This window comes from Sorex fumeus, unplaced genomic scaffold (genome assembly GCF_029834395.1).
Source record: "Sorex fumeus unplaced genomic scaffold, SorFum_2.1 ptg000044l, whole genome shotgun sequence".
Classification (NCBI taxonomy): domain Eukaryota; kingdom Metazoa; phylum Chordata; class Mammalia; order Eulipotyphla; family Soricidae; genus Sorex; species Sorex fumeus.
This window is the reverse complement of record NW_026606101.1, coordinates 36,980,684-37,051,849: the sequence shown is the minus strand read 5'-3', so window position 1 is coordinate 37,051,849 and position 71,166 is coordinate 36,980,684. Positions and strand designations below refer to the sequence as shown.

General features: G+C 47.6%; 1 protein-coding gene across 3 annotated transcripts; it reads left to right on the top strand.

Moving 5' to 3' along the window:
* Nucleotides 1-18,279: 18,279 nt before the first annotated feature.
* On the top strand, nucleotides 18,280-58,544 carry OVOL2 (ovo like zinc finger 2). 3 transcript variants are annotated; one of them, XM_056121875.1, is made up of 4 exons: nucleotides 18,280-18,492; nucleotides 20,822-21,042; nucleotides 36,697-36,886; nucleotides 58,213-58,544. In XM_056121875.1, exons 3-4 carry the CDS (start codon nucleotides 36,772-36,774, stop codon nucleotides 58,521-58,523), a joined length of 426 nt encoding a protein of 141 aa, XP_055977850.1. In that variant the 5' UTR covers nucleotides 18,280-18,492; nucleotides 20,822-21,042; nucleotides 36,697-36,771; the 3' UTR covers nucleotides 58,524-58,544. The 3 variants fall into 3 exon arrangements, with proteins under 3 accessions (XP_055977850.1, XP_055977849.1, XP_055977848.1); XM_056121874.1 differs by lacking the exon at nucleotides 18,280-18,492 and adding an exon at nucleotides 19,576-19,659; XM_056121873.1 differs by lacking the exon at nucleotides 18,280-18,492 and adding an exon at nucleotides 19,862-20,087.
* Nucleotides 58,545-71,166: the final 12,622 nt, after the last annotated feature.

Sequence of the window (71,166 nt, the reverse complement as noted above, 5' to 3'; positions counted from 1 at the left end):
GATCCATATGAATCTGGAGCTCGGGGCAGCTGTAGATGGCACCTACAAGTCTGAAGGTCATGAAATTCAGCACTAAGGACTAAGATTGCCTTGGGGGATATTACAGGCAAAGAAGATTAAAAAGAAAAAAAAAACTAGGCTGGAGAGGAAGTACAGAGAATAAGATTTTTGCCTCATCATACATGGCCAATACAGCATAGGTTGGGTTGCATATGGTCCCCCAGCACTGCTGGAAATGAACCCTGAGAACAGAGGCAGGAGTGGGCCCTACGCACCACTGACTATGGACCCCAAACAAACAAAAACAAGCTAAAAAACAAAACCAACCAAAAGCCAGGATCTCGCTTTGAGGACCTGGCTTCAGGGGTTCTATGCAAGAACTAGCAAAGAGTTAGAGGGTAGAGTCATACTGAAGAGTGTATGGTGTGGTTCTCAAATTCAAGTGCTTGTCAGAATCACCTGCAAGGCTCATAAAACCCAGATTTCTGGGCCAAGACTTCTGACTCAGCAGAAGTGCCCGGGGATTTGCATTTCTAAAAAATTCCTAGGTAAGATTGCTGCTGCTGTTGATCGCACTTTAAGGAACTGTCAGAATAAAGGTTCTCACAAGCTTAGTTCTGAATATGAGTCAGAGATGCTGGAGGGCGTACAGTAAAGGAGCATTTCTAAAGATGAATGAGAACAGAATGGTGGCTTGTTGAGGGGAAAGATCCATTATTTCTGGAGATTGGGTTGATGTAGAAGGAAAGGGTTGAGAAATGAACAGATGAAGGCTTTGTTCATTCAAGAGGCTCAGAGTTGGATCCTCATAAGGACCTTCATCTAATGTAGGAGAAAAGACATTTACTCCATGGTAGCAAGTGTGCAGAAGTTTAAAGGATAAAAGGTAAGACACTGAGCCTGCTTGTGTCTTAGAGTTTCTGTATTCTCAACAAAAAATGAAGAATCTAGAGGCGTGGAGTGTGGCTTATCGGCAGAGCCTTGCATGTGAGGCACTGGGTTTGAGTTCTGACACTGCCAAAAATATATAAATAAATAAAACAAGGAGTTTTTCTAGAAGTATTTATATTCTATATTCTCAAAGGAGAATGAAGGAATAGTGGAGATAATGAATAAGTAGGCTTGAGATGAAAAGTGGTGGGGGGGAAGGGGAACATATTAAGTAATTGTTTTGTGGAAGTCAAGTATCCTAGATCAGTCTAAGAAAACTTTATGCAATCAGGAAAATGTTCTATTTGTCTGCAAAGTATCAATCATGTAAGTAATTTTTACTTAAGTTGGTTATAACTAAACAAACATAGAAATTAAATTTCTTAAAATCACTAATCATATGCTTTTGGGGTACCAGGCAGGGGAGAGTTTGAGTTTGTGCTCAGGGGTCACTCCTGGTGGTATTCAGGGGACCATGTGTAGTGGTGCCAGGGATAGAATCAGGGTCAGTCATATGTGGAGCAAGTGCCTTAAACCCTGTGCTATCACTCTGCCCCAGCAGTCACACTTAATGGTCCACTTGAGGATAAAAAGCCTAATTCTAGAGTTGTGTTGATGGCACACTCAAGGGTTGTGAAACCTGTCAACATTGGTTGTAATTTTTCTCCAGCAGCATTCACCAGATCAGTGAAATGTCCAGAGAAAGTGATGATAAAAGTGTTTCAAGGTATGCAGAGAGTAGACTTTAGACCAAACATGATTGCCACTCAATGCCTCTTTTGCAAACCACAGCACCCAAAAGGAGAGAGATAACAAAGGGGAATGCCCTGCCACAGAGGCAGGGTGGGATGGGGGGGTGGGGGGGTGGGAGAGCTACTGGGATCATTGGTGATGGAGAATGGGCACTGGTGGAGGGATGGGTACTCAAACATTGTATAATTGAAACCCAAGCACAAAAATTTGTAAATCCATAACTGTACCTCATAGTGTTTCAATAATAAAAATTTGAAAAAAAAAGTGTGTAACAGATTTTAAAAAATAAAATAATAAAATAAAAATAAAATAAAAAGTGTTTCAAGGTAGAGCTTCTCCAGATAAGTAGGACAAAAGGACAGGACCAAATCTGCAAAGATATTAGGTGTAGGATAACATTGGTTTGTCCTTTCTGCCTTGTCGCAGGGAGCTTAGGTGGACTGGGTTACTCCCATCACAGTGCTCCCATTCCTCTGTGTTCATTTGTAACTTCTTTCTTTGTGCTCTGTTGACTTGTAAATATTGTTTTTCTCTTCGCTCAAATCCTTTGCATAGTTAATTCAGAGCAATGTCCTTTTTGTGTGGGCACAAGAAGACAATTAATGCTATGCTTTTGTAACTTGGGAGTTAATGACTCAGAATGATATTTGCCTCTTGGGCATCTAACCTAAGCCTCAATTGCCCTTACTTCCTAGCACTCCAAAAGCAGAGTCCCGACGAGGGACTGGATGGAACTAGGGCAAGTGATGAGTTATGTGCTACCATGGCATTGAAATGGGCCAAAGTGCCTAATGCTTAATTATAAGTTAAGAGCTTGGTCATGGACAAATGCTGTCATGATCCAAAAAATAATAACTAGATTCTGACCCTGCTAGGGTTAGGAAAGATTAATCTGGCCTGAGCACTGTAGTCTGAGTCTATGGCGAGATATTCCCAGGAGAGCCACCCTACAAGCATCAATGTATCTCTTACTGTGTTCATACAAAATAACTAATATTAAGAAGTAGAACTAAGATGTTTGTTAAGATATTAATTGAGTTATTGGACTGAGGAAAGGAGAAAAACACCTTTAGAGGTATTTTGCCCATGAGCAGAAGAAGGGCTTTCTTATGTTGATTTTGCTACCAGGACTGGGTGTAGCATGGCCCAGAGTGCTGGGAGCAGGGCAGCAAGATGGAGTGCAGAGAGACTAGCAAGGGGAAAAGAGAGAGAAGAATGTAGAATACAGGAGCAGGCACATGGAGAGAGAGAGCCCATGCTGCGAGATGGAACTCGGAGAGATGAGCGGGAGAGACAGGAGGAGATGGGAATGAGGGGTGTGAGACTAGAATGGGGGGCTCAGAGAGACTGGAACAGGCACGTGGGAAGAATGAAATAAATGGCAACTGATCAATCAACCGGCTTGGTCCTTGTTTCCTCCTTCATCTGCCCCATGGCCCAGCCGCCCTGGCTGGGGAAGTGGCCAGAGCCCCAGCTGGGGCCTCTCCCTCACTGCCCTGGGAGATTAAACAATTAGGATGGAGTAATTTAATTTAATTTATTTATGGGGGGGCGGACCGCACATCCAGTAAGGCTCAGGGCTGTGCTTGAGAGACCATGTGGGGTGCCAGGGATAGGACCTGGGTCCGCCATGCACAAGGCAAGTGCCCTATCTGCTCTATTACAGCTCTAGTGGGATGGAGTAACATTAATGCCCTTCGAATGCACAGTGCACGATACCAGACATTGAGAACAATGAAGCCTAGATGACTCAAAATGTGTCCCCAATATAAAATGACCCTTCTGGAATAAATAATAAATAATTTATCTTAACTCTTTTTGTAAGCTGTATCTCAGGGGATATTGTTGATGAGAGGATGTTTCCCTTTAGGTAATACCCCAGCAATATAGAAGGAATGGTATAATTAGAGCATCAGATGCTAAAGAAGAGCACAATAAGCTGAGTGCATGTTTTGCATGCAGGAAGCCCAGGTTTGATCCCCTACCTGAGCACTTCCACTATCAACCCCCCCAACATAGAGAGAGAGAGAGAGAGAGAGAGAGAGAGAGAGAGAGAGAGCGAGCGAGCTACGAGTAATCCCTTTGAGCATTATTTGGTGTGGTGACCTGTATGCCTCTCCCAAAAAATTAGAGCATCAACAATCTATAAGTTCCTAAGGAAATAATTGATAGACAAGGCTCACCAATGAATGAATACTAAAGTCACAAATAAAGGACAAGATATTTTCTACATCTTTTCTAAGGCATTCAATACCAGTTGATACATTCTACAGACAACTCTGAGTATGTTCACACTTGTAGACCCCAGTAGTCAGTTTATAAAACACATTAGCATCTGGGGACAGAATGGAATCAGTTCAATCTAGACTTAGATAATCTTATTAGATAAAAACTTATTTTCTTTGACAAATTAATTGAGAGGGGAGAAAAGAGATGAGAGAAAATTCAAAAGAGATTTATGAAACACTTCATGATAGATAAGGAGGACAGCTGCCATTTGGTCCCCAAACAAACAAAACTTTTCCTACACTAGATATCTTTTCCCTCATGTGAACCTACCTCTTTCCTTTCCTTTCATAGCAAACACACCTATTAGCAGTGTACTCGGTATCTTCACAAACACTTGGTATTGTCAAACTACATTTTTGCCAGTCTTTGGCTGGTGCAGGGTGTGGGGGGGGGTGTTGCTCGAAGGGTTAGAATACATGCTCTGCCCCAGGTCCAGTCCCATTCTATCTGATTCCCTGTTCCCCACTGGGATGACCCACCATGACCAGGGATGATCCAGCTCCACAACCCACCTCCCAAAGATTTGCCAGGCTGGTAAACATAAAATGACCGTTCACTGTAATTTTAATTTGCATTTTCTTGTTCACTAAGAGATTGAAATTTTTTTTAAACAATTTATTTACAGGGCCTGGAGCAATAACACAGCGGGTAGGGCATTTGTCTTGCACGCAGCCAACCTGGGTTCAATTCCCAGCATCCCATATGGTCCTCTGAGCACCACCCAGAGTGATTCCTGAGAGCAAAGCCAGGAGTAACCCCTGCTCACTCACCGAGTGGGACCCAAAAAGCAAAAAAAAATAAATTAAAAAAATAAAAATAACAATTTATTTACAGCATGGTTTACAGAATTGTTCATAAAACAGTTGTTTCAGATATCCAATGTTCCTAAACCAATCCCACCACCAGTGTGACCTTCCCTAGTTTCCCACACACCTACCCCCGTGCATGCCCTCTCAGCAGGCACAGAATAATTAATTTTATATTGCTTGTTACAACATATATCTCACAGTGGTCTTCAATAAAGTTATCGTCTGAGGATTTACTGAGTTTGGGGCTAGTTGTGCCTTCTGAATTATTGTTTTTGCTCATTGAGCTTAGTGGGCTCCAACACAACATTCTCATCTAATTTGCTGTGCTCCAACAGGTTGTCAGTGCTGTGAAATTAGGAGGTGTTGCACGTCCTCATATGCAGCGACACGCTCTTGGAGCCATTGAGCAGGGATGATTCAGCAACTTGGTGTCTTGCAAAATTAGTCATAGAGCTGTGAACCTGGGCTGTTTTTATGTTGGAGGGTCTTAAGTATGGGTGGGGGGGGCTGAACCTCTATGCAGAGGAGGGACTTGGTCCACCCCATCCAGAGAAGGCTCCAGAAATTTCAGCCCAGAGACCATACCACCTGGGATATTTCAGTGGTAACATCTCTTCTAGACTGAGATTAGATGATTTTTATCATTACTATTATTATTAAAGCTTAAGTAATATGGTTACAATAGTGTTAAAGTTTATGAAATTGATGCACAAGGGAGATTGAACATCTTTTTAGTTGTGATGGACCGTTCATGCTCTCTCTTCTAGGACAAGCTTATATGTATCTTGCTGTTTTTCCATTAGCTTTGCCTATTTCTTATTTGTTTATAATGAATTATAATATAATTATATAATATAATAGAAAATATAGTATATAATATAAAATCACTTTATCACTTGACTTCCCATTAATCATCGATTTGCTCGAGCGGGCACCAGTAATGTCTCCATTTGTCCCTGTCTCGTGCTAGTGTAGCCCAATGGCATCTGTTCATTTTAGGAACACAAAGAGCCTCAAACCGATCGTTCAGGATCTTGATGAAGAAGTCTGACCATCTGGTAGGTGGGCGGCTACGCGGTCTTTTGATGTCCCGTGGAATCCAGTCGGTAACGGCTCTAGTCCAGTGGCTGTCTCCAAATCTCATAACGTGTCCAGCCCATCTGATTTTTGATGCCTTGGCAAACGAGACAGCATCCCTGATTCTTGATCGTCAACGGAGGTCGGAACCTCCACTACCTCCACTACCCAGCCACCAGGACGCTTTCTGGATGCTGGGGACAAGACTCACACACGACTGAAGCCCCAAAGAACAAGATAAGTGGAACTCTGAGACCTTGGACTCCAGGCTCAATGGAACCGGGGACAGAGATTCTCTGCTTGCTCCCACCAACCACAGGTGACGAAGGGATTAAAATCAGGAGCCCCACCCTATCCTGCCCTGTCTGCTTCCACCAACCGCCAGAGACCCAGGGATTGGATTGCACATAGAAGACCCACCTACCCCTACCGGTACTAGATAAATACCTCACTGGCAGACCTCCACTACCTCCACTACCTCCACTACCCAGCTGCTGCCACGCTGCAGGACGCTTTCTGGACCGCATGGCAGCTTTGCGTCCGCGCGACACATTATAAGACACTTAATATCCATCTTCCAGAATTGCCATATTTGATAGTGTTCAAATATGGTTTGAACCATGGGAACACCTACAAGAGTGATTAGAGGCCGCCCCAAAAGCCTCTATCCCTCTCAGAGAGCCTGGCAAGCTACTGAGAGTATTCCACCCGCACGGCAGAGCCTCGCAAGCTATCCGTTGTGTATTCGATATGCCAAAACCAGTAATTACAATGGGTCTTATTCCCCTGACCCTGAAGGCGTCACCAATATGGCAGCGTTTAGAAGGTTGAGGAAGGAGAGGCTGATAAAATCTCAAGGCTGAACTAGGCTGCCAAAACAAAGGAAGACAAAAATGATTGTCTGTACTTTCAATGCACATACGCTAGCATAATATAAAATATAATATAATGTAAGATTATTAATATAATCTTAATTCTAATCATTTAGAAGATAAGAGCATTGAAAAAAGTTGTCTGAATGTGTACGTTAAGTTTCTTACTCTCCTTTTTTGTCTCTGATTAAAAAAATCATTGCTCATTCATTGCTCATTTTCCTGCAGTCAGGTTCATTCAATGATTTTTGTGTGTCATAAGAAATTCTGAGGGGCAGGACTGGATGATACAGTGGGTAGGACATTTGCCTTGCAGGTGCCTGACCCTGGCTCTATTCCCAGCATCCCATATGGTTCCCTGAGACTGCCAGGGGTAATCCCTGAGTACAAAGCCAGGAGTAAGCCCTGAGCACATTTAGTTGTGCCTCCCCCCTTAAAAAAGAAAGGAAGGAAGGAAGGAAGGAAGGAAGGAAGGAAGGAAGGAAGAAGCAAGGAAGAAAGAGAGAAAGAAAGAAAGAAATTCTGAGAGTTCAGTAAGTTGAGCACACACTTTGCATAAAGAAATCTTTATTTTGATCATCCTCAGCACCAGCACATGAAAGAAAGAAAGGATAGGAAAGGAAGGAAGGAAGGAAGGAAGGAAGGAAGGAGGAAGGGAGGGAGGGAAGGAAGGAGAGGAAGAGGGAGGAGGAGGGAAGGGAAGGGGAGGGGAGGGAGAGTAAGACAGTAGGAGATAAATTCTGTCCTGGGATGTAACTCAGCAGTAGAACATATGCTTTGCATGTGTGAGGTAAGGTCCTAGCCTAGGTTTGATCCCAGGTACCTAAAAAAAAAAAAAAAAAGTGAATAGCCCAGAGAATCTGCTATGTGGCGGCCAAAGGGATAGCTGAGTGGCTTAGAGTGCCTGTCTTGTAAGAATATGATTTCATATTTTCTCGTTTAAATGCCCAGTGTCCCATGTTCTGAGGATGAACCGACCGCTCTGCTGCATGCCATCCTCATCACTGCAAGCTGTTTCTGACATGCAGCCACACATCTGTATGTCAGCACCACCCAAAGGTCTGTCACCCCGCCCAGTGAACACCACAGTTAAAAGATGTGCAAACAGACCACAACACCCAAACGGAGAGAGAGAACACAGGGGATTGTCCTGCCACAGAGGCAGGGGGGGATGGGGGGATGGGGGTGGGAGGGATATTATCCATGGTGGTGAAAAACGGGCACTGGTGGAGGGATGGGTATCTGAACATTGTATAATTGAAACCCAAGCACAAAAAAAAATTGTAAATCTACAACTGTAAAAAAATAAAAAAATAAATAAATAAATTAAAAAAAAAAAAGATATGCAAACACCATGACCAGGAAGTTCTGCCTCCAGGGAGGGAGCCTGGTCTGAGCGGTGCAGGGATGCCCAGCAGGCACCACAACCACCATTTGTGCCTCCTCTGAATATGTGACATTAAAGGTTAGAACCATAGTACAGCAGGGAAGTGTTTGTCTTTCACGTGCCCAGTCTAACACCTCATAGGGTCCCTGGAGTCTGCCAGAAGTGATCCCTGAATGGAGAGCAGGAGTAAGTCCTAGTACTGCCACATATGGCCCCCAAAACAAAAAGGCAAGATAAATAAATAAAGACTCGGAACCTAGAGAGCAAAGGAGTGCAAAGCACAATGAGTGTTCGGTCAAGCGTTCAAGCACCCAGCCGGCCCTGGAGCTGAAAATGAAATGCGCGGGGACAAAATCAGGCATTGCACAAATATCAGCAACAATGACAAAGGGTTGCGGGAGGAAAATAAATGTAAAATAAATCCGACAATAGCATATGTAAAAGGGGTTAGGGTGTTAGCTGGAAGGGCTGGAATATGAAGGAGCCCTGGGTTTGAGCCTGCCACTGTATGTGCCTCTGGCAACACAAGGAGCAACCCTTGAGCACTGACCTGGGAGTTGGTCCTGATCTAGATTTGGTCTAAACCCTCCCCCAATGTGTGTGTGACTGTGTGTGTGTGTGTGTGTGTGTGTGTGTATAAATTTGAGGACAAGTCAGTCAGATAGCTCATAAAGATTTTGAGTAGATGGGCAGAGAGATAGCATAGCAGGTAAGGCATTTGCCTTGCAAGCGACCAACCCAGGTTCGATCCTTGTACCCCATAGGGTTCCCCAAGCATTGCCAGGAGTGATTCCTGAGTGCAAGCCAGGAGTAACCCCTGACGACTGCCAGGTATGACCCCAAAACAAAAGTAAAAATTCTTTTTTAAAAACTGTTTTTAAGAATTTGGGGGCTGGAGTGATAGCACAGCAGGTAGGGTGTTTGCCTTGCACGTGGCCAACCCGGGTTTGATTCCCAGCACCCCATATGGTCCCCTAAGCACCGCCAGGAGTAATTCCTGAGTGCAAAACGAGGAGTAACCCTGAGCATCGCCGGGTATGACCCAAAAATCCAAAAAAATATTATATTAAATTGGTGGATCATGTTGGACACTTTGGTGTGGTGGTGGGATGCAGTAATTTTGTAGTCAATACCATAAATGTTAACACTATTATAACCATATTACCTAAACCATAATAAAAATAACTTTGGAGAGGTTAGGTAATATCTGGCTGTGCTCAGGGTTTACTTCTGGCTCTGGCTCAGGGCTCAGTCCTGGCAGGGCTCAGAAGACCACTTGTGGTGCTGATTATTAAGCCGGGATCAGTGATGTACAAGCAAGTGCCTTACCCACTGGTCTCTGGTCCCCCATATAAATTCATTTTAAAGGGATTGTATATTGGAGTGAGAGTGATCATACAATGCTCAGGGGACCATGCCATGCCAGGGATAAAATTCAGGTATCCTGCATGCTAAGCTTACACTCAGTTCATTGAGCCAACTCTCTGGGCCAAAATTATTTGTTTTAGCTTTTTATTGAAGTTCATCTGTTAGGGCCAGAGAGATGGTGCAAATGTTTTTCATTTGCTCTGGTTTTTGTGACACTCCTAATGATACTCTGCTGGAGGTGCATGCACTCAACTTGTTGAACTCTCTCTGCCTCCACTTTAAATATATATATATTTATATATGTATATTTACATTTATTTATATGTGTGTGTGTGTATAGCATTGTCCTCCGTTGTTCATCGATTTGCTCGAGCGGGCACCAGTAAAGTCTTCATTGTGAGACTTGTCGTTACTGTTTTTTTGGCATACTGAATACACCACGGGTAGCTTGCCAGGCTCTGCCATGCGGGCGGGATACTCTCCCTAGCTTGCCGGGCTCTCCAAGACGGACGGAGGAATCAAACCTGGGTCAGCCACGTGCAAGGCAAACATCCTAGCTGCTGTGCTATATCACTCCACTATATATACATATATAATGCCAATTCTTTGTGGACAAAGCTAGAAAACTTTGTATTGGAAGACATTAAAGAAGGCATTAGTCAATGGAAGATTTACCATATAAATGAATAAAAAATTAAATATTTTTTAAATTATCTGTAGACTTAATACAATTTTTTAAAAGAACTTTTTTTAAAGAAACAGAAAACTTTACTGAAAAGCAGAAAAGAAAGAAAATCCCTGCCAGGGGAACTTAGAATAGGACCAAGTTCAATATATAATCATTTTTTTGTTTTGTTGTTTGGTTTTTGGGCACATCAGGTAGTGTTCAGGGGTTACGCCTGACTCTACACTCAGGAATTACTCCTGGTGGTGATTGAGGTATTAAACAGATACCAATAATTGAATTCGGGTTGGCCACATGCAAAGCAAGTAAACTATTGATTGTGCTATCTCTCCAGCCTCTTCTATTTTTAATAATTTTTTTTTGGGGGGGAACCACATCCAGCTTTGCTCAGGGCTTACTCCTGGCTCTGTGTTCAGGGATCATTCCTGATGGGCTTGTGGGACCATATGGGGTGTTGGGTTTGATCCTGTATTGGCTGCATGCAAAGTAAGCACCTTGCTGTTGGCCCCTAATGTAACTAATAAAATTGATCTGGTTGGCCCTAATGTAACTAATGAAATTGCCAGAGTCAATTTTCATCAGCAGATGCAGAAGCTGCTCAAAGATGGGCTGATAACCCAGGAGCCTGTAATTGTACCTTCCTGGACTTGATGCTGAGAAAAGTCCTTGGCCTGTCCAAGGAGCCTGCATAAAAGGATGGTAAGGCAATGCCAGTGCTTGAATACCCACGGAAAAGAGAATTCTATGCTGGCTACTCCGAAAATAAGATGAATCTAATAAAAAGGTTGACGGCTACTGGGACATAACGATAAAGTTCAGCTTGTTAAAAAAAAAAAAAAAAGCAGATGACCACGAAACAAGCAAGCCACACAGTGAATGCCGACAAAGTTTGTAAGAAGCTCCTGGCTGACCAGGCTGAACCGCAAGTATGCAAGTACAGAGAAGAGCCCTAGAGGTCAAGGAGGAAATCATCAAGATTCTTTAAAGAGGGACCAGAAGATTGTACAGAGGGCAGGGCACTTGCCTTGCATGCAGCTGTCCAGGAATCGAGCCCCAGCATCCGATAGGGTCCCCAGAGCCTGCCAGGAGAGCCCCTGAGCACAGAGTCAGGAGTAAGTCCTCAACGATGCTGGGTGTGGCCCACACACACACACACACACACATACACAAAAAGAAGAGAGTGAGAGAGGAAATGAGAGAGACCAAGAAATAAAGTTCCCTTCTCTTGCTATACCCATTGGCCTCCATAGTCTCATCAGTCATTCAACAAAATAATCACTTAATCACTTAATCACTTAACTTCCCATTAGTCGTCGATTTGCTCGAGCGGGCACCAGTAACGTCTCCATTTGTCCCTGTCGCGTGCTAGTGTAGCCCAACGGCATCTGTTCACTCCGGGAACATGAAGAGCCTCAAACCGATCTTTCATGATCTTCACGAAGAAGTCTGACCATCTGGTAGGTGGGCGGCCACGCGGTCTTTTGACATCCCATGGAATCCAGTCGATAACAGCTCTAGTCCAGCGGTCGTCTTTAAACCTCATTACGTGACCAGCCCATCTGATTTTCGACAAGTTGGCAAATGAGACAGCGTCCCTGATTCTTGATCGTCGACGGATGTCAGAACTCCGAATTCTTTCTCTTATTTGAGTGAAACGTGATATTCCAAGCATAGCTCTTTCTATTCTTCTTTGGGAGACCTGAATAGCGTTCTCATCTTGTTTGCGTAGGGCCCAGGTCTCTGAGGCATATGTTAATGCAGGAAGAACAGTGGAATCAAAGAGATGTGCCCGGAGTCGGAGGTTCTTCGTCCTCTTAGCTATTTCTTCGACATTCTTGAAGGCGTTCCAAGCCGCTCTCTTCCTCCTGCGCAGCTCGGGTGCCAGGTCATTTGTCATGTTGACTTCTCGACCTAGGTACACATAGCTGTTGCATTCGGAGATGGTCGTTCTGTTGAAGCGAATGGGGCGTCAGGAACGAGGCTGTTTCTCATAAACATTGTCTTCGTAAGATTCAGCTGTAGTCCTACCTTTCCACACTCACGGTCAAAGTCGGCCAGCATTTGTGCCGCTTGGCTGATGTTTGGTGTTATTAAAACAATGTCATCAGCAAAGCGGAGGTGGTGTAGTTGCCGACCATCTATCTTCACTCCCATTCCTTCCCATTCTAGTCATCGCATGATGTTCTCGAGAGTGGCACTGAAGAGTTTCGGTGAAATGGTATCATCTTGCCACACCCCTCTCTTGACATCAATGATCACTTCTTTGTAGAATGATGAGATCCTGATAGTGAATCCGCAATACAGCTCACGGAGGATCCTGATGTATTGGGCTTGAATGCCCTGATTGGCTAGGGCTTCAATGACCACTTCCATCTCAACAGAATCAAAGGCCTTCTTTAAATCAATGAACGTTAAACAGAGCGGCATCTTGAACTCCCGAGAAACCTCAATGAGCTTGGTTATCATGTGGATATGGTCGATGGTGCTGAATCCTTTGCGGAACCTGGCTTGCTCGCATGGTTGTCCTTCATCTAGTGTTCTGCCAATCCTATTTAGGATGACTCAAGTGAACAACTTGTAGATGACAGACAATAGGCAGATGGGGCGATAGTTGCCAATGTCATGGATGTCTCCCTTCTTGAACAGTAGTACGGTCCTGCTGGTTTTCCATTGGGACGGAACCTTGCATTCAGACAGGTAGTGAGTGAAGAGCCGAGCCAGTGTATTGATGAGTACTGACGGCAGGTTCTTTAGGTGTTCAGGTCTGACCTTGTTTGGGCCGGGTGCTGTTTGTTTATTTACTGACGAAATGGCGTGTCAGATTTCAGAAGGGAGAACGTTGGGAACGACATATCCATCCTGTGGAATTTGGTATGTCGGCAAGTGGACATGGCTATCAAAGAGATTTGAGTAGAAGTCATGGATAATCTTCTCCATTGCCGTTCTGGATCCATCAGGACATCGGAGGGCAGTCATCTTGGTCATGTAGTTGGCGAAGGACAGGTGGGCGTAACGAATACTTTTCCCGGCTTCTGCCGCATCTACCAGTACTTCTGTTCTTCTCTCTTTGAAGTCTTCCTTGATCGCATCTCTGCACTGCTTTGCGAGCTCGCACGTTAGCTTGCGGTTGCCTGAGGCATGCGCCAAACCACACTGGCGAATTAGCTCAAGAGTTTTCGAAGACAGGCGTTTTTTTGTGGCTATCTCTCTCTTGGTGTCCCTTGCACATTCATGGAGGTGCTGAACCAGTCAATCGTATTCCTCGTCAATGTTGTCAACAATGGCATCTTCCCATGTTGCCGCAATAGTGCCAAAGAGTTCCCAGTTGGTGGTCATTCTGGGAGTTCTCTTTTTGAACTTTGCAGCCCTTTCTCCGCGCTCTGTGAAGTAGAATTTTGCACGAAGGAGATGGTGATCCGATCCCGTTCGAACTTTTGGGACAACAGCGACATCGGTCAGGCAAAACCTTCGATTGAATATGATGTGGTCTATTTCGTTGTGGAATCGTCCACTGGGAGACTCCCATGTCCAACGTTCAGATTCTGCCTTCTGGAACTGTGAGTTACCATGGATGGTCTTGGTCGACATGATGAACTCAGACAGTCTCTCACCCTGTTCGTTCCATTCTAGGCCATGGGTCCCGATGTGAAGTTCTTCAGCTGATCTTCTCGGTCCTATCTTGGCATTAAAATCACCCACAATGATCTTGTAGAAGGTGTGGTCTTCTTTATAGAACTTCTCCAGTTCCATGTAGAACTCCTTGATTTCTCTTTCATCATAATGAAATGTTGGTGCGTAGACAAAGAAGTTAGAAACTGCAGGCAGTGAGCCACATCTATTCAGATGTAAACGTCCGATTCGGGTTGTTAGGCATTCGAAAGAATCAATGCTCTTGGCCAAGTTTGTGTTGACAAGGACACCGACGCCTCCGACCCCTCTTTTATCGCATGTTCCAATGACACTACCTCCACTACCCAGCCGTCACCACACTCCAGGACGCTTTCCGGACCCGCGCGGCCGCACAAGACACTAAATATCCATCTTCCGGAACTGTCGTACCATATTTGATGAGGTTCAAATATGGTAACACCTACAAGGGTGATTAGAGGTCGCCCCAAAAGCCTCTATCCCTCTTGGAAAGACTGGAAAGCTACCGAGAGTATTCTGCCCGCACGGAAGAGCCTGGCAAGCTATCCGTTGTGTATTCGATATTCGATAAAATAAATCAATTTTTAAAATATGGAAACTGGAGAACCGGCATGATCATACAGCAGGTAGGGCATTTTCTTTGCATGTAGCCAACCCAGGTTTGATTACCAACATCCCATATGGTCCCTGGAGAACTGTCAGGCACAATTTCTAAGTATAGAACCAGGACTAAGACCTGAGCATCTCTGGGCATGGCCCCAAAACAGAAATAAATAAATAAATAAATAATCACTGTATCACTGTTACTGTCATTCTGTTGTTCGAGCAGGCACCAGTAAAGTCTCCATTTGTCCTAGCCCTGAGATTTTAGCAACCTCTATTTACTCGTTCTTCCCAACAGTGCCACACTGGAGGCTGTTTCAGAGTCAAGGGAATGAGACCCATTATTGTTACTGTTTTGGCATATTGAAAATGCCACGGAGAGCTTGCCAGGCTCTGCCGTGTGGGCAGCAAGATACTCTAGGTAGCTTTTTGGGTTCTCTGAGAGGGAGAACTAGACTATAAGAGGTTGCGAGGCCACAAATGTGGACACGCGCTTCCAGGAGCTTTGTTTTATAGTCTCTGAATCTTGGCCATTGATGAGATTACATGGCTCTGGGGGTAGTTTGTGGGTGTGACTGCCAGGCTACTGGAAAATGGGGGATCTGGGTGGAGGAGGCCCAGTCCCAATCCGAGCAGGCTTGGAGATCTCAGCTCTGGGTCCCGCACACCTGGATTCCTCTGCCAGTTCCTTCATGCGTGAGGCTCCTCCAAGCATGTGGAGAGTGGCCTTGTGCATGTCTGTGGCTGGGTTCCATAGGTCTTTGGCTGCCAAGACTCTGCTCAGGGCAGGGAGGGAAACTGAACCCGCCCCCCTCTAAGGGGTCCTGGTGAAAATAGCCAGGGGCGGGAGGTCAGGATAATGGAAATAGGATAGCGAAATAGCAGATTTTAACTATACCATGGTGGAGATTTCTGGCTGCTTGGAAATAAAGACTTCAAGACAATTTATCTATACCTATGGGGAATGCTTTGAAAGAGAAAATACCATGAAAGCAAATAACAAGTCTGATTGCAAATTTTCACTGTAAGTTGAAAAATGTTTTAAAATTTCTCCTGAAAATGTCAGAGAAAATTCTTGGTTAGAAGAAAGAGCAGATCCACAGAAAATTAGAACTTAAAGAAAAAAATTAAGACAAAATTGTTCTTTTTTCAAATATATTAATTCCCCCTCATCTTTTTTTTTGGTGCTAGGAATAAAACCTAGGGCTTCACCCATACAAGATATACAGTCTACCATTGAGTTACGCTTATAGCCTTTTACTTGTAGGTTTTAAGAAAGATGTGTTTTAATACTTGAAAACCTAAAGGAACAGAATTGGGAAATCAGGATGGAAACTGACAGGGAAATTGATCTAGTCCTAGTCATAATCATTTTCTTAAGCAATTACCATATAATATCTTCTCAGAAAGATAGAATAACACATGAATAAAGAAACTTATAATAGTGAGACAAGATAATGGATTAAAAGATAGAGGGTGACTAAGTTGCATTATTTTATTTTATTTATTTGTTTTTTCTTTTTGGGTCACACCGGGCGATGCTCAGGGGTTACTCTTGGCTCATGCACTCAGGAATTTCTCCTGGTGGTGCTCAGGAAACCATATGGGATGCTGGGAATCAAACCCGGGTTGGTTGCCTGCAAAGCGAATGCCCTACCCACTGTGCTATCACTCCAGCCCCAACGTTGCATTATTTTATTTTTTTAATTTAATTTTTTTTTAGATTTTTATTAGTGAAACACCATGAAAGTTGCATTATTTTAATTGGCAACAGTGCATGAGATTTAGATGAAATGATCAAGGAATGACTTATACAAAGGAGGTTGAATTTCTTTTCTTTCTTGCCAATGCTTCAATTTGTTCATATATCACTTCTATTATATTCTTAGTTCACTTTCACTGTTGTGATGAGACTAGACCAGAGAGAGATAAAAAAAAAAATTGGGGCCAGAGAGTTGGTGGGTAAGGCATGGCAGAGCCTGGTTTGATCCTGACAGGCATTGCCTATGGTCACCTGAGCACACTCAATGGTGACTCCTAAGCACAGAGAAAGGAATAAATGAATAAAATGAAAACGTAAGACATCCTAACTCCAACATCCTAACATCCCTCTCTAACTGTACTCTAGGATGGGACTGAGCAGGTTTGGACCTGTTTTCAACTTGACTATAGTTACTGGAGAAGTCTTAAGTGCTACTTTTATGCATTTGAAGATTACCAGAGAGAAGAGGCTGGGCAGCTAACCCTGAGGGTCTAAGCAGCCCCACCACCAAGGGAAGAATGGAGGGGTGGGGGGGCACCTATGGAGGTACAGGAAAACGTTTCCATAAAACAGAAGGAAAGACTTCATTGTTATCTAAGCAAAAAGAGTGGGGTGTGTGGGGGAAGAGAAGGTTGCTCTTTGAAAGATCTAGATGTGTTCAAGGAGCACCTGATACACACTTACTAGAATGCTCTGCAGTGACCTTATCATCTTTATCATGCCTCTGTCTCTTTCCGGTTTCAAAAAATATTTTTAAGTTGAATTCATTTCTATTTTTCAGTTGTTTGCTTGGTGTGGTTTTGGTGGATCACACCTGGCAGCACTCAGGGCATACTCCTGGCTATGCGCTCAGGGGTCAGTCCTGGCAGGGTTCAGAAGATCATACATGGTGGTGCCAGGGATTGAATCTGGGTTGGCCACTTGCATGGCAAGCACCCTGCCCACTATACTATCTCTCTGCGCCATTAATTGTTACATTTGGGCAGGGTGGGGGAGTGAAGAGGTGGAGGGGTGGAGGGGTGAACACTTGGATCTGTGCAGAGGTTACTCCTGCCTCTGCACTAAGGAATCACTCCAGGTGATGCACAGGGGACCATATGGGATGCCGAGGATCGAACTCAGGTGGGTCATATGCAAGGCAAGAACCCTACCTGCTGTATTATTGCTCTGTTTCCAAGAATTCTTTTCTTGTTTTATATTTAGGGGATGAGGAAGACCTTACACAGAGGAAAATTGCAAGACTGATTTCTGGACCATCAAGTGATATTGATAAAATCTTGTGTTTTGATCAAGAAGGAAGATAATACATTAGAATTTCTCTTCTCCCAATAAACAGCCAGCAAATCCAGTGCAGCAAACAATCATCAAAAGTGTAGTTATTATTTTTCATCCCCAATCTCCCAAACACTGTTTTTTTTTTTTTGGAGGATTTTAGCCTTTCATCCCAGTGTTCTATAAACTGGATAAATGGATAAAATAGCTCAGAGAGTCATTGATTTGAAATCTAGTGGAAAGGCAGGGAAGGGGGCTGGAGTGATAGTACAGCCGGTAAGGCATTTGCCTAGTACGTGGCCGAACCCAGTTCGACTCCCAGCATCGCATCCGCCAGGAGTAGTTCTTGAGTACAGAGCCAGGAGTTACCCCTGTGCATCGCCGGGTGTGACCCAAAAAGCAAAAGAAAAGAAAAGAAATGGGAGGAGGGACTATTCACGGCATTGATTGACTTTTTGTTATTGTAGGACTTTGGAACCAAGTGAAGTTTTTTAACTTCCAGGAGAGGGGGGTGATTTACATTTTAAAACAACAGCTCTGTTTTTCACTTTCTCTCAGCCAAGCTCTTTCTAAAAAATCTCCGGTTTGGTGACAGATAAAAATATCTTCGCAGAATCTCCCCAAAGCAGCGCCATCAGCCTTTTCGACTAGCGAGAAGGAGAGTTCCGGTGCCGCCAAGCTAGTCTTCTTCCTGCACCCCCTCGGCTCTCCGGGTGGCTCAGCAGGATCTGAATCTTGCTCCTCTAGTCGGGGTGGGGGTGGCGGGGCGGGGGGGTGGGAGGGACCTTTACTCCCGATCAGGGCGAAGCCTGACCCCTTGAGGAGCGCCGGGGAGGCTAAGCTGATGCGACCCATCCGGAGTCGGGAGAGCTGCGCCCCCTCTCCGCGCGCGGGGAGACCTCTCCAGTGTAGCCGAGAAATCCGTTACCAGGCTGCAGTGTCCCCAAGGGCCATTCCCGGGCGGAAGAGACCGGGAAACCGCTGTGTAGATTATCCAGCGGGCTAGCTGGGCGCGCAGCGGGTCGGGTTACAGACAGGTGAGTCTGGCGGATGGGTGAGCTCCGGCGCCAGGTAAACCCTGGCCAGAGCGCCCCCGCCTGCAGCCCCCTCCCCGCCGCCGTCAGCTGGCACTCGGTTCCCCACCGCTGCAGGGGGGCTCCGGGCTCGCCCGTGACGGCTGCGCTCCGCGTCCAGGGCGCGCGCAAAGCCGGGGCTATGGGAGAGGCAGAACGTTCCCGACTTGGGCACGACCGCTCTGAGAAACTTGGCGTCTTTCTCTTACCGGTTCTCGCTCCTTCTGTCCCTCCCCCATCCCTCCAGGTAGAGAGAGAGAGAGAGTGGGGGGGGGGGCCGAGGGGGGGGGAAGAAGTTCTCCAGTCACCTGCGGCCGTCAGCCCATCTTCATTTTTCTGACTTACTGGAAAGGTATTTCCCAGCCCCAAAATTTCGGGAGCAGGCAGTTTAGGACAGGTAATAGTTGGGAGTGGGTGAGAATTAAGATTTTCCCCCGTCCTTTATCCCCTCTAAGTTGCATTTGCATAACATGCACTTGGCTTTTGTTTCCATTCTGTATTTTACATGGGGGCGCAGGGGTCTTGGGGTGCAAGTTGCTTTGGCAAAACCCCAAAAAACAAACAAAAAACCCAAGTAATTTTGCTTAGCTTGTGGAGCACATCTCAATTTATTTTAAAACAATTGTTCGAAAGCGACTGAACTTAAAATTGCATTGTTCTCGTCTTTATTTGGGGGTTCCATTGTAGGTGATCAGGGGCTCAGGCTCTTAAATTACCACCGCCCCCCTTACCAGATCTGAGTGCGCTGAGCCTTTCACTGTCTATCCCTTCTGCCAGCCAAGATTTTAACCAGCTCCAGGAACGATCCAGAAAGTCCAGAGGAACCGAGCCATTTTCCGGCTTGCTAGTTAGAGACAAATGCATTCGGGGCGGGGGTGTGGGGGGTGCAATTTGCAAGGGAGGCTCCAGCTCTTGCGAGGGATGCCCTGGCAAACGGACCTGGGGTTTACCTCCAAGAGTTGGCCCTGAGGTGCCTGAATTGGGGAATAGGGCGGGGGCTGATTAAAAAACATTCTTCCCTTTTTAAAAAGGGGAGGGGGGAAAGAATCAGACGTTAAATTCTTTTGCAAACATTCATGCCTAAGGAAGGGCTGGAACAGGCAGCCGCGGCCGCCGGAACCGGTCGGACAGGTAGCGAGCTTGTTGACACCGTTATGTTGCAGGGCGCATGCTCACTCCTAAGTTTCCTGGTGCCTTTTCTATTCCACCTTATGAAACTTTTTCCTCGGCGTGGTCTCACCCGCGATTTAAGGCATAGGTGTCGCCCAGCCGGCGAGGCAGGGAGCCGCCGGGCGTGCGGGGGAGAGGCCGGGGCCGCGGCGCGGCAGGGAGCGGGGGAAGGGGGCCGACTCGGCGGGAAGGTGGGTTCTGGCCGCCGGGAGCCGGGGACCGAGCCGCCGCCGCCCCTAGCGGGGACCGCCAAGAGGAAGGGACCGCGGTCCAGGGAGGGGGCCCCAACATGCCCAAAGCGTTCCTGGTGAAGAGGAGGAGCCTGGGGGTCTCGGCTCGCAGCTGGGATGAGCTCCCGGATGAGGAAAGGGCAGACACCTACATCCCAGGTGAGCGCCGCGCGGGGGCCCGGCCTGGGCGCGGGGCTCTGGGTGGGGGCGGGGGCGGCGGGCGCTCGGGGCTGGGCTGCAGGGCTGCCCCCTCCGAGACCCCCGTTCCGGGGGAGGGGGGAGGAGGAGGTCCCCGCGGTGCCGGAGGATCGGGAGTGAGAGGCTGCGAGCCGGGCGACCGGCTCCCCTTCCCCCCTCGAGGTGTCTTTAATTGCCCGGCGGCGGGACCGTTGGCTTCGGCGGCCGGGGTGGCCCAGCCGGGTGAATGGCAGGCCGGCAGAGCCAGCCGGGCCACGTCCTCGTCGGGCTGCACGCGGATCGGGCAAGCCTGGGGGGGCTCCGTGGGTAGAGGTCGCTCTGCGCCCCCCTCCCCCGGCCCGTCCCAGGGAGAGGAAACTTGGGCGCGTGGGGTCCCCGGGGCGCGTGGCCCTCCGTTCCTCGTGGGCGCGGGGACGGAGCGCGAGAAGCGGCCGCAGGACCCTGCGGTCAGCTCGGAAGACCCGAGTGAGGGTTCACACTGCAGTCCCCGCGGCGTTGCCCACTTGGCGGGGTGCCCGGGGCCCGGGCGGGGCGCGGCGGCACAGCCCGCGGGTCAAACTGCTGCTGGCGCGCGGGCCTGACGCCGCGTGCGTGTGTGTGTGCGTGCGTGTGTGTGTGTGCGCGCCTGTGTGTGTGCGTGTGTGTGTGCGCGCGCGTGTGTGTCGGTGTGTGGGGTGCGGCCCCTCCCTCCGCAGTGGTTTTGGGACATCTGCTCCACGACCCCCCCGAAGACTGTCGCAGCGACGGCGGCAGCAGTAGCGGCAGCGGCAGCAGCAGCGCGGGGGAGCCTGGAGGCGCCGAGAGCAGCTCGTCCCCGCGCGCCCCCGAGCTTGGAACCCCCGAGCCCGGCGACGCGGAAGGCACGACCGGACTCCCGGAGACCAGGCAGCGCCCGGTCGCCAGGTCGAAAATCAAGGTACGCTGTCGACTCTGCCCCCGCCGCCACCTGCACCACGCCCTGGCGTCGGGCTCCCGGGTCCGCGCCCCTCCCCGCCGCGCCCGCCCGCGCACCCGCGCCAGCGCCCCGAGCGCGCCCGCCGCCCTGCACCTGCCCCTGGGCCGGGTCCCCCGCGCGTTCCCCGCACCGCTGAGCCCCAGAGACCCGCTCCCCGGATCGGATGGCCCCCGAGGTCAAGCCCCCGCTTGTGAGCGGAGCGGCAGTGGCCTGGCCGTCGGGGTTCCTGGGTGGGAGTGGTGGGACCTGGGCGCCCCGGGAGCCTTTCCTCCCTCCCGGTCGCACGGAAAGTTTCCGGGCCGGCCTGGTCTGCGGTCTGGCGTTCTTGGCCGATGCAAGTCGCACCGGGGGTTTCTCGGGGGTCACATCTAACCGAGACTAATACCGTGTTGTCTCTCCCCGCCCTCCCCCCCCCCCGCCACGAGGTCCGCACTGGGTCCTTTCATTTGTCGGGTCTCTGAAACATTGAGTGGAGGCGCAGAGCCTCAGGTTCCCGCCCGCCGTTGGACGGAGAGTTCGTTCCCCTTTATCTTGGCGCTTCAACCCCCCTCCCCCCCAACTCGGTACTATTCTAGACTCGTCGGCGCATAGGTGCTTTTCTGGCCGGCATCACCCGCTCCGAGGTCTCTCCCGCCCCCTCACCCCCACCCAGAGTAAGGAATCCCACTCAAGTTCCAGCCGCAAGCAGGCTGGATTGGGGGGAGGAGGGTGGGCGGTGCGGGTTAGGTGTCGCGTGACCCCCTCTCGGACCACATTGCGGTGTAGCTATTTACTGGCAATCCAGTAGAGCCCAGCCGAGGGATGGGAGAGCAGGGCTGGGAGAATAGCGGGACCGAGTTCCAGGTCTTCGGAGCCGGGAGGGAAAGCGCAGATGACTTTTCCTGGGCGAGGCCTGCCCCCTCCCCCCCCAGCACATTGCCTCGAGGTAGGCTTGGGCGGTCGGGCTCCAGCCTTGAGCCTGGAGGCTGGGGCTGGTAATCCGCTGGAAAGGGCTCTCGCAGTGCTGCTGTCTTGGTAGGGTTTGCTGTTGAGAGCGTTGGTAAGGTTCAAAGTTGGTTGTCCTGAGCCTCTTTTTGGCCTGATGGGGTTAAGTGGGAGGGGACAGTTTGCCTGAGGCTGATAGTTCTGCCCTCCAGGAAATTCTACAAAGTGGCCCACTTGCATATTTATCACCTTGCTGGTAGGACAATTGCAAGCCTTGTTTTGGGATCTACTGTAGCGGGTTGGCCCCAACCCCCAATGCCCAGATTACCCTGGGGGAAAACTGGTTGAGGAGAAAGTTTTGGTCCCTTGACCAACTTTTTAGAAGATCTGTCGTCCTGCCTCAGGCAAACAGTACCTTTGGAGCCTGGGATTAGGGAATCAGGAAAACCTATCTTATTTCCTGGCCGCCTAGAAACTCTCCCCACCTCCACCCTGGAGTGGGGGTGGAGTCTAGAGTTTGCTCCTGAACCGTTAACAGTTTCCTGAGGAGTTTTTGTTTGTTTACTAAGGACTTCACAGATGCCTTTTCCCTCTCCACTTCCCTCCACAATAGATTTCTTGCTTGGAGCATCCAGAGGTATTGCCTGTGACTCTGGCATATTTTCAGTGGACTGGTCAAGCTGCCAGTTAGATGAGCACATTGTGTAGTTCTAGAGTTCTGTGTAAATAGAACGTGCTGAACTCTTTAAGGATTCGTTTCTTAACCTGAAGGGTAAGGAGACCCACCCAGTGATGTGGCCCTTGCATGATATATTGCTTCACTGTCACTGTCCTCCCATTATTCATCAGTTTGCTCGAGTGGGCCCAGTAACGTCTCCACTGTGACACTAGTTGTTACTGTGTTTGGCATATTGAATACGTCACGGGTAGCTTGCCAGGCTTTGCCGTTTGGGCGAGATACTCTGGTAGCTTGCTGGGCTCTCCGAGAGGGGCAGAGGAATCGAACCCTGCTCGGCCTGGCTGGCTGCGCGCAAGGCAAACGCCCTGCCCGCTGTGCAGGGTGTTTACCTTGCACGTGGCAGACCCTGCTGACCCGAGTTCGATTCCTCCACCCCTCTCGGAGGGCCCGGCAAGCTACTGAAAGCATCTCCCCCACACGGCAAAGCCTGGCAAGCTACCCAAGATGTATCTGATATGTCAGACACAGTAACAAGTGTCACAGTGGAGACGTTACTGGGCCCGCTGGATGTATTGCTTAAACAACTGATTTTCTAGATTGTGACTTTGTTACTTCTTTGTTGCAGGATTTTTGATAAACTACTAACCCCTCAGAACCCCAACTTCTTTGTCTCCACAATGGGGAGAGTAATGATACCTGCCTCATACTACTGAGAGAATGAATACAGATTGGGACATAGGGGCCTAAGAGATTGTGCAGAGATTAAGCCTCTTGCATATGGTTACGCATGTACACTATTTTGAAACTATCTCCACTACCAGGCATGCCCCCCCCCCTCGAAAAAAGATTGGGATGTAGTACTTGATTTGATCCCCGGCACCATACCACATAGTCCCCCCAAGCACTGCTGGAAATGACACCCCAAAGACTGCCAGGTCTGTATCCCCTGCTCCAAGAAAAAGTGAGACGTAGTGGGTGGCACCATAACTCTAGCCTGAATGATTTGAGTTGGTGGGAAGACACAAATAGTAATTAACTGTATTACAGGAAACTTAGTGCCAAGCCAGCAAAGATGTGATAAATTCTAAGTGGGAAAGGTTTTCTTGGTCTGGGATTTGAGAGTTGTGAAGAAGGGAGAGAGGCAGGATTATATTGTTGTTGTTGGGAGGTTTTAGCCATGCCTGGTGGTGGTATTCAGGGCTCACTCCTGCTTCTGATTAAGGATCACTCCTGGTGAGGCTTAGGCGACCATTTGCAGTGCTGGGAATCGAACCTGGGTCAACTACATGCAGGCAAGTGCCTTAACCCTGTGCTATCTTTCTAGTTCCAGGAGTTAGTCTGGGACAGGATGAGCCTAAAGCTTGAATTAAAAGAGAAACTGATTATTATGGTCATACTGGAGTGTTGAAAGTAGATAAAGGGATACACACATAATAAACTTTCAGTATCTGTATTGTGAACCAAATGCCCCAAAGAAAAGTGGGGCAAGGGGAGGGAAACTGGGAAATGTACCCTGGTGAAGAAATGGGTGTTAGAACATTATATGACTGACACCCAATCATGAACACATTTGTAATTGTATCTTATTATGATTCAATTAAAAAATTTTTAATAAAAGGAATTAAAATTGGGGAGGGAGGGAAAGAGAAAAGAAAAACTGTGGTGACTGGAAGACGGTGGCTAGCTGGAACCAGGGAGAGTGGGAGGTGAGGAACCAGAAAGGAAGGGTCAGCTCTAGAAGGGGTGGGTGTTCCTAGGGTCAGCTCTAGAAGGGGTGGGTGTTCCTGGGGACAGAGGACTTGCTCTGGGAAGTTTTTGAGAAAGAAACCTTGAGTTAGGTCCATCTTACCAGTTTGTGAGTTGTTAACCTATTCCAAGCCTTTGTTCCCTGATCTGTAAAATATAGAAATAATAGCGACTTATTACTTATTACTCTGAGAGTGTCATGTAAGGGCTGGAGAGGTACTTGCTTGCCTTCAATCTCTGTCATTCCGTATGGTCCAAGCACCTCCAGGAGTAACTCCTGAGAGCAGAACCAGGAGAAGCCCTGACTATTGCTGTGTGCCACCCTCACCTCCTCACCACCAGAGAGAGAGAGAGAGAGAGAGAGAGAGAGAGAGTATTAAGAAGTATTGTGTAGCCTAACTGAGATCATGGCTGCAAAATGTTCGGTCCCTTTTTGCTTCTGTATGAACGGCCCACTGGGGAGTTGGCGGACAGTGACCCACAGCATCCAGCCCTCAGGGCTGTGTTGCTTTTGGTTGGGACAGAGGCTTTACCAACCGACTTGATCTGGAAAGGACTGTAGACTCTGATTGGGAAATGCGACCTATCCCAGCCTATCTGTCTTTGACTTGTGCGTGGAGCAGGTTATGAAATTGTCTATGAGTGAGGATTCTGTAACTTACAAAACTGATGTGATGGAGAGATGATGTGCCCAGGGAAATCTGTCTGCCAGGTGAGGTCCCTGCCAGGTCCCTTTAAATCCCTTTGTGCTGGACTTAGTGATCTCTAACTGTGTGGGCAGAGACCAGCAGGAATCCTGGCTATGGGTGTCCTTCAAAGACTTGTCAGATATAAGAAGTAACTGAGTTGAATCTGTGAGTGGACTGAAGCTGCCCATTCTTTTTGGGTTTTGTTTGTTTGTTCATTGGTTGGTCATATCTGGTGTGTGGCCCCAGAGTTACTCCTGGCTCTGTGCTCAAAAATCAATCTTGGTGAGGATCCAGGGGACCATCCCAGGCTGGTCACATGCCAGACAAACGCCCTCCCTACTGTACTGTCACTGAGGCCCTGAAATTGCCCATCCTGACCTGATGCTAGGATAGTTTAGCAAATGTATTTCTTGCCTCACCTCATACCAATCTGTTCTCCCTTCCTTTAACCTTCCCCAAAGATTATTCTAAAGGAATTCGTGTACAATTCTTTCAGTCACATTCTTGGTCTTCTCTTTGTTTTGTTTTTTGTTTGGGGGCTGAGGGTTCCTTCATGCTGGCGGGAGGTGGGGGTGAGGGCTTCCCATGGGCACAATACCCTGAACTATCTCTCTGACCATATTTATGGTCTCTCACCTACCTCTATAGTTTGTCTTCTTCTAGTGACAGATGTGGAATGTGGTACGTACTCCTTTTGACTTTTTTTTTAAATGACAGTGATTTTCAAAAATAGAGTATCTCTGCCCAGTGCCAACATCCATTAAGTTCTAGCCAGACCTGCCCGCTATTCCCTGACACATCATGGTTTTAATGCCCATCTCATATCATGCTCTTTGAACCATAAGTGTCTTAGAAAGTGACCATGATAAATACCAAAGTACACAATCACACCCACATTAAAGATGGGATTCTTGTTGCTGTTTGTCTTAGAAATTCCGTGTCTAACTCCCTTAATTTGCTGAATCAGGTGCACATAATGTCCATATATGTCTATACATTGTATTTGAAATTCCAGTTCTTTTATTTTATACATTTTCCTCTCCATCTCTTATGTCCTTCCAAGTTAATTGCAAAGGAGATCTTATTTTATTTTAGAGAATTTCAGTGTGGGTTTTGCAGAATGCATTTGTTTTTAAAGCTCTTCAGGCCCTCTCTTTTTTTCTAAGTGAGTGATTGACTTGTACAGCTATTCTGTCCAATGTGATAGCCAGAGTTACACATAACTATTTGAATTAAGTATAATTAATTATTCAGGGGCTGGAGTGATAGTACAAGGGGCAGGGCATTTGCACAGACTGATCTGAGTTTGATCTCTGGCATCCCATATTATCCTCAGAGCACCTTCAGGTGTGATTACTGTGTACAGAGCCAGAAATAATCTCTGAGCATTGCTGGGTGTGAACCAAAAAGCAATAAAATAACAACAAAAAATGAATTAATTTTTAATTAGAATTAGCACATATCAAGTGATTAATAGCCAGACATGATCAAATAGATAGTGGTTATTGTATTGGACAGTACAGAGCAGAATATTTTTATCATAACAAAGTTTTGTTGGACAACACTGTTCTCCATGTTTAGTTTAGCTGAAACATACTGAAGAGGCATCTATTTCCATCAGGCATAAATGATATTTGGTTCTCTCTCTTCTCTTTCTTCCTCTCTCTCTCTCTCTCTCTCTCTCTCTCTCTCTGTCTCATTGTTGTTGTTCTTTGGGTTATACCTGGCAGTGTTCAGGGGTTACTGCTGGCTTTGTACTCAGGCATCACTCTTGGTGGGTTCAGGGACCATATGGATGCCAGTGCCCAAATCCGGGTTGGCTGTGTGCAATGTAGTCGCCTCCCCGCTGCACTCTCTCTGGCCCCAATATTTGGTTCTCTGTCTGTGATATTAGCAGTTGAGGGTGCTTCGGCTCTAAATTAATTTCAGGTTAGAGTTGCAAAATGTTACCATTCTAATTGGTATTTGTTTATGGTTTGGGGACACACCTGATCACTCCTGTCATTGCTCAGGGGACCATCTGTGGTCCTGGGGATTGAACAGGGTAGGTTGTTGTATTGAAGCAAGTGCCTTAACACTTGCATTCTGACTCCAGCCTTGTGTCATTCACTAACAAGCTGACCTCTATAGAGTAATACTTCCCTTTAATGTACTATTTGATTTCTCTGTAAAATAGTTTATAAGTGTTGTTGTGAGTCACAGATTAACGTTGTTTAAGGGAAAAACTACCAGGGGCCAGAGGGTAACACAGCAGAAAAGGCACTTGCTTAGAGAGAGAGACCCTGCTTGCCTGTTACCTTCTCTCTCCAAGGACAGAATTGGATGCACTCTCTCCCGTCCCGTGGTAACTCATTGACCATGCCCTGGTTATATATTTGGGTGACTCTTCTTGGCTTCATACCTATCAGGGTTGGAAAGGCAGGGAACGAGGGAACATTTCTACTAGACTTGTAGCCTCAGCACCTGGTGCAATAAAGCCTGATTCATGAGAGGACATAAGTTAACAGAGAACAGAAATCCAGGCAGGGACTGGAGAGATAGCACAGTGGGTAGGGCACTTGCCTTGCACACAGTCGACCAGAATTCAATCCCCAGCACCCCATATGGTCCCCCAAGCATTGTTAGGAGTGATCCTGAGTACAGAGTCAGGAGTAAAGGAGTAATTCCTGAGTATCACCAGGTATGGTCTCAAAGCAATGATCCCCGCCCCCCAACCACAGAGAGAGAGAGAGAGAGAGAGAGAGAGAGAGAGAGAGAGAGAGAGAGAGAGAAGAGAAAAGAAATGCATGCAGAGCAGAAGTCAGTATTCCTCAGTGTAAAGGACAGCATTCACAGGAGGAAAACAAGAAGCCAGAAGAAAAGGGAGATCTGGAAAAAATGTTTGGAATGAAAGCCTAGAAAAGGTGAAATTAATTAATTAAAGTTGGAGGGCTGTGAGACAGGAGTGCATCACTTTGATTCTCTTATTGTCTATATGGGTTTATTGCTTACTTGTGGTCCCTGGAATGAAAGCCTAGAAAAGGTGAAATTAATTAATTAAAGTTGGAGGGCTGTGAGACAGGAGTGCATCACTTTGATTCTCTTATTGTCTATATGGGTTTATTGCTTACTTGTGGTCCCTGGACCCAGGGCCTCACTCATTTGAACCTTGTACTTTTGAACCATATCCCCAACTGTGACTGGATTGTGGCAGCTTTTGATATCAGTATAGGTAAAGTGGAGTTTTTTGTTTGTTTGTTTGGGGAATTTTCCTTTGTTTATTTTGGGGATATACCCAAAGATGCTCAGGGCTTACTCATGGCTCTGCACTCAGGAATTACTCCTGGCAGTGCTCAGGGGACCATATGGGATGCTGGGGATCAAACCTGGGTCGACCACATGCAAGGCAAATGCCCTACTCAGTGTGCTATTGCTCCGGCAGCCTTAATTGGGTTTTTGCTGTTGACAGGGACACTGATTTTAGGAACACCAAAACAGAACCCTCTAAAACAGACTTAAGCATAGTGATTAATTCTAGGGTAATGAATTGGCTAAAGAAAACCCAGTTGCCCTTGCAGGAACAACCCCATCTAGGCGCTGCAGAACTTGTTGTCTATGAAGCTGAGTGACTTTCTCCGTGACTGCCTCCTCTGCTTGTGTGGAGGGCTAACAGTTACCACATCCCTGTCTATCCAATTCACTCAGGCCCAAATCCAAGCCTTTGTTTTGTTTTTGGTTTCAGGGCCACACTGGGTGGTGCTCAGGGCTTACTCCTGGCTCTGTCCTCAGGAGTGACCTCTGGTGGGCTCAGGGTCATATGATACCAGAGATTGAACTAGGGTCAGCCACATGCAAGGCAAGTGCCTTAATCCCTATAGTATCTCTGCCACCCTAATTGCAAGTCTTTGATAGTACCTGCAATTGGTGAGACCAAAAATCATAGATGCGGGGTGAGAGAGGAGAGAGGAGAGAGGAGAGAGGAAAGAGAGAGAGAGAGAGAGAGAGAGAGAGAGAGAGAGAGAGTACTGCAGCTGCAGGTGGGGCACTTGCCTTGCATGCAGCCAACTGGGGTTCGTTCCCCAGCACTCCATATGGATCCTGAGCCCACCAGGAATGATTCTTGAGTACAGAGCCAAGAGTAATCCCTGAGCACTGCCGGGTGTGGCTCCCAAACTAAAAACTAATAAAAATAATAAAGCACTATAGCACTGTCCTCCCATTGTTCATTGATTTGCTTGAGCAGGCAATAGTAACGTCTCCATTGTGAGACTTGTTACTGTTTTTGGCATATTGAATACACCACGGGGGGCTTGCCAGGCTCTGCTGTGCGGGTGGGATACTCTCGGTAACTTGCTGGGCTCTCCGAGAGGGACGGAGGAATCAAACTCGGGTGGGCTCCATGCAAGGCAAATGCGCTACCCGCTGTGCTATGGCTCCAACCCGATAGTAATAAAAGTGAATAAAAATCACAGCTGAAAGGGAATCTGGGAAGTGTATTGTCTAGCATGTTGACCTTTCCAGTATAGGGGAAGGAATATACTGAAGCTATCCATCCACCACTGGCATCTTTAAAACTTGGCTGGTTCAGTTCTTCTTTTGATTTTATTATTAATTTATTTATCTATCTATTTTTGGTTGTTGGCTTTTGGGCCACACCCAGCAGTGCTCAGGGCTGACTTCTGGCTCTGCACTCAGGGATTACTTCTGGTGAGACTCAGGAGACCATTATGGCGCGTCATGGATTAAGCCCATGTTGGCTGCATGCAAGCACCCTGTCCACTGTACTCTCTTTCTCTGGCCACCATCTTCCTATCTTTCAAGAAGACAAAAGTAAAGCCCAGAGAAGTTTCACTGAATTTCACAGTTGTTAGTGGCATAACCCAAGCTGATGATCCCTTTTCTTTTAGTGTTCTTGTATTTCATCGTGTCACATTCTTTGACATGTGTATCTTTAGTATTAACACTTAACTATAAAGGAATTTGAGTGTGTGTTGTTCTGTGATATGAGAATATAGCAGTACTTTTTTCCATCCCCTGTACCAGACTCAGATTTCTTTGCCTTCTGGAGAATACAGAGGTACAATTTTTTGGTTTTGTTTTCTGTTCTATTTTGGGGTCGTAGCCAGTGGTGTTCTGCACCCAGCGCATTGCTCGGGAGTCCCGACCTGGTCATGTTTAAAGTGACTGTGCAGTGCTGAGAATCCGACCCGGCTTCCGGCCAGCGAAGCACAGACTCCAGCCCTTGAGTTCTCTCTGCATTCCCTACAGTTTTGTAGATAAGCCACAACAAGAAATCTCTGTGACCACAAGCAAGTTACAATTCTTTGAGCCTTAGTTTCTTTTATATAGAATATATATAGAATTTTCTCCAGTGGGCCCACTAACATCTCCATTGTGAGACTTGTTACTGTTTTTGACATATTGAATATGTCACGGGTAGCTTGCCAGGCTTTGCCGTGCGGGCGAGATACTCTCGGTAGTTTGCCAGGCTCTCCGAGAGGGAGAGAGGAATTGAACCTGGGTCTACCGCATGCAAGGCAAATGCCCTACCCGCTGTGCTATAAAGAATATATTCCCATCATCATTTTTGCACTGAGAAGATTCTTCATTATACCAAATAGCAGCGTTTTAAAGCCTAAGGAAATGAATAGCAATGTGGAACTAGGCGGGGCCCAGGAGGGCAGGATTTGGGTCCACACAGGGCAGTGCTTGGAGCTGTGTGCCCAGGGGTAACTCTAAGCTTTTCTCTGGGAACTAAGTGATGCTGAATTGAACCTAGACCTCCTGCTTACAAAGCATACACTCACCTGCCAACCAATATTTCTGAAGAAAGTGGAGAATTTTTGTTTTTATTTTGTTTTGTTTGGAGGCCACACCTAGCGGTGCTCGGGGCATACTTCTGGCTTAGTGCCAAGGGATCTCACCTGGTGGGGCTCCAGGGACCATTTGTGGTGCTGGTGATGAAACCTGGGTTAGGCGCATGCAAGGCCTTACCCGCTGCACTATCTTTCCAGCCCAAGATGGGGAGATTTTTTTTTTAAATTCCGAGAGAGAATTGGGACAATTTGTATAGAATATCTTGAATATTCCAACAAAGCAAATGTATCTGTGGAAGTGTCACCTATGTGTCCAGAAGTAGCCAGGATTTTCTATAGCTTCTCTTAGGCAATAGGGTCTTTTATTTCATGAACTTGGCTATGAAAACATCAACAGAAAGTAAAGGAGTTTTGTTTTTCTTTTAGAAGTTTGACACATAAGCACTGGGGATATTGCTCAGTGGTAGAGCACTTGTGTTACATATTTGAGTCCCTGGGTTCAAACTCCAGCACCTCACAAGGAAAGTTAGACAGTCAAGTGGCTTTCAGCAATTCTGAAGTTGACCTGAGAGTCAGCCAAAGTCTCTGCCACCCCAGATGCTCCTCAAGTTTTCAGCAGCCCTGACACAATGATTGGTTTGTTTTTTCTATAGAGATTTGCTTTTAGAACTAGAGAACTTTGTGTGTTTTTTTAAATGAAAGCTGAGATCGTGCAGAAAGCGGAACAGCAAGCAAGATAGTGCCAAGGCACAGGGCTGGAGAAGTGTTCCCTCTCTTCATTTTCTTTAGCTGAATTAATCTCCAGACCTTTGTCACCTCCCACCCTTCATGGTAACTTCCCATTTCATTAGTAAGCTTTTTGCAAAGTGTTAATTTTGGATTACGGGTGAGACTTTTCAGAAGACAAGTCTTTCAGGAAGGTAGCCTGGTGTAAATACCTCCCCCACCCCCACAGGTCTGGATTGGTTCCGTGTTAATTATATACATGAATAATTAATTTTGTGTCAAAACACATGGATATTGGCACAAAGCGGTGATGAAATCTGTGCATTGCTTCACATCTGTTTGGGTTGGGTTTTATTGCTAAAGGGAGAGAAGAGAAAATGTTGACTACTGTTCTAGTTATCTGTTTCCTCCTCCCCAGTGATTTTAAATTTAGGAAGCATAAAATAACTTTGTGAACATAATGGAGAATAACAAATGCCCAAAGGCAATGGAAACAAATAACATGAGAACTGGACTTCTTGTAGGAAGCTTGCTCTGGGCTGTGGAGAGAGGCGAACAGGCCTGGGAGGGCATGGAGGGCGAGGTTACTCTGGAAAAAGAGCAGGTACTAGAAGGTGGTGACGTGCTCTGTGTGAAACCATATCAGTTACAGTATTGTAAACCACGGTGTCTAAAAGAAAAAAAGGTGCTTGCCGTAGAGGCAGGCTGGGGGATGGTAGGGTAACTGGATGGTGGTAGAGGAAGTGAACTCTGATGAACAGGTTAGTGCTGGAACATTGTCTGCCTGAAACTTGATCATGAATAACTTTGTAAATTGCAGTGTATCAAAATAATCAAACTTTATGGTTATGTTTTCAGGCTCAGTGAAATGACTGGGCTCAGCTGGGCAGTCCTTTCCTGAAGTTTCTCTTGGAGTTTGGGGTCGATGATAGGTGGGACTAGAGTCTTTGGGACCCTGACTGCGCTGGACATCCGAGGTATAAATACCCACACGGCTGTTTGCAATCAGGTCTTCCTTCCTCAGTCTGTGCCAGAGCAAACCATCACTGTTCAGCAGGTGCCCACCGCGATGAGCGCGCCAGTGGGGAGCACATTGGTCATGTCCAGTCATTTGTCACGACAGACCATGACCTTGCAGGTACGTGACCTGTGAAATACACTCTGTGGGTAAACTTTGTACTTAGGAAGTTATCCTACAAATATTCCTTCCTTTTTTGAGGAATAAAATAGTCTGTTAGAAGCTGGCTTTATCAGGCAGAATGTTTCATCGTTAATATTTTATTATTTTATTCATACTTTACATCTTTGTGTTGTTTTTGAGCCACACCTGGCAGTGCTTACTCCTGGCTCTGTGCTCAGGGGACCAAATGAGGTGCCAGAGGTTGAACCCCGAGTTATCTGTGTGCAAAGCAAATGCCCTGCCTGCTCCCAGTCCCGCCCTTTAAAATATTTTAACAGAAACTCTTGTAAGGGTTCAAATATAAGTTTTTTAATATCTGGTGGCTAGATTGGTTTTAGAACTCTATTTGGCAAGCAGTGCTTTATAAACAGAAGAATATAACATAAAGATTTCCTTTTTCCTTTATTTGCAGCAGTGGGTTTTGGGTATTTTTGTTTGTTTGTTTGTTTGTTTTTTGCTTTTTGGGCCACACTCGTTGATGCACAGGGGTTACTACGGGCTCTCTGCACTCAGGAGTTACTCCTGGCACTGCTCAGGGGACAATATGGGATGCTGGGAATCGAACCTGGGTCGGCCTTGTGCAAGGCAAACAACCTACCTGCTGTGCTATCTCTCCAGCTCCCAGCAGTGGGTTTTAACTCTGTGTCTCACATATGCAAGGCAGGCACTGTCCCACTAAGCCACCTCCCCAGTCCTCTGAGGGGTGATTTACTTCTTTGGGTGGATGGGCAGCTACCCCTGGCTTTGTTCAGGTCTTACTCCTGGCTCTATGCTCAGTGGTCACTACTGGAGAGGTGCTTGGAGGAATTATATGTGAGGTGAAAAATTGAACAGTAGTTGACAATGTACAAGGCAAATATCTTAATCCCTATACTAATCTCTCTGGCTGTAAGGAAATTTCTTAAATAAATCGCTTTGTGGTCACTCCATTTTCCATACTATATATGAAAGTGGAGAAATGCAAAATTTCCTTTGGCTGAGCTTTGCTTAGAGAACTTCTATTTTTGCTGTAAGAAAATGAAAGAATGAGCCGGAAGAGGTAGTGCAGCTGGTAAGGTGCTTGCCCCATACCTGGACAACTCTGGTTCAATCCCTGGCACCGCAGAGTACCATCAGGAGTGATCCCTGAGTACAGAGCCAGAAAGTAAGCTCTGAGCACTACCCAGTATGACCTGAAAACACGAAACAAAACAGAACAAAAAACAGAAGAAAGTTGCCTCCGAAAATGTGTTAGCCTCAGTTCCCAGTTGCTCCCTCCATTCTCATCTTCTTCCCATCCTAAAATGTGTTCTGTGCCTTGGAAGACTCATTAGCTCTCGGTGCCCTTAAGTTATTACTAATCTTTCTGCCTGCTGCCCTTCCAGATTTTATTCTTTTCAAAGAAAATAATGCCAGTGATTTGAGATTTTCATCCTGAACAGTAATAGGGGATATCTATGTTACACAGAGAACATTTGAAAAATAGGAATGTACTGAAAGGATTAGCAGGAACAAGAGTTAGGTTTAGGTTCTAGTTGGCAAGTGTGAAGTTACATTCTGTTGGTCTTTTCAAAGACCATCTGCATGCTACACAGTTTTAATTCAGGGTCTCAGAGTCAGTTGTTTCTGTTCTATTCTGTTGTTTTGTTTTATTTTATTTATTTTTTGTTTGGGGGCTATACCTAGAGATTCTCAGAGGCAACTCCTGAATCTTTGTTAGGGAATTGCTTCTGGTGGTGCTGAGAACACATGTGGCATTGTGGGTGGAACCTAGGCCTCCTACAGGCAAAGCATGTGCTCCAGCCCTCTGATCTGGAGGATGATCCTCGCTCTACCTCTCAACTGACTTTTATCTTCTGTAGAAACAGTGTTGAGAAACTCAGAGGACTTAGTTTGTCAAGACTCGGGCCATATTTAGTTTTATTATATTCCTTCAACAGGAGCGAGGACTAGAATGGGGATTGTCCTTGGTGAGAGGAAAGCCTTGATGGGGTGTTTCCCTGAGATTTGGTTTGGGGACCACACCCAGAGATGCTTGGGGCTTATTCCTGGTTCTGTGTTCGGGGATCACTGTTGGCAGGGCTCAGAGGCCCCTACACAATGCCTGGGCTGGAGCCAGGGTTGACTGTATACATGGCTAGCACCTTCCTATTTCTATGGCAAGATACAAAGAGACTCGAGAGAGGCATAAGACCCTGCAACAGATGCGGGGAGAGAGCTCGAAGGGCTGAGCTTTGTGTCCACTGGACTATCTCTCTGCCCTCTCACAGAGCCTGTTCCATTTTTTCCTCTTCTTCTCCCTGTTTGTTTGGCTGAGGGACTCAGTTCCTTCAGAAGCCCCATTCCCAGCTAGCCATGTTTGAAGTGGGAGCAGTTCTGAGGTAGCCATTGCACTGGAGGCTTCCAAAACTGCAGTGACCAGGGCTGGAAGTATAGTACAGTAGGTAGCACGCTTGTCTTGCAAGCAACCAACTCAGGTTTGATCCCCATATGGTCCTGCAAGCATTTCCAGGAATGACCCCTGAGCCCAGAGTCTTGAGCACTGCTGGGTGTGGCCAAAAAAAAAAAAGTCGGTGACCCTTTGGCAGGTCTGCTCCCGTGACTAGACTGGCAGCTTCTTGAGTAACAGTCTTCTGTTGGCTCTGAGCACAGGATTTGTCAACGATCACGGACTCGATAGTGTCAGATGAGACTGATTAGCTCTGAGCAGATGAGAATTAGCTGGCTGATTGGTTTCTGTTATTTGATTTTGAGGGGGAGGAGACAGCTAGCACTGCTACTGTTTGCCCAGTGCTCAGGAGACCATGAGGGGATGGATCCAGGTCTCCCCACTGCAAAGCATGTGCTCCAACCCTTTGAACTGTTTTCCCAGGCTGGTCTGGGGTCTCAAGCCTCTCTGGACTGCCTTCCTGTCTGTCACATGTGGGCCTTTGCCCATCAGTGCTTTTGCCGAGGCATGGATGTGGGTCTGGGCTTGATGCAGGAAGTCCTCGCTTATCAGCGACTCGAAAGCATTTTGTTAAGGAAACTAGATGAATTTTCTGAAATGAAATGGAATAAAATTTGGAACTGTGTGAGGACCAGTGCTTCAGTCTCAAGTCTTGTGTCGGGTGCAAGGACTCACTGTTGGAAGCTCCCGGAAGCTGGTTAACAATGCAGCAGCTTCTAGAGAGATGGTACCAGGGTTACGGCGCTTGCCTTGCATAGGGCTGACCCTGGTCAGGTTCCCTGGCCATATATGGTCCCCAAGTATGGTCAAGACTAATCCCTGAACACAGAAGCCAGAAGTAAGTCCTGTTCACTGTTGGGTGTGACCCAGACTCCAGTGAGAGAGGGCGGGGAGGTAGAGAGAGAGAGAGAGAGGAGAGAGATGCAATATCTAACCTCTACCAGAGTATAGTTTCTTAATGTATCTGCATTTAATAATGTCTTCAGGGGATTCTTGTGGACTGGGGGTTGGAGTGGCACTGACATAGGGGCACAGAGAACGTTGGGCCGGGACTGTATTAGTTGGAGAAGCTGTTTGGGAAGGGAATCATTGAGTGATTTTCGTCTGGGAGCCAGGCCTGGCAGACCTGAGGGTTACTCCCCGTGCAGTGCTTAGAGGGTAAGCCCGCCACCACCCAAAAAAAAAAAAAAAAGAGGGTAAGCCTGCCACCACCAAAAAAAAAAAAAGAAGAAGAAGAAGAAGAAAAGAAAAAGAAAATGAAATACAAGGTCTGTTGTGTGGAAGAAGGAGGGAGTGAATATTGGGAGGAGCTCTGATGCTTTGCCTTTCCCAAGCCAAAGCCTGCTTGGAGGTTCCAAGGGGCAGAAGCCCCAGGCAGGCCTGACCGCGGGACAGGCAGGTGGCTGGGTAGCGGCCCCGCAGGCCTCACCGCTTCTCTCTCCCCGCAGTTCACCACAGGGACATGCAGCGACCCGGCGGTCCACAGCTGTGACCTGTGCGGCAAGGGCTTCCGCCTTCAGCGCATGCTCAACCGGCACCTCAAGTGCCACAACCAGGTGAAGCGGCACCTGTGCACCTTCTGCGGCAAAGGCTTCAACGACACCTTCGACCTGAAGAGGCACGTGCGCACACACACAGGTGAGAGGGCGGGTGTGGTGCCCGGGGCTGCGCGCGCCCGACTTTTCCGGGTTCCCCTCCTGCAGAGCCCGTTGCCTCCGCTTGGGCATGCCCCACTCAGCCGGACCCTGGGGGAGAAGTGGAGATGACAAGATTCAGGTTCCCAGGAGCTGCGGCCAGAGCGATAGTGCAGCCGGGAGGGCGTTTTTCATGCATGCTGCTCATCCAGGCTCACCCCCGGCATCCCGTACGGGGCGGAGCACCACCAGGATCATTCCTGAGTGCAGAGCCAGGAGGAACCCCTGAGCACTACTGGGTGTGACCCCAAAAGCAAAAACCAAAAGAAGTTCCCATGAGGCTCAGATCTAAACACTGTCTGGAATGAGTAGCGAAGTGGCCTGAGGCAGAGCTGGTCTGGGCTGACTGCTCTCCTGTGGTTCCTGGGGGCCCTGGAGGCAGCATCTCGGGGGCCTTTCTTGAGAAATAAGTGGGTAAAAGTGGCGTCTCCTCCTCCTCCTTGACTCAGAGGGGGGATGTTCGGCTCCCTTAGAGTTGACCCATCTCTTGCTTAAGCCTGGTGGATCCCTCCCCGCTTAGGAAGTGTGGTTCTGGGTCCTCGGTACCTTCATAGAGAAGCCTGGCAGTGCCCAGAGAACCCTCTCCCAGATCTTCCTTTTCGGAGGGTGGTTCGGCAGTGGTCTTTGGGCTGCACAGGACTGTGTTCGGGGTTTACTCCTGGTTCCTTGGTCAGGGATCAGAGTGCTTGAGGTAGTGCTCAGGGTCTGTGTGTGCCACTTGGGGTGCCTTAACCTCCATCCCAGCTTTGTTGGAGGTTTTGTTTCCTCAGTTTCCACTTAGAAATAAATATAAGTTTCTGGGAGCTCTGATGTGGCTCAATGATAGAGCACACACCTTGTGATTTGCATCCCTGAGCTCATTCCCTGGCACTACAAAAAAAGAGGAAAAATAATTTAGACCTCTTGGGGGGGAGGCCACATATCTCAGGAGTCCATGTGGTACCAGGGAGGGGGACCATATGCAAAGAAAGTGCTCAGGCCATGGAGCCATCTCCTGGCCCCTGACTTCTCCTTAGGGACCACCGTCCATTCCTCTGCCTTAGTGATTCCTTGAAAAGTTTTATTTTAGTTTTGGTTTTGGGTCCATACTTAGCTTTGCTCAGGACTTACCTTCTGGTTCTGGGATGCCAGGAATTGAACGTGAGTCAGATGTGTGCAAAGCCAGTGCCCTACCTGCTGTATTAGCTTTCTAGCACCAAGGCTAATATTTAGGAGGCAACAGAGTATAGAGAAAGCCCCCGTTGCTTTGCCTGGTCAGCAGCCACCGGTTGTAAGTAGTAGCTGGGTCCCTGAACTGTGACTGGTGCCACTGAGACATGTTCTAAGAATAAGATACTATTGTGGGAAAACAAACAAACAAACAAAAAAAAGATAAAAGTATTTTTTTCTTTTTGCTATGTTGGGAACGTCATATAAACAGGGTGAGTGCTCTACCTCTGAGCCATAGCACCACCTCAAGATGTAATTTTGAGGCTGGAGCTTGTGGGGGTTGGCCCCCATCCATCTGTACTCAGAGGTCATGCCTGACAGTGCTCAGGGGACCATATGTGGGGCCAGGGAGAGGATCAGGCAAGGCAAGCACCTTAATCCTTGTGCTTTCTCTCTGACCCAAGACTTAATTTTTCAAAAAAGAACTCAGCCTTGAGTCAGATAGAAAGTACAGTGGGTCGGACACTTGCCTTGAATGAAGCTAACCTGAGTTCAATCCCTGGGACCCTATATGTCCCCAGAACCCAGCCAGGATGATTCCTGAGCACAGAACCAGGAAAAGCCTGGGTACCTCCTGGTGTGGTCCCCAAATAAAACAAACAAAATATATTAAGATAAACAAAATAATAATAATAAACAAAATGAATTTAATCCTTTTATTTTTTTCTTATTTCGGCTGGAGCGATAGCACAGCAGGTAGGGCGTTTTCCTTGCACGCAGCTGACCCGGGTTCAATTCCTCCACCCCTCTCGGAGAGCCCAGCAAGCTACTGAGAGTATCCCACCCGCACGGCAGAGCCTCGCAAGCTCCCCATGGCGTATTCAATATGCCAAACACAGTAACAACAAGTCTCACAATGGAGTCGTTACTGGTGCCCGCTCGAGCAAATCGACGAAAAATGGGAGGATAGTGCTACAGTGCTATTTTTTCCTTATTTATTTACTAAGCCCCCCCAGACTTTTTTTTCTTGAGGTGCCACAAGGCCTGTGCTTTGCCGCCGAGTCACCTCTCTGAATGAAGCCATATTTTCATTACAAAGTGGTTTGCTTTTTTAAAATTTTTTGGGGTCTTTTTTTGTTTTGTTTTAGGGCCACACCTTCCAGTGCTCAGGGATAACTCCTGGCTCTGCACTCAGGGATCACTGCAAGTGGGCTGGGGAATCTCTGGGGTGCCAGGGGTTGAAACCGGGTCAGCTGCTTGCAAGGCAAGAATCCTCCCATTCACTATCTCCAACCCAGGCAAGGCCCAGCCTCTGCCAGTCAGGCACGCCCCATACCAGCACAAAGTGCCTTGCATTTTCAATTTTTCTTAATTTTGGGGGTGGGAGTAGGTGGGCCACATCCTGCTGTACTTAGGGCTTATTCCTGGTTCTGTGCTCAGGTATCATTCCTGGAGCCAGTGCCTGGGGTTGGAGGCTGGGAGGCAAGCACCTTCCCCACTGAACTCTTTGGGTCCTGGTTTGCATTTTCATTTCTGTTCAAAAGCACAAAAAGGAAATCTGTAGCTGGCCATTAAAAAAATCAACATTTCCCTCTTCCTCTCTCCCTCCTTCTCCATTCCCCCATCTCTTCCCTCTCCCTTCTCTCTCCCTCCACATATCTTTTGTTCTTTTTTTATTTCCCTCTTTCATCTCCACCCTTCCTTTTCCCCTCTTTCTCTCCCCTTTTTTTATTTCTCACACATATGCATATGTAATGTAAATATGCATACCTACCTGCTTATCTGACCTATGCGCTTATGAAGATACTTACTTTTTCATTGTGAGTTGAAAAAAAATTTTTTTTTCTGTGCCAAGGGATCAAACCCAGGGCCTCAGACATGCAAGGCAGATGTTCTATCACTGAATCCCATCTTTGGTACCACATTTTTTTTTTTTTTTTTTTTTTTTGCTTTTTTGGGTCACACCCAGCAATGCTCAGGAGTTACTCCTGGCTCATGCACTCAGGAATTACTCCTGGCAGTGCTTGGGAGACCATATGGGATGCCAGGGATCGAACCTGGGACGGCAGCGTGCAAGGCAAACGCCCTACCCGCTGTACTATGACTCCAGTTCCTGGAACCACATTTTGACATTAAGTTCAAGTTCACATACTGTAGGTTCCATCCTCTTAAAAGTAAACAGTTCAGGGGCTGAAGCAATAATGCAACGGGTAGAGCGTTTGCCTTGTACGTGGCCGACCCGGGTTAGATTCCCAACATCCCATATGGTCTCCTGAGCACAGCCAGGGGTAATTCCTGAGTGCAGCGTTGGGAGTGACCCCTGTGCATCATCAGGTGTGACCCACAAAAGCAAAAAAATAAATAAATAAATAAACAGTTCAAGGGCCATTGCAAAAGTACAGCAGGTAGGGCACTGATCTTGCATGCAGCCAACACAGATCATTCCCGGGCAACCCATATGGTCCCTGAAACCACACCTGGAGTTATTCCTGAATGCAGAGCCAGGAGTAGCCCCTGAGTATTGGTGGGTGTAGCCCCCAAACAAAAAAGTATAGAGTCTATTTTTGTTTCCTTTCAGTCTAGTCATAAGTTTGTGGGACCATCAACATTGTCAATACCCTAAGTGTCTAAACTTTTCTCCCAATTTCCCCTCAAAACTTTTTTTGATTGTTGACTTTTGGGTCATGCCCACAGGTACTAGGGGGTGTGTATGGAGGAAACCTGTGGTGCTGGGGGTGGAACCAGAGTTGACTAAATACGGAGGAATCTCCCCTTACTGTCTCTCTGATCCCCCAATTTTTAAATCTCTCATATCTTTGATTTTTTTGGAGGGGATCACACCCCATGGTGTTCAGGGCTTGATTCTGTGCTCAGGGATCACACCTGGTGTTGTTCAGGGGACATATGTGAAGGATCGAACCTTCACATGTACCAGGTAAGATGTATAGAAATGCTGTGAGCTGTTTTCTGGCCTCAGTTTATTTTTCTGATGGAGAGGTGCCTCTAGGTAGTAACACGCTAGAAAAAGGAGTCGTACTCTAGTATTTCCCTGTGCCTAGAGCTGGGAAACAGGCTGTGTCCTGGCTCCAGAGGCCTGACTCTCTAAGCTCTGCACAAAAGGGATATTCAGTGAAAATAAGAGCAAAAAATGGGGATTCTCAGGCTCCTTTCCCTCATTAGTGCATGTGAGCAGTCTCATTTCTTTCAAAAAGATCTCAGGAGAATTCTAGAAAACTTGCTTTGCCTTTGAGCAAGATATGAATTTTGGCTCATTGCTACTACCTAGTACAAGTAAATGTTGTATTTCAAGACCAGAAGCAAAGATACAGCACTGTGAACACAAATACTGTAGACAGTTGGGAGAAGGGTGTGTTTGCTTACAGTCCGATTAGCCCGGGCTGTGACTAATGTAGACTTATTTGATATTCCATGGTCCTTTGTTGAGGATGATAGCAACACTAACGACAAGGTAGGCAAAGGCACTGGGGTAGAGAATCAGCAGTAAGCCCTCCCCACTCCTCTCTCCCTCCTGGCCCCTGCAGTGATGAAGAGAATAGGGCATCCAAGGAAAGACTCCAGCCTCAGGAAGCATCTTGGAAAAGACCCAGAAAAACCAGAGCCAGAACACGGCTCACATTAATATCCAAGCAGATGAAAGAAAAGATTAATTCTTTTTTGGATATGAATAAAGTAAAAATAAAGTAAGTCACCAAGAATAAAGTAAGTCAGAGTGGAGGGAGGGAGGGGGAGAGACAGAGAGACTGAGCTGGATAATGGAAGGTTGTTAGTCCAATGACATCTGATTCAGGATTGGAAGAGTGAAACTAGTACAGAAAAACTCCCTAACATTTTGTGAAAATAGATCTGCAAACACGTGGCTAATTTCAGACTGTCACAGATTAGTGTTGTCAGAAACAAATTCTTCTACCAAGGGGCCAGAGTGATAGTACAGTGTGTAGGGTGCGTGCCTTGCATGCGCCTGACCTGGGTTCGATCCCTGACATCCCATAGGGCTCCCCAAGCACCACCAGGAGTAATTCCTGAGTGCATAGCCAGGAGAACCCCTGAGCATCACCAGGTGTGACCCAAAAAAGGAAAAAGTTATGATACTGGACAAAACAGCATGCAGGGCATTTGTATGGCCTGTAGTTGACCCAGGTTCTATCCTCAGTACCACTGGTCCTCCAAGTTCTGCCAGGAGTGATCCCTGAGCACAGAGCCTAGAGTAAACCCTGAGCACCACTGGATGTGGCCCAAAGCCCAGTGAATAAATGGATGGTGTTTAAGTTTAAACTTGCTGGGATGGCTCTTGAGAATGGCATCCATTGAGGGGCCTGAGCAATAGCACCATGGGTAGGGCGTTTGCCTTGCACACGATCAACCCATGTTCAATTCCCAGCATCCCGTATGGTCCCCGAGCACACCTGGAGTAATTCCTGAGTGAAGAGCCAGGAGTAACCCTGAGTATCGCTGGGTGTGACCCAAAAGAAAAAAAAAAGGCATCCATTGAAGGAGCAGTAGCTTTGGTGGGGAGGGGACCTGTGTCCGGACTCAGGTGTTGCTCCTGGTGTGCTGGGGAGCACGTGAGGTCGGGGCTTGAACCCTGGCTTCTGTCCTTTAAAGGATCTCTGGCCTCTGTGGTGTGAGTTTTAGTGAAAATAACCAAATCTGCTCTAGGCTGTGCACTCGTGCTCACACTAGACATGGGAGTCTCAGAGTGCGGCAGCTGGGGACAGCCCGGCAGAATGGTCGCGTTGGCTGAGGGCAGCATGTGAGGTGCCATCTGAGCACTCACCCCATGTAACTGTATGTCCCAGGCTCCTTAAACAGGCACAGGGTTTACTTTCTTACTCGGAGAGTGAGCTGGGAGCCCCTTTCCAGTTGTTTATAGTTGCTTATGCTTTCTGGTGGCTGACACCTTTGGGGTACAACCCCTGTGGTTACAGCTTTACAGCTTTGACTGGAATAAAGGAAGCTTCTAGATTCCATAGAGAGAAGCAGGAGGTCAGAGAAGTGAGGAGGGGACTGTGGCCCAGCTTGGCGTCTGCCCCGCCCACTGGGGTGCCCTCTGGCCTTATCTTCCATCAGGCTACCTTGAGAAGGCCTAGAAGGCAAACAAATCCCATCTTGATTGAAGAAGAAAAGACAATGATGCCTTTGTTTGGAGTCTCAGTGGAAGGACGGACAGGATTGGGGAAAATGCAGATTGGGAGAAGTTTGGAAAGGGGCAGAGAGAGGAAAAAGAATGAAGCCACCTCCCACCCTAGCCAGTGGACTGCTCTCCTGGGAATTGCCCTCACTGGCTCTCCTTTATCTTAGTTTTATTTGTTCTACTTCTTAGCTTAAAAAGTAGTATGGTGGGGGCGGGGGGGGGGGGGGGGGGGGAGGGTTATAAAAGGGAAACCAAAGGAAGTCTCTCTCTCACCCTGGGACAAATGGGAGGCCTTTTTATAGGTGAGGAAAGGCGCTCTGCTGGCTGAGCGTTTGACCATGAGTGCCCTGCCTGGCGTTTCGGGGGTCTCGGGCCTTGTCCCTGTGGGTGCAGGTACATTTTTTAGCTCTGGTTTCTCCTTCCAGAAAAGGGCAAGAACTAAGGTGTGTGACATCACTCCCACTTGTCCAGAATGATGCCTTTCTGTCCCCTGAGGACTTGAGCGGGGGAGGGGGGCTCTAGGAAGTCAGGGCAGCTGGATGAGGTGCAGATTGCAAGTCAGAATAGCTCTGGTAGAGAGGGTGTGTCCTCAGGGGCTGCTCTCTCCTCTTCCATCTTTGTTTCTGCTTTGCCCATTCTTCAACCCTGGTTATACCCACCTCTCCTCCCCTGGGTTGTCAGTACAAAGATGGTCTCAGAAATCTAACTTTTTTGGGGGGTGGGGGAGGACACTCCTGGCAGTGCAGCAATGCTCAGGGTTTAGTCCCAACTTTGTACTTAGCAGTCACTCCTAGTGGTGCTCTAGGGATCACGGACAGTGCTGGGGATTGAACCTGGGCCAGCCGCGTGCAAAGCAAGCCCCCACCTGCTGTACCATCTCTCCAGCCCCATCAAAATCTAATTTTGATTTCTGATGTACAGCAGCTTTGGGTTCCTCTTGTCTTGCTTGCAGCCAGCCTGGGTTTGATCTTGGGTTTGATCAAGTGATAGCCAAGAGAGATCCCCGAGTGCCACATGTGGAGCCCTGCCAGGGGTGATACCTGAGCATAAAGATAGGAGTAAGCCCCGAGCACAGCCAGATGTGGTCCAAACCACCGTCATCACTCCCCTACCCACTATCGAAGAAATCTATGTTCATGTCCAAGCGTTTTACTCGCTTTGTCTGTGGACCCAGCAAATAAGGAGGGAAGGGAGGGGTGGGTGAGCCTGAACACACCGGACTCATTCCTGGCAGACCCCCCTTCGCAAAGGGGCAGGCGAAGCAGTGCAACAGCTTCCAGGTCACCTTTTAAGGTCACCATTGGGGGTGGCCTGAAGGTCAGAAATGTCTATTTCTAGGAACCTGGCAGTTGCTAAAGCCTGGCATCAATGCTTTCTGGTTTCTCCATGAAGATGTTCTGAAACTACTGTGCTATTTCCCATCATTATTCAAAGGACCAGCTGGTGGCTTTCTGTTCCACAGTGGGCTGTGGTTGGAGTCGGGTTTGTTGTTTGAGCCGCTAAGAAGGTGGAAGCTGGCTGCAGCTGGAAGGCTAGTACCCCACGACCCTCAGCATGTCTTTCCCGAGCACTATTGTGTGCCTCGTGATAGGGCGTAGGAAGGAGCTTCTTAGGCACTGACAGTTCTTCTAGTATGTGTGGAATTGAGTGCAGGCATTGTCTTGCTTGAGTGGCTGGGCTCTTGCTGTCATGGTCAGCAGCGCCAGGTGCAGAATATGCGCTCTTGGCGCAGGCCAAAAGGGAAACAGAAGCCACCCAGTTCAGGGGCTGGGTGGGGGGAATATTTTTTTCTCACTTTGGCTTCTTTTATCACCTTTATACAGTACAAAAGCAGCTCTTCTCCTCTCCCTCCCCTCCGTGAGTCACCATAAGGAACGGGGTGCACTGAACCTTAAAGGGGAGAGAAACAGGCAGAGTGTGCACTGCCACTGATGCCCAAGTGGTGTTGGGACACCCAATTTCCGTTGTTTGGGACCTATAGTCCTTAGAAGGGTTTAGCTACCTACATGCAGCTTCACCGTCAGCACTAGGGAACTGGTTAGAAATAAAAATTACCAGGTTGGAGCGATAGTCCAGCAGCAGGTAAGGCTCTTATCTTGCATGCACTTGTCTGGGGGGTTCGATTCCCAGTACCCTGTATGGGGTCGAGCCCCACCAGGAGTGACCCCCTGAGTGCAGAGCCAGGAGTAAGCCTTGAGCACTGCCAGGTATAGCCCACAAACAAACAAAAAATGCAAATTATCAGAGCCCGAATACACACTTGTGGGTCCAGAAATCTGTGTTTTCAAACCAGAGGTGGGACTTGAAACCTTTTCAACAAGCAAATCCCAACTGATGGGATTTGACCCTTGTCCCTGGATCCTTCGTGAGTCCAAAGTTAGAGGGGACTGTGATGTGACGAGAAGGGGGAAGGGCCAAAGCAGGGTTTTCTTCATCTCTAGTTTGAGGTGTGGGATTGGGGTCCAGCGCTTGAAGTTTTCTTCCATTAAAGCCAGGGAAGTCTTAGCTATACTCATGAAGACAAATACATTGGATAAACAAAAAACTTATAAATTGGATCATAAATGAAAGGGGAGAAGTTCTAACAGGTACCCCAGAAATAGAAAAGATTGTGGAGATTGCTATGAACAATGTTATATACTTGAATTGGAAAACCTGGAAGAAATGGGTAAATATTTGGAATTTTACAACCTCCCAATTCTGAATCAGGAGGAAGCAAGAAACCTGAATTAGACTAATAGTATTGAAGCCGTAGTCAAAAGTCTACCCCAAAATAAAATCTTCAGTACAGATGGATTCATTAGGGCATTCTCCTAATCCTTCAGAGAGAACCTACTACTTTTCCTTAAGCTCTTTTGGAAAGTTGAAGAAACAGAAATTCTTCCAGAGTCTGAGAGGCCAATATTACCTTCAGGCCAAAACAAAACAAAAAACAAAATTACAGACCAATATTCCTGATGGACATATATGCAGAGATCCTCAACAATATCTTCCTGAACTGAATTTAATAGTCCATAACAGAATTAAAGAGGTCATACCCCATCAAGTGGATTTATTCAGCCATCAAGGATGGTTCAGTACACTTAAGTCAACTAATACAACATATCACATCAACAAAAGGAGAAAGACATGGGGTTAGAGAGATAATGTAGCAGAAAGGGTGCTTAATTTGCATGGTGCTGACCTGGGCTCAAACACTGCACCTCATATGCTTCTCCCCAAGCACTGTCAGGAGAGATCCCTGAAGTGCAGAGCCAGGAGTAATCACTGAGCACCTCTGAGTGTGGCTCGTTCCCCACCCTGCACCCCCCCACCTGCCTCATTCCCCATCCTGCACCTCCCCATCTGCCTCCCCTCGCCCCCCAAAAAAGCATTTAGGAAAATAGGCAGAACTTTATGATAATGACTTCAGAAGTGGCTTCAATTTGACTTCCTTGGCAAAGAAACTTATAGCAAAAAAATATATTTGACTACGTCAAATTAAAAAAATGTCTGCACTGAAAAATAAACTATGACTAAAATAGAAAGACATTCCTGCTAGAGAGATAGAACAGCGGGTAGAACACTTGCCTTGCAAGTGGCCACCCAGATTTGTTCCCCAGCACCTCATATGATTCCCTGACATCTCCAGGAGTGATCCTTAAGTGCAGAGCCAGCAGTAAGCCCTGAGCATCACTGGCTATGGACCAAAAAATAAAGAATAAGATAAAATTTAAAAAAATAGAAAGACACCTGTTTTCTTTCCGTACTACCCAGAGAAGTTTCCTGCATTTACTGCAGTGTAATTTACAATAGCCAAAATCTGGAAACAGCCCAGGTGCCCAATAACAGATGAGTGGATAAAGAAATCATTTATATTCACAATAAATACAACTCAGCTATAAGAAAAGATGAAATCTTGCATTTTGCTACAACTTGGATACAACTAGAGGCTGTCCTATTAAGTCAACTGAGTCAGAAGGAGAACAGATTCTGGGTGTTCTTATTCATAGATGGAGTATCAAGAAACAAAGCTCGGGAGAGGCAGGGAAATGGCTCAGAGGACTAGAGCTCATACTTTGTAAGAGCCCAGATTCCATTCCTAGCACTGCAGAAGGTCAAGCACTCCTCAAGCACTACCAGGCTCACTTTTGAGCACAGAGAAAAGATAACCCCTGAGATCACAAGGTGTGACCTAAGCTCTCAAAGGTCACTTTTTTGGAGAGTAAGCACACCTAGCAGTGCTCTTGGGCTACGCCCAGCTCTGTGCTATAGGGACCATGTGGTGCTGGGAATTGAACCCCAGTCTCCATCCTGAAAACAGGAGCTTAGCCCATTCAGCTATTAAGGACAAGAGACAGTATAGGGATTAAGATGCTGGTCTTGCATTTGACCAACCCTAGTTCCATCCCTTCGCCTTGTCTCATCCCCTGAGCCATGCCAAGAGGGTCTTGAGCACGGTGCTGTGAGGCCAGAACCTCCCCCCACCCCTTCCCAGTATTTACCAATATCTACATATGGATTTGCATTTCCCTTTTACCTTATGCTATGCATGGCTCCACATAATGGTGGTGGGCCCTGTCCTTGTTCTCCTTTTGGTCTTTGTGTTTTGGATGCTGTGAAGGGACCTTGGGTGTCATGGACAGAGCTGTCTGTCTCCCACACGCACAGTGCGTGCTCAGACTTTACCTTCTCCCTGCTCCTGGTCTCTATTTAAAATTTTGGAAAATTCACCACAGTCCTTTTGGAGGTATTCAGATTTGTTTGTCTAACTTTGGGCTGGGGCCTCTCTTGGCTCTGTGCTCTTACTCCCTTTCAGTGGGCTCCAAAGACCATCCGCCATGCCGGGGTCAGACTCAGGCCTGCTGCACATATGCCTTCATCTCGCACTGTCTCTCTTGCCCTGATAATATTTTTTTTTAATAATTTATTTATTTATTGAATCACTGTGGGAAAAGTTACAGAGCTTTCGGGTTTAGGTCTCAGTCATGTAGATACCAAACACATTTCCCTTTACCAATACTCATTTTTAACCCCGAACCCCAATAGACCCCCACCTCCCACCCCTCCCAATTCTTTGTGAGGCAGATGAGTTCTAGTTAATACTCTATCTACTTTGAATAGATAGATTATTTCGATAGAAGATGCACAATTATTGTTTAGAGTTTACGACCCACCCCTCCCCCAATCAGACATGCTGAAACAGCGTTGTGAAATGATTTGCTTTCTACAACTTGGTTTAAGAATAAAATGATGTCGCGCGGCCGCGATAGCGGCCGCGCAGTTTTGAATTTCTGCTATTTTACTTATTGACCCTGGAAGAATTTCTATTAAAAGTTAGCTAGTTAAGAGATTGGTTTCTGTGCCCTGGAGTCGTGGCCGTGCCGGAGAGCCGCTCGTGGGGGGCAGCTGGCGACCTCGGTGGGGCGTGGGGGACGGCCCACAAAGCCCCCCTTCCCATGAGGTCCCCGCCGCTCCCCCGAGCCCGGCTCAAACCCGCTTTCCACAAGGCTCCCGTGCGGCCGCCATCTTTCTTTCCAGAGAGGAGCGGGCGGGCTGGTCAACGCCCTTCCCCCTCCGGGCAGGCTTGGTGGCGCGGATCAATATTTTTTAAATATTATTTATCAGACAACGTATATTTTGATTAGTATGTTTTGGTGTGCACTTAAACTTTTTGCCTGAGGTGAACACCTCGTTCATTTTGCCCTAATCCAGGGACTTGGAAGGTAGGAAAAGAAAGATGGGACAGGAAGTTTCCTAATCCCACTGCCCAATCACTCAGTTAATGGGGTGGGGCAAGGGTCCTTCCTGGCAGGGCAACTTTGGGATCTGCACAGGGTTTGGGGGAATCCTGCAGGTCCTGCTCCTCTTTCCTCTGTTATTAGATGGGCTGGATATCCCCCAGCAGAATTTCCCTCACCACGGTTTCCATGCTCATGTGACACCAAGTTCCCCAGAACCTTCTTTAGGTTTTGGGGTCACACCTGAAGGAGTTCCGGGTATGCTTCTGACTGTGGTCTTCGGGACCATACACGGTGTGCAGATTCAAACCCAGGTCAGCCGTTAGCTAGGCAAGCACCTTATCCAGTAAACTATCCCTTTGGCTCCGTTAGTCCTTGAGAGTCTCAATTAGACCTTTGTGTCTGTTGAGGTTTCCATTTTGTACAGCCCAGGTGAGTCCCCTTGCCTGGTGGAAATAAGGATAACAAACTTTCTTTTGGTCTCCTCTGCCCCTCTAGGAGAGCCTGGCAAGCTACCGAGAGTATCTCGCCTGCACGGCAAAGCCCGGCAAGCTACCTGTGACGTATTCAATATGCCAAACACAGTAACAAGTCTCACAATGGAGGTGTTACTGCACCTGCTCTAGCAAATTGATGAACAACAGGAGGACAGTGTTTGTGGTTTTCTTTTTTTTTGGTCACACCTGACTGTGCTCATGGTTTACTTCTGGATCTGCACTCAAGGATCCCTTCTGATGGTGCTCTGGGCACCATATAGGATGCTGGGATCAAACCCAGGTCAACCACGTGCAAGGCCAACACCCTTCTTTCTGTACTCTGGGCCCTGAACTGAGGGTTTTTTTCGTGTGTGTGAAGCTATATAGGTTTTATTGAAACTTATTTAGAACGATGTGAGGGGAAAGAGAAGGAGAAGTACATGTTTGAGAGAAAACACAGGCTTCTCTATAGTGAAAATAGACAAGCAAACATCCAGACAAGTGAGATACACGTTCAGAGAGAGGAGGAGGAGCTGGGTTTGAGAAGCCCAGACCAAGCTTTAATAAGGCTCAACTCAGGTGGTGAGCTCTGTTTAGAAGGCAGCCCCACTGCTGGGAAGCCAGCCCAGCATCAGACTCACTGGAAATGTTTCCTAGCCAGAGAAGACACTCCCTCCCTCCTTCCCTCCCTCCCTGTTTCTGGGCATCCCTGCCCATGTTGCAACTGCCTCCACGTGTGATTCTGCCTGAAGGTGTTCTCACAGGGACCTTCGCTTCCTCTTGGTGGCAGGTCAGAGGGGCCAGATGGAGACAGTGGTGCCAGTCAGGGCATCCCTGCACGAGGCTGAGCGTGTGGATAAGTCTCACGCTCTGCTGCCTTGCCTGCTTGTGCCCCCCTCCCCCCCCCCCCCCCCCCCCCCCCAGGCACAGTGACCCTGGTCAGGATCCTTCCCCTTCCCCAGCCATCTCCCTCCCCTAAGGCACTTCTTGTTTCACCTCCCAAGTAACTCTTAGGATTGGGTGTTTTTCCTCAGGGTCTGATTTTGGCAACAGTCAGATACCATGTTTACTTTTGTGACTCTCAAACCTAGACATAAAGGCATTAAACATAGCCTTTAAATTTTATTGAACCAACTAATATGAAGTGACTTTGTTGTATGCCTGTCAAGGGGGTCAACTTGGGGGAGGGGGTGGGAAGGAACCTGGGGACACTGTGGGGGAATTGATGTTAGAGCATCGTGTGTCTGACGTGACTGTTATGAACAACTTTGTAAATCCCAGTGTATTGATTTAAAAGGGTATTGGGGAGGGCTTATAAGTATGAAGAAGAATCCTCCCTAAGGCATGTGAGCTTTTGTTCCTGTGTTTCCTTTGTTTTTCTGTTGGTCTTGGAGTCTTGTTGGTCTCCTCGTCTGCCCTTCAGTCACTTCCCTTCCCCTCAGCTGAGCAGCCTCTCAGCCTCTGTTCCCCCTCCAGTGCGCAGTAACCTTTCTACCCCATTTCTCTTACTGGCATTTTTGGATTCTATAGGGAAGGAAATCACATTATTTTGTCTTTGTTTGACTTAGCACACTGCCCTCAAAATTTATTGATATGATTGCTGAAGGCACGGTTTCCGTTTTTATGGATGACTAATATTTTTTGTATCTATATAATCTTGTATTGCTTAATGGTGAAGGTAAGTTCTGAGAAATGCAATGTTAGGCAAATCTGTTGTGCAAATGTCATCAAATACAATTACACAAACTTAGAAAGTACTCTACCATATACGTAGGCAGTGAAGTATAGTGTATGTAGGGACAAGGGAGATAGCACAGTGGGCAAGGTACTTCCTTTGCATGCAGCGGACCCCTGTTCAATCTCCAGCACTACATATGGCCCCCTGAGCACTGCTGCGAGCGATTCCTGAACACAGGGCCAGGAGTATACCCTGAGCATTGCCAGGTGTGACCCAAAACTAAATAAATAAAAATTCATTTTGTTTATTTGAGGGGGGGTGAGGGGAGCACACCTGATTATCCTGGGGGGTTATTCCTCTCTATTCCCTAAAGATAAATTTTTTTTTAATTGTTATTAGTGAAACACCATGAGGTACAATTGTAGATTTACAATTTTTTGTGCTTGGGTTTCGATTATTTTATTTCATTTTTTCATTTCATCATCCTGTTATTCGTCGATTGCCTCGAGCAGGCCCCAGTAACGTCTCTTTCATTCTAGCCCTGAGATTATATTCAAGGCTCTTTAGGAGAATGAGACCCATCATTGTTACTGGTATTTGGCATATTGGCTACGCCACGGGGAGTTTGCCAGACTCTGCCCTGTGGGCAGGCTACATTCTATAGCCTGCAAGTTTGTCCAAAGTAGGAATGAGATAATAAGATGTCATAAAAAGATGTCCTGATAAGATAGCACAGCTGCTCTGGGTGGAGGATGCTTGACTCCAATCCGAGTAGGCTTGGAGATCTCGGCCCCGGAACCCGCTTGGATTTGTCCCTCTGCCAGTACCTTCATGTGTGCGGAGAGTGGTCTCAGCATGGTGGTGGCTGGTCCTGGAGGTCTTCGGCTGCCGGAGCCCTGGTCGGGGCGGGGAGGAAAGTTCAACCTGCTCCCCTCCAAGGGGCCCTGGTGAGGAACAGCCAGGTGCGGGGGCAGGAGACTGCACTGTTCTCGTCCGGGAGCTGGATTTTATAGGGTTTAGCTGAGTTTCGATTATACAATGATCCAATACCCATCCCTCCACCAGTGCCCATTTTCTACCACCATGGATAATATCCCTCCCACCCCCAGATTAATACCCAAGAATAGCTGAGATCAGCACCAGGAGGATTACTCCATGCTGAAAGATAAATTTTAAAAAGAACAAACCGTAGTCCATGAAGGGCATGTTGATCTGTGCATTCCCTTAGAACTGAAATGTCAGTTCTAAGAGCATCTGATGCCTTAGCCTGCAGTCACACACTAGGTTGTTTCCGTGTCTCAGCTCCTGGAAGTGATGCCGCAGAGAGCGTGGGAGCACACACCTCTCCTCAACCTCCCTGTGTTCCCCTCAGCACTCTAGAGTCACACTGCTCTATCACAGGGCAGTCCCGATGCTGACTGGCCCTGGGGAGGAGGAAGGCATCTGCACTGATTTCCATAGTGGTGAACCATTTTCAACCTACCTACAGCTCACAAAGTCTCCCTTGGGGCCGGACTGGGTGCACAGGGGCAAGGTGCCTGCTTTTCCTGAGCCAGCCCCAGGTTCAGTCCCCCCACCCGCACCCCACCTGGAGTGATGTCTGAATACAAAGCCAGAAGTAAGCCCTGAATGTTAACTGGGTGTTATAAAAAAAAAAAAAGTTTCCTTTCTCCCGAGTCTGTGCCATTATTTGTTATTTGCTTGTTTGGGAGTCACACCCAGAAGTGCTCAGGGGCTCACTGCTGGGGGCAGTGCTCAGGGGATTGAACCTAAACCTCTACTTGCAAAGCATGAGCACTGGCCCCTTGGAGCTATCTCCCAGTTCCGGTTTAGTACTTTTTCTTTCTTTTTTTTTTTTTTTTTTTTTGCTGAGGAGTTAATCCCAGCTCTGTGCTCCTTTAAGACAAGTGCCCTCCCCACTGTACTATTGCTCTGCCCCCGCCCCCTTTTCTTTTAATCTTTTTGATGATTGCCATCCTAATAGGTGTGGGAAACCATCATTGTGCCTCCCCGCCCCATGGCCTAGGATTGAATCCAGAGCCTCACCTGGCATGTTTTTTTTTTTTGTGAGTCACACCTGTCTGTACCCAGGGCTTACTTGTGGCTCTATGCTCAGGGATCAGTCCTGGCGAGGGTCATAACACAGCAGGTAGGGTGTTTACCATGCATGCGGCCAGCCAGGGTTTGGGGGACCACATGAAGTGCCAGAGATTGAACCCAAGTCAGACACATACAAGTCAGATGTCCTAGGTGTTGTACTATCTCTCCAGCCTCTGAAAGTTGTTTCTTCTTATGTTTGGGTAGGTCTTTTTCTTTGGTTTCTTAAATTTCATATACGAGGGAAACAATTTGCTGATTATCTTTTACTTCTGACTTGTTTCACTTAGCATAAATCACCTCAAGTTTTGTCCATGTTGTTGCAAATCACAGTGCTGTTTATTTTAATAGCTGAATTGCATTCCATTTATCTAAAGCACAACCATTTTATATAATATATATGCATATGCATATACATGCATATGTTATATATGCATATATATTTTATATGTGTGTGTGCAGAGCCTGGCAAGCTTCCCATGGCATATTCGATATACCAAAAACAGTAACAGTAAGTCTTACAATGGAGACGTTACTGGTGCCAGCTTGAGCAAATCCATGAACAATGGGAGGACAGTGCTACAGTATATATATATCGCACAACCATTTGGGGGTAATGGTAAAGTAGGGGATTGGGCCACACTCAGTGGAGCTGGGATTATTTCTGGTCTGTCTCTCAAGTGACGTCTGGTGGTGTTCAGGGAACCACACATGGTGCCCAGGATTTGGACCAGGACTGGCTATATGCAAGGCAAGCACCTACCTCCTTACTATCTCTTCAGTCTTATACCAGAACTTCTTTACCCAGTCACTGTGTATGATGGTTTGCAGGATGATTCTATGTTTTGGCTATAATGAGCAATGCTGCTATGAACATAAGGGTGTAAATACTTTTTCAAATTGGTGTTTTCATATCCTTTGAATAAATGCCCAGGAGTGGTACTATGGGATCATTATAGGACCATATAGTATTTCCATTTCCATTATTTTTGTTTGGATTTTGCTTGGGGACCACACCCACTGGTGCTCGGGATTATCCCAGTGTGGTGCCCAGCGTACCATCCATGCCTCCCTCTCTCAAAGCATATGTGCTAGTTTTGAACTATCTCCCTGACTCCGAGGGTTGTATTCTTAGTTTTCTCTTCCTTCTAATTCATTGTATATATAGAAATGTAATAGATTTTGTGTATTATTTTTGTATCTACCACTTTATTGTAGTTTTATTGTGGACCCCTTAGGGTCTGCTATGCATGTTATCATTTTATGTAATAGTTTTATGTCTTTTCCAATCGGAATACCTTTTATTTGCCTAATTGCTCTGGGTAAGACTTCCAGAACTGTATTAAACACTAATGATGAGGGAATGGAGCAATAGTACAGTAGGTAGGGTGTTTACCTTGTATGCAGCAGACCCAGGTTTGATCCCCGGCATCTCATATTTCCCCCTGAGCACCTCCAGAAATAATTCCTGAATGGAAAGCCAGGAATAAGCCCTGAGCATTGCCAGAAGTGCCCTCAACCCCACCCCCAAAAATAAAACCCCAAGCCAAAAAAAAAAAAACAACAAAATAAAAACCAGCAGTAATGAGGATAAATATCCTTGTCTTGTTACTGGTCTTTGAAGAAAAGCTTTCAGTTTTTCACCATTCAGTATGATATGAGTACAATATATGATATCACCGATTGTCTTTTACAATGTTGAGATATGTTCCTTTGACTTCTTATTTATTTAAGGTGTTTTTTCTTTTTTTTTTTTTAAATTGAATCACCATAAGATATAGTCACAACAATGAGACTCCCAGGTCGCTGCCCATGAATGGCCTCTCTGGCTCCTGATCAAGCTGCTTAACGCTCATTATCTCAGAGACTCAGGAACAAATCTTGGAAACCAGCAGGTTTTGGCAGAAATCCCTCCAGATTTAACTGTTAAAATTTTGAAATTCCAAAATTGCGCGGTCACTACTGTGGCCGCGTGACATCAATGTTATTCATAATTAGCAATAGAAAGCACAAATAGTCTATGGTTGCCTTTTTGGCAGATATGAATGTTGGGGTAAAATCCCAAATAATAATGGGGGGTCTGGTGTCGAAATATTGAATGTGATCAAAGTAGAGAGAGAGTAATGTGGAAGCCATCTGTCCCACAGGTAGGGGGAGGGTGTGGGATGAGGGGGTTATACTGGGGTTTTTGGTGGTAGAAAATGGGCACTGGTGAAGGAATGGGTGTTTCATCATTGTATGACCGAGACTTAAACCCGAAAGCTTTGTAACTGCTCTCATGGTGATTCAATAAATAAATTTATAAAAAGGGGGGAAAAAAGTAAGGTTGAGTTCATGCCTAATTCAATCAGCCTAATCAATGTCTGAATAAATGACAATACTCCTACATCTATATATATATAGTCACAAAATTGTTCACGATTGGGTTTCAGTTATACAATGTTCCATCACCTATCCCTTCACCGGTGTACATTTCCACCACCAATGTCCCCAGTTTCCCCGCCACCCTCTACCCCTGGCCTACCTCTGGGCTAGGCACTTTTGTTCTTTCTCTCTCGCTCTTTCCTTTTGGGCATTATGGTCTGCAATACAGGTGCTGAAATGTTGTCATGTTTGTCCCTTTACATGAACTGAATCAGCACTCAGTTCTTGTTCAGAGTGATCATTTCCAGCTATCACTATCATAGTGGTCCCTTCTCTATCCTAGCTGTCCTCTCCCTACCACCACTTGTGGCAAGCTCCAGCTGTGGACCATTCCTCATGGCCTTTGTCTCTACTCCCTCGGATACTAGATATATATCTATATATATCCCACAAATGAGTTTAATCATTCTATGTCTGTCCCTCTCCCTCTGACTCATTTCACTCAGCATGATACTCTCCATGAATTTGAGAATTTTTATCGTAAATATTCGTTGAATCTTGTTAAATGTTTTATCAAGTATCTATGGATTTTGTGATTTTTTTCTTTTATTGGTGTGATGTATCACATTTATTGTTTCGTGTGTGTTGATTCTACAGCTTCATATTCTTGGAATATGGTGATCTCATAGGAGTCTTTCAACTCTATTGCTGAATTTGGTTTCCCAAAGTTGTGAAGATTTTTGCATCTATGTTCATCAGAAGTGTTGGTCTATATAGTGGTGGGGCAGGGGTGGGGAAGTATTTACTTCTCTGAGTTTTTTTGAACAGTTTGAGAATAGATACAATGTGTTCTCTTGGTGTTTGGTAGAACCCCCTGGGAGCGATTGCTTCTGTTGGGCTCAGTTCCTGCTCCCTGCCCAATGCTGTGATGGAACGGGGTTTGAGCGCTTGGTTTCGTTCTCCCAGACTGGGGACCTGCAGCAGTGCTGGGCTTCTGCCACCGAGACAGGCAGCTGTCCCGCAGCTCTGGCCCATCCCCGGCTCTCTGGATCTTTGTGCTTAGGGAGAGTTCTGATTACTGTTTTATGTTTTGCGCTTCTGATTCATCTGTTCAAGTTATGTATTTCTCCCTGGTCTAATCTAGGAAGATTCGATTTTTCATTTGCTTGTTTGTTTGTTTGTTTGGGGGCCACACCCAGGCCTGGTCAGGGCTGCTTCTGAGTCTGCTTAGGACTTACCCCAGGAGAGGTTCACGGGCCGCATGTGGTGTTGGGGTCACACCTGGGCTGGCATGTGTAAATGCCACACTCTCTTTGGTCCCTTGGAAGATTGTAGGATTCTAAATGTGCCTGGGGTGGGGGGTGTTGTGGATTTTATCTTGTTCTGCTTTGGTTCTGGCCCACACTCAGCTGTGGCAGGGACTGTGTTGGGTGCCGGGGATCAAACCCGCATCCACATGCGTGCGGCAGAGTCCTGTCCCCCTGCTGCTGCCCAGGCCCCTCCACCTGTTGGGTTTTGTCATTTTCTGTCCCTTGAACTTTGAGGTGAGATTGGCTGTTGGTTTGCTTGTTTCATTTTTGGGGCAAACCTGGCAGTGCTCAGGGCTACTGACTCAGTGCTCATGGCTGCTGAGTGGCTGGCAGTGCAGTACCTGTGGTCAGCTTCTGGCCTCGTGCGAGGAGAGCATGCGTGCAGCCCACTGGGCTGAAAGATGAGCATCTTTCAGGTTACATGATTTATTTGAGACTTTTTGTACTCATGTGGGCTTGCATTTTTATGAACTTTCTCTTAATACTGCTTTTTTCCCCCATTTTTTGCATTTTTGGTTGCACCCAAGCAATGTTCAGGGGTTACTCCTGGCTCTGCACTCAGAAATTACTTCTGGTGGTGCTGGGGGAACCATACGGGATGCTGGGGATCGAACCCGGGTCTGCCATGTGCAAGGCAAACACCCTACCTGCTATACTATCGCTCCAGCTCCTTTTGTTGTATCTTGTAGGATCTGATAGTTCATCTCTTCCTTTTCTTTTCTTTTTTCTTTTCTTTTTTTTCTTTTCTTTCCTTCCCTCCCTCCCTCCCTCCTTCCTTCTTTCCTTTCTTCCTTCCTTCCTTCCTTTCTCTTTCTCTCTCTCTTTCTCTTTTTGGGTGACACCCAGCAATGTTCAGGGGTTACAACTGGCTTTGACTCAGAAATCACTCCTGGTGGTGGTCGTGGGATCATGTAACCATCTGGGATGCTGGGAATCGAGCCTGGGTCTGCCATGTGCCCTGCCTGTTATACTGTTGCTCCATCCCCCAATCATCTTTACATTTCCACTGGTCTCCAGATAATCCTGATTTCTTTCTTTACCCAAGAATTGTTCACCAGCACGAGACCATTTCTTCACATGCGGTTTTCCCTCCACATTTTGGGATTTTTGTAGTTTTCTTTTCCTAGTTTTCTTGTCATGGTTGATTTTTAGCTTCATACCAGTGTGGACTGAAAAGGTGTTTGAGACCATGTTGATGTTTATTGAAATATCAATATATACATCATGTCTCCATTTATGCAGATAATGACTCAAATAGCTCCTGTGTTGGGACGCTGTGATTGGACCGTGATCCAAGAGCTGTGTCTGTCCCTCTCTCTCGCAGGAATTCGCCCCTACAAATGTGACATCTGTAACAAAGCCTTCACCCAGCGCTGCTCCCTGGAGTCTCACCTGAAGAAAATCCATGGCGTGCAGCAGCAGTATGCCTACAAGCAGCGCCGGGACAAGCTCTACGTCTGTGAAGACTGTGGCTACACGGGCCCTGCCCAGGAGGACCTGTACCTGCACGTGAACAAGGCCCACCCCGGCAGCGCCTTCCTCAAAAAGACATCCAAAAAACTGGCAGCACTTCTGCAAAACAAGCTGACGGCCACCTTCCAGGGGAATGCCAACCTGAGTGAGGAGGAGAAGTGAGGAGGAGGAGGAGTAGGAGGAGGAGGAGGAAGAGGAGAGGGCGAGGAGACTCCAACCATTGCCACGTTTACATGGGTAGGGGGTTTGGAGAGACCCCACCTCATTGACTTTAATTTCAAGTGTTTCCTTTGTCTCTGTCTTGGTGGGGGGTGGTCCCGTGTCTGGGTGTGTTCCCGATGTTTCCATTATAACAATGGCCACAGGCCACAGAACTTCTGTCTGGCTGGACAGTCACGGTGATGGGCTTGGCTGCGCTGGCTCCGTTGGCTGCCTGTGAGCACCGGGGTGATTGTTTTGTTTTATTTTGTTTTGTCTAGGATTTTCACACAGAAGTGGAAATGTTCTTAGAGAGACCATCATTTCATGGTGCCTTGTATTTCCACTTGAAATGCTATGTGAGCAAGTAAAATGAATTTTATTATTTGAAAGCGATTGCAGGAATTATTGTAACAAATGAAATGCTCTTGTGAAATATTTCTTATTAGCACACAGTGCGTATGCGTGCCTGTGTGCCTGCGTATGCACGTACACACACACACACACACACACACACACACACACACACACACAGGCTGGGGATGTCTCAGTGGTACATGTACATGCCTTGCATGCATAAGTCCCAGGTATGATCCTTGACACAGAGAGAGAGAGGAGGAGGGAGGAAGGGAGGCAGAGGGTGGGGGAGAAAGGGAGAGGGAGGGAAGGTGGGAGGAAGAAAGAGAGGAAGAGGGAGGGAGGCAGATATAGAGAGGGGAGAGGGAAGGGGAGGGGGAGAGAAGAGAGCCCGAGGAGCTACAGCTCCTTCCAGGCTTCTTGTGGCTCATCTCTATGGCCACCGGTGGGGTCACTGCAGAGGTGCTTCTTGCTTCTAGACTGAAGTGGGCCTGGAAGCGGGTGTGCTGGAGCCAGCACCATGGAAACTCACTGGCACACACACTGCAGCTTGCAGGCTTGCCGGGCTCATGGCAGTTCCAGCTAATCTCTTCAAGGGCTTGTGACTCCCCAGCACAGTGACGTTTGGCCACTTGCATCTCCACCTGGGAGAGTGACAATACAGTGACCTGAGGTAGACATAGGTGCTTGAGAGACAACTGGTGTTGTGGGCATGGCAGCTGACCCGAGTTCAGTCCCCAGTACCCCCATATGATCTCCGAGGCCACACCAGGACTATGGTTGAGCAGAGAGCCAGGAGGAAGCCCGAGCATCTCTGTGTGTGTCCTGAAAATAAACAACAACAACAACAACAGAGAAAAAGAAATAAAATACAAAAGAAAGAGAAACTTATTTCTTTGTCCTCTTGCAGTTCTGGGTTGGAGGGCTGTCTCTGCACCTGTGTTCTGACCTGAGATTTCTAGTCTTTGCTTAGTTGGGGTTTTGTCTGTTTTGGGGCCACACCCAGCATCACTCAGGGCTTGCCCCTGGCTCTGTGCTCAGGGCTCAGGGAACCATATGGGGTCCCAGAGATCAAACCTGGTTGGCTGCTTGAAAGGCAAGTGCCCTACCTTCCATCCTATCACTCTGGCCCCTGCCCTTAAAAAAAAAAAATATATATATATATGTGTGTGTGTGTGTGTGTGTATAAGTATATGTATGTGTGTGTATATATATACATATATATATTGCTGGGGGGAGGGGTACACTCATGTTGTTCAGGGATTAAACGTGGGTTGGCTGTGTGCAAGGCGTGTACCCTGCCAGCTATACTATCGTGTTGGCTTCATTTGTTTTTACCCAGACTTCTGTTCTTGTTGCTCTGTCATGCCTTAAGACACTTTGAAGACTTTGTTTCTTTTTCATTTTTTTCCCCCACACCCACCATGGTTTTAGGGTTTACTCCTGACTCTCTGCTGGGGGAATCATTCCTGGCGTGGCTCAGGAGACTGTACGTGGTACTGGGGAGTGCCTCTGGGTGGGCTGCATCCTACCCACCATGCTGTCTGTGCAGCAGGCTATCATTTGCAGCTGCCAGGGAGCTGGCCCTCAGGATTTGGGTTGACAGGAGTTGTCTTGGTTGGAGTTCTTCCTACAGCAGATTCTGTTGCAAGGATTCACGTTCAAGCTGATTGTTTAGTAACCCCAGGAAGAAGCCTGCAAGAGAGTGAGGAAATGGGACTGGAAAGGAAGGCAGGTGACAAAGGGCATCATCAGGAAAATACAGCATGGGAAGCTGGGCCTTTTCCCCCCAGGGGCCTGTGGGGGACGATATAGAAGTGTTTCAGGGACTGGGGGTGTAGCAGTAGCAGAGCACTGGCTTTGGATTGTGAGACTCTGGGCTTGATCCCTGATTGCTGCTCCCCGTCCCCTCTCCCTCCTCCCGAAACACACACACACACACACACACACACACACACACACACGACAAACAAAACAGTGCCTTAGTGTTTGTCATGGAGAGCCAGGGGAAACTATCTGTCCACTATATTTCCCCCACTCCTTCACTAACTAATGGTATTGTCACTGGGGCATTTCTTCTTGTTATTTGTTTGTTTGGGGGGAGGCACACCCGGTGATGCTCAGGGCTTACTTTTGGTTCTGCACTCAGGAATTATTCCTGACAGTGTTTGGGGGGCCATATGGAATGCCAGGGATCAAATCCAGGTTGACTGCATGAGAAGCAAGCACACCACCAGCTCTACTATCTCTCCAGCCTCACATAAATGGGACCATTCATATCGGGGCCTTTCCAACCGGTCTTTTACCTTGGACCAGCATTCTTCTTGTGTCAGGGAGTCCTGAACAGAAAAACAGGAGTCAGCCATAAATAGCCTTCACCACAGCACCAGCACCATAGGCACATGGGCTGGTACTGAGTGGCAGCGCAGTGCCCACAGTCCAAAGCTCTGATTCCAGGGTGAGGGTTCCTTGCCGGGAAGCTGGGAAATTCAGTCATCTCAACAGTGGGTTCCTACGATAGGCAACACTGAATCTCTGGTTTGGCAGGCAAAATCAGGCCACGCCCACTCTAGCATCCCACCTCTCCTCCCAACTCCTTTCTGCTCTCAGCCAATTTTTGTGAAATAGAGCAAAGTGTGCAGGGTCAAATCTTAAGGCATAAGTTCTCAGGTTGGAACCCTGGGTCTGCTGGTGTCTGGGGAAAGCAGTGGAAAGGAAAAGCAATTGTGGCTATTTTTTATTCACATACTCACGAGTGAAGCTTGTACAACTACAAATTTGCTTTGGGATTCTGTGAGGTCAGTGCAGTGTGGAGATGGACACCTGTGCTCAGCAGAAGGGCCTGCCCAGGGTTCGTTTTGAGAAGCAGGATCTCTTATCAACCAGTGAAGTTTGGGCCAGAGAAACAGTACCGTGTGTGGATAGGGCACTTGCCTTGCATGCTGACAACCCAGGTTCAATCCCTGGCACCCCATATGGTCACCTGAGCCCTTCCAAGAGTGATCCCTGAATGCAGAGCTAGGAATAAGCCCTGAGTACCTCCAGCACTGTAGCACTGTAGCACTGTCCTCCGGTTGTTCATCGCTTTACTCGAGCAGGCCCAGTAACGTCTCCATTGTGAGACTTGTTGCTACTGTTTGGCATATTGAATACACGACAGGGAGCTTGCCAGGCTTTGCTGTGTGGGCAAGATACTCTCGGTAGCTTGCCGCCTCTCTGAGAGGGGCATAGTAATCAAACTCGGGTCGGCAGGGCTGGCCGCGTGCAAGGCAAATGCCCTACCCACTGTGCTATCACTCCAGCAGTACCTCCAGGTGTGGCTTAAAAGCTCAAAGGAAAAAAAAAGTTGTTTTGTTTTGTTTTCTTGGAGTCTTCAGATAAAGTTTGAGACAGGAATTCTGTGTTAAGTAATTTAGTGGGGAAGGTTTTCGGGAGAAATGAATAAGGGGGTGAGGACAGCAAGGTGCAATAAAGGAAGCAAGTAGGTAAAGATGTTTAGGGTTTAGGGGGCTGGAGAGACAATACGGCTGGTAAGGTGCTTGCCTTGCATGCAACCGACCCTGTTTGACACCCAGCATCCCATATGGCCTGAGCTTCACCAGGAGTGCTTGGGAGACCGTAGCTCTGTTATCCGTTATCAGCATTGCTGGGTGTGACCCCTAAGCAAAAACATGTTCAGGGATCAGCTTGATGCTGGTAAACCTTGGGAGGGTGAATGACTGCATGGACAAAGACCCACCTGGAGATCAGGGTCAAGAGATTGGGTGTTGCCCCTAGGCGAAATGGGACACCTGGGAATCTTAGCTGCCAATACTCAAGTAACTGGGAAAGGAAGATTTCCAACATAAGGTAGAAAGATTTCATAGGAATGGTGTGTGTGTGTGTGTGTGTGTGTGTGTGTGTGTGGTGGGGCAGGGGAGGGGGTGGAAATTGGGGTCACATTGGCAGTGCTCAGGGGTTATTATTCCTGGTTCTGTCCTCAAGAGTGGCCTCTGTCCATACTCAGCGGACATTTTGCAGTGCCATGGATCAAACCACAGTTGACTGCATGCAAGGACCTCTCTGGTCCAAGAATGGGTTCTTTTCTTTCCTCCTACCCACCCCCAAGAATGGGTTAAGAGTGAAAAAGGTTGATTCTGACTACCCCTCCCTAAAATACATATCTTTGAGTGCTAATGGGATTAATGACTTGTCAGTTTTATACTGTTTGGGAAGAGAAAAAAAAAAATCTATAAACTAAACACCATGGAGATGGCTCAGAGGTCTGGGAGGCGCAGAGAAGAGGGCACTTGTCGTGTAAGGGGCAACCCGGGTTCAAGCCCAGCACAGCATATGGTCCCTCAGGAGTGACTCCGAAAACCACCAGGCGTGGCCCCAAGTAAATTAGAGAATGGGCTGGAACACATGCTTTGCTTGCAGAAGAACCAGGTTCATTCCCAGCATCTCAAGATCCTCAAGCACAGAGCAGGGAGTGACCCCAAACACTGCTGGGTGTGGTCCTCAGACCAATATATAAGGCCAGAAAGCTAGGGATAACACAGGTGTTTGCCAGCCCTAGTTGATCCTTGCTATTACATGGCTCTCCCCCCCAACCCCGCTCCCCCACACCCAATAAGCATGTCAGATGAGTTCCTGAGCACTGCCAGGTGTGATTCACATGGCCCCTAAGCACTGCAGGGATAACATTCTGGGACCCTTGCATTGAAATACTGTCCCAATGGCCCAGCATTGCAGGGAGTAGCCCCTGACCCCCATTCCACTCCTTAGAATGCCACAAAAATGAAATATACACACACATATATGTATGAATACAGAAACCGTCTTCCCTCCAATTCTCTCATCTACCAAGTCTCTCCTCTACATCAGTCAACCACTGTTAATTCTCATTTCACTATCCTCAGTTTCTCAGCTCATATATAAGCAAATATGAGCATATGTGCTCTTCCACTGTTCTTTTTAAATATTTGTATGTGTACATGCGTGTGTGTGTGGGTTTGTGTGTGTGTATTGGTCTGGGGAGCACACCTGGTGGTATCTGGGGCTATGGGTCAGGGCTTTCCCCGTGATGCTCAGTGACCATGTGGTGCCAGGGATCAGACCTGGGTCCAGCCCCCAGTTTTGTTGTTTGTTTTTGCTTTTTGTTTGGGGACAATACCTGGTTGTGCTCCCGGGCTTATTCCTGACTCTGCTCAGGTATTGAACCCGTTCAAGCCAACTGCCCTACCTGCTCTCTCTGACCCATCAATGAGTAACTTTATGTGAACATCATTTTACATGTATTCACACAACTGTGGGCTATCTGCCCAGAAATGCAAGTGCCAGAGCTTAATTCCCTGGCACATTAGTTCCCCAATTAGGAGTCCGAGAGCAACATGTGAGAGTGCCCGTCTCAACATCCTGCCAGTGCAGTGTTGCCATGGTTTGGGATTTGGTCATCTGATGGTTTTGTGATGTGTTTTCATTTTACATTTTCTCATCACATGTGAAGAAGAGGATAAGTATGTTCTCATATGATCAGAGCATTGGAATTCCCTTTACTGTGAACTGCCAGAATATTCCTTTTTATTTCTTCTTTTTTCCTTCCTTTTTTTCTAGGCTACATTCAGCTTTGTTCAGAGTTCACTCCTGGCTCTGTGCTCAGGGATCACTCCTAGAGGTGTTGGGAGGCTGAGGATCAAACCAGGGTTGACCTCACGCAAGGCAAATGTCTTAACTGCTGTAGTATCTCCAATCCCCAAATAGAAGTCAGGATTGTTATGTAGTTTGTATTGATCTGTCTCTCTTAAGGCTGCTGGAAACTGAGTCAGTTAGAAAGGCCTTCCCACTTCACGGTTATGTTGGAATTCTGTTTTTTTTTCTAGGACTTTAATGGTTTCACTTTGTCACGTATAAATCTTTGATCTGTTTGGACTCTTTCCTGGTATATAGTGGGTGGTATGGATCCAACTTTATCATTTTCCAGATGGTTGACAAGAGATATTTTTTAACAGGGAGCTGGTCCAAAACATACCAGAGAACACTTGCTTCAGGAAAAGGTCGCGTGCCTCAGCAGAAGGTGTTGTGAATTATAGTATGGAGCCGCTTTCTTTAATTAGCAAGGATTCGTGTGTCGAGAATCTTTACCAAGTGCCCACTCTAGACCGGGGACTTCTCTGGAGATGGAGGCTATGAAGGAGACACATTTCCCTGCCCTCCAGGAGTTTCCTTTCTCTGGGGGGCGGGGCGGGGGGGGGGGGACACAGACAAGAAACAAGCAAACAGGGCCAAAGCAATAGTGTACTTGTCTTGCCTGCTGACAACCCAGGTTCAATCCCCAATAGCAAAAATGCCCCCCTGAGCCCTGCCAGGAGCGATCCCTGAGCTCAGAGCCTGGAGTGAACCCTGAGCACCACCAGGAGGCCCCCCTGCTGCCAACTCCGCATCTCCCCATCCACCAAAAAAAAAAAAAAAAGTAAATGGGGCTGGATAGATATGACAGGGTTGAGGTACTTGCCTTGCATGTGGCTAACCCAGGTTTGATCCCTGGCACCCTATGTGTTCCCCTCAGCCCGCCAGAAGTGATCCTAAGCACAAAGCCAGAAAGAAGCCCAGAGTACCTCTCGGTGTGACTCCTAAACATCTACCTGGTGTTCTGGCTACTCCGAGTGTGTAACAAATTGTGCGCAAACTCAACAGATTCTATGAATTCTATGGACGAGGAATTTCGACCAGGAACAGCAGAGGCCATGGAAGTATTTTTACTCCACCATATGCTTGGGGATGTGGGGGGTGTGGGCTCTGCTGGCAGACACAGCTGGGAGTCACGCTCCTGCCTCTGCGTGGGGGCCGTCCTCCCTGCCCGGACCTCTCCCTGGGTCTCCCCTGACTGGTGAGTTCCCAGGGGGCGTGTTGTAAAGGATAGTCCGGGGCAGCTCAATCGCCTATTTCATTTCAGGCATCTTTCAGCGTCACTTCTGCCACACTTGGGTTTTTGTTTTTGTGTCCGACCTGGCGGTGCTCAGGGCTTACTCCTGGCTGTGTTCAGGAATCATTCTTGGCAGTGCTCGGGGGAACATGGGGGACACCGGGATGGAACCCAGGATGAACCCCATGCAAGGCAAGCGTTCTACCGTCTATACTATCACTCCGGCCCCCTCTGCCTCAACATTTTGTGTGTGACTGCTTAAGGACGGTGCATCTTTCAGGGAAGGGGAAGACTACCTTCGCAAACAGAGAAAATGACATACAATGTTCCTATGATCACTTTCCAGCAAATAGAAGCTGCTGAGTGAGGAAGGAGGGCTGAGTGGAGGCCAGATACTGGTTGCTATTTTACATATCAGGGCCAGCGATGTGGATGCGGGAGAAAGGAGCGGGCAAACCCTCCATGCCTGGAGGAGTCTCCAGTAGAGGGAAGGGGGCAACGAGGGCGGGAAGCCTGCTCTTCCTAGCTCAGGTGAGGTGAGAAACCCGGAAGAGGGTGCCGGTCAGAGCCGGGGACCAGATCCCTCGGGCAGGCTGCTGGGTAGCCCTTCCTTCTGAATGAGCTTGGGCACCATTGAGCCTTCTGAGCAGAGAGTCACATGATCTCACTTTGGATTTAATGAGCCTGCTCTGGCTGTGCTGGAACAGATTTGGAGGTGGGAGGCACGGTGGTGGTGGTGCGGGAGCGCAGTGGGGCGGCCACTGCAAAAATAAAGGCAGGACATGCAGAGTGTTCCCGAGGGTGACTGACGAGGAGCAGGTGGTGAGAAATGGCCGGATGTGGAATATGCTTTTAAAATTACACTAAACTGGGCTTGGGGGTGTGGGATGTGGGTTAAGGGACAGACCACACATCCGGGTCTGGGACAATTCCAGTTTATATAATGCATTCATCTTGGATAGAAGAAGAAGAGGAGAAGAGAATTGCTTAAGAGTTTAGGCTTGGGCTGGAGCGATAGCACAGCGGGTAGGGCATTTGCCTTGCATACGGCCAAGCAGGGTTCAATTCCCAGCATTCCATATGGTTCCCCGACTACCGCCAGGAGTAATTCCTGAGTGTATGAGCCAGGAGGAACCCCTGTGCATTGCCTGGTGTGACCCCCCCCCCCATAAAAAAGAGTTTAGGCTTGCAAAGCAATAGAATCAGAGAGTTGGTCTACAGAACTGAATTACCTGGGGTGGAGGATGCTTTGGAGGGGTCTTTGAGACATTGCATGGCAGTGGACATGCTGTTGGTGAGTGTGATGCTAGAATAATGCACACATGAAACCCCATCATTAGCAGTACTGTAAATCACCATACCTCAATAAAAATGGAGGGGGGTAGGGAGATAGTAAAGCAAGTAATATCTTGCCTTGTACGCAGCTGACCCAGATTTGAACCCCAGATCTGCATATGGTTCCAAGAACCCTGCCAGGAGTGATCTCTGAGCCTAGAGTCAAGAGTAAGCCCAGAACATAGATGGGTATGTTAAAAAAAAAAGGGGGGGGGTAGATTTTAAAAATAGATTGGTTTGGTAAAAAGATAGGTTGGCAAGATAGTACAGTAGGTAGAGCACTTCCATTGCACGTGCTGACCTAGGTTCGATCATATGGACCCCCAGTACCGCAGGAGTAAGCAATTCCTGGGCACAGAGCCAAGAATAACCCCTGAGTATTTCCAGGTGAGGCCCAATAATTAAAAAAAAAGTTAAAAATTAAAATAATTTTTAAAAAAAGTTTGGACCTGAACAATGGGAAAGACAGAGGAGTTGCGGAGATGCCCAGAGGAGCTTGGTCAGGGAGGTGGGGTTAGAAGTTTGGGTGTAGGTCCTTTCAAAGGGTGATGAGCCATCCAACTGTCCCCTGAGAACAGGCCAAAAATAGAACGAGATGATCCAGGACTAAGTGGAGAGGGAAATAAGGAAATTCTCCATTGGATTTGAAATGTCTTTTTCCCAGTGATGAGACAAACAAGGGGTGCCAGTGTGAAGGTGAGGAGTGAAGGAGGAAACAGGGATAAGAACCAGAGGCTGCTGGGCAGAGAGACACTCAAAGGGCCTCCTGAGTGCATGATGCAGGAGTGAGCCCTGGGTTTGATTCCTGCAACCCTTGGGCCTGTCTGGTGCCTCAGCAACCACCCTCCTCCCTCCACCCCCCAGTGCTGCAGGGAGAGCCTCGGAGGTGAGATTCCGTAAGAAGCTGAAGGAGGGCTTAGCTCCAGAGGAACACCCTCTCTGAGATGAAACAAAAGACAAACAACTGATTTTTTTATTGTTTCTGTTTTGGTGGGGGCAGCTTCTGGCAGGGCTAGGGGTGGGGGAGTCATAAAAGAAAACTTTGGGGGCAGAGTGATAGTACAGCAGGTAGGGTGTTTGCCTTGCATGCAGCCCTCTTGCATTGGATCTCCAGCACCCCATATGGTCCCCTGAGCACTATCAAGAGTAATTCCTGAGTGCAGAGTCATGGATAAACCCTCAGCAACACCAGGTATAGCGAAACACTTAAAAAAAAAAAATTAAGCCTCTGAGCAGGAATCAAACCTAGGCGGGCAGTGGGCAAGGCAAACACCCTGTCCACTGTATTCTCTCTACGGTCCGGATAATAATATTTTTTAAAAATGACTTTGTCATCATTATAAACATTGCCTGTGCTCAACCTGTTGTAAAGTTGGCTTCTAGAGCCTCTAGGTTCACAGGGCTGTTTGCCTCAACAACTCTATTCCAAATCCTCCCTTTGCATTTTGGCTTTTTCCTTTTAAGCGGGGCCTGGGGACACTCTCTACAATACTCTCCTGGCTCTGTGCTCAGAGGTCATTCCTGGAAGGTTCAGGAACCATATGGGATGCTGGGGATCGAACCTAGGTTGGCCAAGTGCAAGGCAAGTGACACCCACTCTCCTTTCACCCCGGCCCTCCCCTGCTGGCAGCTGTCACCCCAGCGTCAGCATCCTGTCTAGCCTTCCAGGCTGCACTCCCGATAGCAGGCTTATCTGGCAGGCCAGAATGGCATGGCTGCCTGCGACCTTTGGCCACTCTGCAGGTAGCTTTGAATGCCTCTTTCCTTTCTTCTCCATTCCCTGAATAATAACTTACTGGTAGGTGGCTTGTTTTCTTCTGTTTTGTTGTTTTGTTGTTGAGTCATACCTGGTAGTCAAGAGCCATTCCTGACTCCGTGCCTCCCACTAGGGGGTCATGTGGGACTGGGGATGGAACCTGGGCTCCAGCGTGCAGAGCTTGCACTGTAGCCTGGGGAGCCAACTCTGCAGCCCCCAAAGAAAGTGACTTTTGGATAGCCCGAGTGGAACAATCCCTGACAGTGTGTTCCTTATGTATACCTGCTCTGCTTATGCCCCCAGCATTGTGTTAGACCCAGCTGAGGCTACAGAGTAACCAATTAGTTCATTTGTACAAAACATTTTTGGGGGCTGGAGCAATAGGACAATGGGTAAGGCATTTGCCTTGCATGCGGCTGACCTAGGGTTCAATCCCCAGCATCCCGTATGGTCCCTGAGCACCGCCAGGAGTAATTCCTGAGTGCAGAGCCAGGAGTAACCCCTGAGCATCGCCGGGTGTGGCCAAAAAAGACAAAATAAAACAAAAACTTTTTTTTCCATTTATATCTTTAATGTTTATTTCTTGTTTGTTTGTTTGGACCACGTCAGCAGTGGTTAGGGCTTACTGCTGGCTGTGCTCTGGGGTCACTCCTGGCAGGTTTAGGGGACCATTGCTGGAGATCAAACCCTGCCCAGCCATGTGCAATGCAAGCACCCTACTCGTGGTATGATCTGGCCCCTAATTTTTATTTTTTATCAAGGTACTGTGATTTACAAAGTTGTTCATAATAGGTTTTTTTTTTCTTTTTTGGGTTTTGGATCACAGTCGGTGGTGCTAAAGGCTTACTCCTGATTCTGTGCTCAGGTTTCACTCCTGGCAAAGTTCAGGGGACCACATGGGGTGCTGGGGATCAAGCTTGGTCAAGCCATGTGTAAGGCAAATGCCCTACCTGCTGTACCAGTGATGTACCTGTCCTTCATTATTATTGTGTTTTATTTTGGGGCCACACCCAACGTGCTCAGGGCTTTCTCCTGGCTCTATGCTCAGCAATCACTCCTGGTGAGGCTTGGAACAGCATAGGTGGTACTGGAGATCAGACTGGGTCAGATGCACGCAAAGCCAGGGCCCTACCCATGTACCATCTTTCTGACCTCCATACCAGTCTTGAGAGGGCCTGTCAGCTTCCATCTGTGAATCCTGTGAGATTTGAGCAAACACATCCAGGGTCTGGCTGTCCAGCTCAAAGGCCTTGTGGGAAGCCACAGGACAGGTCTCCAGAAGAGTGGGGGTCCTGGCACGCCACAGCACATGGTGCCCAGCGGACTGTCTACATCCCAGGTGAGCTTGCCCTCTGGAGCCAGGCCAAGAGCCAGACCCTGACTGAGTCACCTTGCCTCCTCCAGCCACCGGGACAATTAGGCCAATCCTGAGGCACAGAAGTGTGGCTCCTGGCCGCTTCCACCCAGCTGACAGGTTCCAGAACAAGAGTCAAACCTGTGGCCATTTAGTTCCGAAGTGGTTTGTCACATGGCAAGAACTGACTTTCCTGACCGCCTCACCCCGGCTCAGCCACAGCCTGTTTCTCTCCCCACATGCTGCTCTCCTCTCCGCCCCTGAGCTGTCCTGACATGTACCCGTGCACTTGCTGCCTGGTCATACATACCTCCTGGGCTATAATTTTCGCCAAGTGGGAAGTTTTGTTTGGTTTCGTTCACTGCTGAGGCTGGTATCTGGCTCGCAAGCAGCAGTCAGTCAGGGGCTGAAGCACTGACAGCGGATAGGGCACTTGCCTTTTACGCTGCCCAGACCCAGGGACAATGCCCAACATCCCACATGGTGCCCCGAGCACCGCCTCTGAGTGCAGAGCCAGCAGTAACCCCAGAGCACTGTCAGGAGTGGCCCCAAAACTGAATAAAACAAAGAAGCAGTCCTGGCTGAATAATTGACTACATCAGTACCCTCACTCCTACAACACAAATAACCTCAGGTAGTATAGTATATAAGGCATTCCAGGCCCCCAGACTGTCCCCAGGGCACTGCCAGGAGTGATCCCTGAGTGTGTGCAGAGCCAGGAAGAAGCCCTGAGCATATTCACAAAACAAAACCCCACATCACAAAAACACTTCAGTTTCTTTTTTATTTGTTTGGTTTTTGGATCACACTGGTAGTGCTCCTGGCTCTGTGCTCAGGGATCATTTCTGGTGCAGTTTGGGGGATATGGGGTGCTGGGGATGGAACCTGGGTCAGGCATGTC

Coding starts and splice junctions, on each gene's coding strand:
- OVOL2 (XM_056121873.1), top strand. CDS start 19,988: ATGCCCAAAGCGTTCCTGGTGAAGAGGAGGAGCCTGGGGGTCTCGGCT. Junction 21,043..36,696: donor TCGCCAGGTCGAAAATCAAG/GTACGCTGTCGA, acceptor CTCTCCCCGCAG/TTCACCACAGGGACATGCAG. Junction 36,887..58,212: donor GCACGTGCGCACACACACAG/GTGAGAGGGCGG, acceptor TCTCTCTCGCAG/GAATTCGCCCCTACAAATGT.